The sequence below is a fragment of the Pollicipes pollicipes genome, unplaced genomic scaffold, assembly GCF_011947565.3.
Source record: "Pollicipes pollicipes isolate AB1234 unplaced genomic scaffold, Ppol_2.1 Scaffold_4881;HRSCAF=5763_pilon_pilon_pilon, whole genome shotgun sequence".
NCBI lineage: Eukaryota > Metazoa > Arthropoda > Thecostraca > Pollicipedomorpha > Pollicipedidae > Pollicipes > Pollicipes pollicipes.
Genome location: NW_023596576.1, coordinates 59172350 through 59241801, shown reverse-complemented (window position 1 = coordinate 59241801; position 69452 = coordinate 59172350). Strand labels below are relative to the sequence as shown.

General features: G+C 56.4%; 5 protein-coding genes, 1 long non-coding RNA gene and 1 pseudogene across 6 annotated transcripts in view; 3 read left to right on the top strand and 4 right to left on the bottom strand.

The window, feature by feature from the left end:
* Positions 1–13394: 13394 nt before the first annotated feature.
* On the bottom strand, positions 13395–16509 carry LOC119101692 (zinc finger protein 319-like). The gene is made up of 2 exons (XM_037225110.1): positions 16450–16509; positions 13395–14991 (listed from the first exon to the last, which is right to left on the bottom strand). Exons 1-2 carry the CDS (start codon positions 16492–16494, stop codon positions 14269–14271), a joined length of 768 nt encoding a protein of 255 aa, XP_037081005.1. The 5' UTR covers positions 16495–16509; the 3' UTR covers positions 13395–14268.
* A 4565-nt stretch (positions 16510–21074) lies between these two features.
* LOC119101112 (multifunctional methyltransferase subunit TRM112-like protein) lies at positions 21075–26042 on the top strand. Its single transcript, XM_037224383.1, has 4 exons — positions 21075–21260; positions 23171–23272; positions 24879–24971; positions 25850–26042. The coding sequence occupies exons 1-4, from the start codon at positions 21174–21176 to the stop codon at positions 25949–25951; spliced, it is 384 nt and encodes a 127-aa protein (XP_037080278.1). The 5' UTR covers positions 21075–21173; the 3' UTR covers positions 25952–26042.
* A 952-nt stretch (positions 26043–26994) lies between these two features.
* On the bottom strand, positions 26995–42199 carry LOC119100679 (ras GTPase-activating-like protein IQGAP1). The gene is made up of 22 exons (XM_037223756.1): positions 42187–42199; positions 41410–41648; positions 40912–41052; positions 40240–40271; positions 40119–40149; positions 39658–39765; positions 39080–39187; positions 36797–36910; positions 36425–36511; positions 35542–35768; positions 34511–34723; positions 33812–34037; positions 32767–32931; positions 32323–32502; positions 31616–31739; positions 31022–31136; positions 30364–30555; positions 29871–30011; positions 29670–29676; positions 29199–29432; positions 27783–27890; positions 26995–27150 (listed from the first exon to the last, which is right to left on the bottom strand). Exons 1-22 carry the CDS (start codon positions 42197–42199, stop codon positions 27028–27030), a joined length of 2928 nt encoding a protein of 975 aa, XP_037079651.1. The 3' UTR covers positions 26995–27027.
* LOC119101867 (uncharacterized) lies at positions 38261–38442 on the top strand (annotated as a pseudogene).
* A 1237-nt stretch (positions 42200–43436) lies between the features above and the next one.
* Positions 43437–44919, bottom strand: LOC119099920 (uncharacterized). Its single transcript, XR_005094438.1, has 3 exons — positions 44836–44919; positions 44341–44480; positions 43437–43512 (listed from the first exon to the last, which is right to left on the bottom strand). It is a non-coding gene; the product is annotated as an uncharacterized LOC119099920 (long non-coding RNA).
* A 6088-nt stretch (positions 44920–51007) lies between these two features.
* LOC119100678 (ras GTPase-activating-like protein IQGAP1) lies at positions 51008–56719 on the bottom strand. The gene is made up of 8 exons (XM_037223755.1): positions 56655–56719; positions 56166–56394; positions 55704–55848; positions 55238–55395; positions 54525–54659; positions 54036–54215; positions 52849–52981; positions 51008–51015 (listed from the first exon to the last, which is right to left on the bottom strand). Exons 1-8 carry the CDS (start codon positions 56717–56719, stop codon positions 51008–51010), a joined length of 1053 nt encoding a protein of 350 aa, XP_037079650.1.
* A 6394-nt stretch (positions 56720–63113) lies between these two features.
* LOC119100677 (uncharacterized) overlaps positions 63114–69452 on the top strand; it is an 8771-nt gene continuing 2432 nt past the window's right edge. The window contains exons 1-6 of the mRNA XM_037223754.1: positions 63114–63279; positions 67244–67375; positions 67864–67983; positions 68195–68340; positions 68715–68873; positions 69204–69391. Of these exons, the coding sequence (XP_037079649.1) occupies positions 67255–67375; positions 67864–67983; positions 68195–68340; positions 68715–68873; positions 69204–69391 (734 nt within the window). The 5' untranslated portion in view covers positions 63114–63279; positions 67244–67254. The remainder of the gene's footprint in view (positions 63280–67243; positions 67376–67863; positions 67984–68194; positions 68341–68714; positions 68874–69203; positions 69392–69452) is intronic.

Sequence of the window (69452 nt, the reverse complement as noted above, 5' to 3'; positions counted from 1 at the left end):
TATGGCAGCGGCACCCCACATGATGAATCAGCGATGTGTAGGTCCAGCCTGAACCAGCTTGTGTGTGTTATAGGTGGTGTATGGCGTATGGCAGCCGCCCCCCCCCCCCCCCCCCCCCCACATGATGCGATGTGTAGGTCCAGCCTGAACCAGCTTGTGTATGTTATAGGTGGTGTATGGCGTATGGCAGCCGCCCCCCGCCCCCCCACATGATGCGTTGTGTAGGTCCAGCCTGAACCAGCTTGTGTATGTTATAGGTGGTGTACGGCGTATGCCCGCATCGTAAGCGTGCCCTGGTGCAAAAACAAGCAATTTTGAGTATTTTTATTTACCCAGTGTTGGCAGAGCCTGAACAATTATTCATGCTTAGCAGAACAGATTTCTTATGCTCACTATTTCTGACTTAGTGATGGTTCAAAAGACACGAATACTTGAAGGCAGAGGTCACGTCAAAGGTATGAGTTGCGCGTTTGGTGTTCAAAAAGTTTTCACACTTTGGTTCCCATACCAAGTTGAGCCACATGTGCGTAATCCAGTTAGGACTGGTGGCTTGGGACTGGTCCTAGAAATGTGTTAATGATTGTTGATCAAACCATTTCTGGTAACATGGAGCACCGCTGAGATGCCGAGGCTTCGGCTGGAGGTCACGACATTAGTACTTCGGAAAACCCCTACCGACAGGAGAGCTGCGACATCAGTTCCACGTGACATTACTTCTACTACAAAAGCTTCTGCTAAAAACATTTTTGACAGGCTTTACCTAAATCGGACATTACTTTTTTGCAGATACACACAATATGAATGACGCGCGAGAAAAAGTATGGCTTGAAAAACATACATCAGCTATTACTTCTTCCACGTAAAAACTTGTCCAGTCTTAACTGATACGCACCATGGTTTCTTCTGTCAAACTCATACACGACATAAATGCTACACGACAAAACTTATTCTGCAAAACATGTACCCGTCGGCATTACTACGGCAAATATGCATACACTCTTTACATATTGTTTCTACTGCAGGGAGTTACATAAGGCAGTTGTGCTATATGACAAAATTTATGCCTTAAAAGGTTTTAACCGCTGTCATATCTACTGCGAAAGCATATATAGGTTTTTCTCAAAAGCGATATTAGTTGTACTGCCAATAGTTGCCCGTAACATCAGAAAAAAATGGGAGGGAGCGAACACACGCCAGCACTTGACGAACAAAATCGGACTGGAGGTGCTCACTCCAAAGTGTTGATGCATTGACGCTGCTGCAGGTATTGCGATCGACAGACGGACGACGGCAATAGTTCTACGCAATAATTCTTCCACTGAATAAGTCTACTGCAGTGTCGTAGTCTCTAAATAGGTTTTGGGGGCTATTTTACGGCGAATTTGTTCGTTTAGGGAAAAGCGAACAAATTTCACCTAAAGTATATAAAACGCGGGAACTGTCCCGAGTGTGACACACCATACTGTCACAGATGAGGGGTGGATGGGGTGGATTCGAATAAATATGAAATTACACCCCTAGTCTGGTATCAATGGAAACGGGAAACGCTATGTTCCTACGTCTGTAACGTATTTGAGGCTTTGGTATCACACGACAAAACTACCAGTTCAAAAATGTATAAACGTCATTGAGGCTCTGCTACGAAAACCAATAGTTACTCAAACGCCGGGCACAACAGATCGACAGAATAGCACAACGTAATGAATAAATAATGTTCCTACCGGCACGACCAACTTTGATTGCAGAGCCTACTTCCCAGTTCGGATTCCTTTTTAAACTATGAGTTTTTCCTACACCCCTGTTAAGTGACCACGTCTCTTTCACTTCATGGCTAACTATTGATAGTAGAAGTAACATCGCGTATGCGCAAAGGCTGCATGAATTTTAGCAGCAGAAATAAAGGCAGGCATACATTTTGAGGCAACAGTTTTGTGGTGTATCACTAATGTCGCGGATAAGTCTTTGCAGTAGAAGTAATGTCAGGTATACGTAATAACTGCATATGTTTGTGTGGCAAAAGCGGTGATGTGTTTATTGCAGTGGAAGTAATCTCGCGTATAAGTAATGACTGTATAAGTTTCTGCAGCATGTGTATTGTCGGGTATAAGATGTTGAAACATAAGTTTTGTCGCATAGGACTGACGTCGCGTTTAAAGGTGCGTTATAAAATTAATGAGGGTCATACGTTTTTGTTTTTTTAGTCGTCGCGTAGTGCTAACATCGTGCATAAGTATTGGCAGCGGACGCAATGTCGCAACATTATTGCCGGTAGGAGTTTCTGCCGTCTAGCACTAATGCAGTGAGGCCCTAGGTCGGCGCCTCGCTCCATACACGAGCCACCGCTCCGGTCCGGACTCGCGCCTGGCTGGCTCAGGGCGTCTCTGGCTCCCATCAGGCCGGTAATTTATCAAATCTGGCGCGCCTTCACGGCGAGAGGAGTTTTTAATTTCGTCAGCGCGGTATTATATTGCCGAACAAACGTGCGCGTCACTATGACCCACTGGAGGGTGACAGCATCGACTAAGGAGGCTGATCACGGTCGGTACAACTAACGGGAAACTGGACGGTGACGGATCTCCCCTCTTCCTCTTCCTCACCTCTCTCTCTCGCTCTCTCTCTCCCTCTCCCCTCTTCTCTCTCTCTCTATCTCTCTCTCTCTCTCTCTTATCTCTCTCTCCTCTCTACTCTCTGCTTCTCCTCTCTCTCTCTTCTCTCTCTCTCTCTCTCTCTCTCTCTCTCTCTCTCTCTCTCTCTCTCTCTATCTCTCTCTCCTCTATCTCTGTCCGTCTGTCTGTCCGTCCGTCCGTCCGTCCGTCCGTCGTCTTTCCGTCCGTCCGTCCGTCCGTCCGTCGGTCCGTCCGTTCCGTCCGTCCGTCCCGTCGTCCGTCCGTCCGTTCGTCCGTCCGTCAGTTCCGTCCGTCCGTCCGTCCGTCCGTTCCGTCGTCAGTCCGTCCGTCTTCCGTCCGTCCGTCCTTCCTGTTCTGTCGTCGTCTGTTCTGTCTGTTCTGTCTGTTCTGTTCTGTCTTGTCTGTCTGTCCGTCCGTCCGGTCTGTCTGTCTGTTCTGTCTGTCTGTCTGTCTGTCTGTCGTCGTCTCTTTCTCATCCTTTCCTAACCCAAGGTGAAATGAAGTGGTCGTAATCCTAATCGAAATGGTTTAATTGCCTAAGAAACTATTTCAAAGTTGCATGACTTTGTCTAACACTGTTGTCGCACCATATTGAACGACCCCCTATGAAATATTTTCGCTGACAGCCATGGCTTCACTTTGACCTAACCTAGGCCAGAGTCCTTACAAGCCGCATAATTTATATAGTAACAATTGGCTTTTCGATTGCATGCATGCATGCAAAGTTTGGCTCTGCTACGCCGTGTAGTAAAAAAATGTTCTGGAAAAACTTCACGGACACAGACTCCCAGCGCATGTTAAAAATACCAATGACAGATTAACACCGAGAGTGAAAAAGGTTCGGAAAGGGAGTACGTTAAAAGCAGCAGCGGCTCACGTGGTTAAACAAAACTGCCTAGCGCTGCTCCACGGAGAAACACGCCTCCTCGCTGCCGCGATTTCGGGCGAGACGGGGACCTCTGCTCGCGTGACCAGACCTACGCCTCGCTCGGGCGTCTCCTTGGCCACACGGCCCGTCCCGACGCTCGCCGGCGGGACCGGAGCTCCGGTCAGGCCGTCGGGCCGCGCCATACAGCCCCGCCGGCCGGAACCAGACGCCAGTTCGCACATGTAAGCCGGCCGCTGCAGACGCCGCTCACCCGCACTTTCACGGCTTAAGCACATGCAGAACTGAGACTTCAGATTAGAGAGCGCCATCAGGCGGCGACGCTCCGCGCCCCGCCGCTCTCCGAACGCGTTGCACGAGAGAGTCAGCCGGCGGCGCCGCCCTCCGTCCGCGGGTTGTGCACAACGATGGCCGTCAGCGGGGCGCTCCAGCCCCGCCAGATACCGACAGGCCGGCGTACCCGCCCCCGCTGCGGTCGGCCGCCCTGCGGCACCCCACCTCGCTGCCACCCACCGCTGCAACCTCCCCCGGCCAGCTTTCACGCGCAGTCTGCTGACGACCCACTTGGTGTCTGGCGTGGTCGTGCGCGAGCCGGCGGTTCGCGGACCCGGCTGGCGTGCGCCGCCTGGACGTGCCTGCCATGTAAACAGCGCGCGCGCGGCGGGTGGCGTCGCGACGGAGGCCGCGGGTGGCGCTGGCCCAGTGAGCCAGCGCGAGGCTCCGGGGCCGCCGTCTGCGTCGAGGCGGGTCACGTGTCGAGGCAGCACACCCATTCACACGAGCGAGCTCGAGCCGAGCGCTGCCCGAGCGAGGCGCTGGTCCATTCACGCCAGGCGAAACCCCCGTCGCGCCCAAATTCGCAGCAGTATGAAGGCTTGCTCAGATGATGGTGAGGAGGAGGATGGGTGCAGGTTGCGCCGCGCGGCAATGGGTCAGTGCGGGCGAAAAGCACTAGTGGTGCGTGCCGGTGAGGTGTACCGTTGTAAAGACCAGGTGCATGAGTCGGCCATCATTTTCCGGAATCATGTTAATCGGACAGCGTTTTGTGGTGGCTGGAGCAAAAATGATCAAAAGAGTGCGGGCCGTTCCAGAGCCGGAGGGCTGGTGGCGGCTCACGGAGCGGGGTCAGCGGGACCCGGGACCGGCGCCGTGGCCGGAGGGTCGGGCTTTTTATTATGTTGGACTAGGTGGAAGTTCCTGGGAACTTCGGCTACTGCAAAGCTTTGACTTGCGAGCTTTAAGAGAAGGATGCGCCGAGCAAATAGTGGTGGATTCTGCAACTGCACGCCAGCGATCGGAACCGCACGGGGCGGACACGGGGCGTGCCACCGTAAAATAACATCCGGTTCACAACCGACCGATTGATGGTCATTCTGCTGTAATGCCGTTGTGTCGCTGTTGTTTTCGGCTCCCTGAATTATGCTTCCCACTGAACGGCCCCACCGCTGTTTGACGTGCCGGTCTGCGGTATTTTTGAGCAGGTTCGTGGTCTGGTTTGTGAACGCTGCACTCCGCTGTGCGCCGCCGCAGCGGAGGCGTGGGAAACCGCGTGTCTGTAACAGTGCGTGTGGGCGGGGAACTAGCGGCGGCAAAAAACATCACCAATAAACCGTGAAGACCATAAACTACGCTTGACAACTACCACTTGTATAAGTGATGTCGACGCATCAATGTCAGTTTTATGTTCTCCTTTTGAATGTGATTGACCGGTCTTGCTACGGCCCGTATCCCAAAGATCTTCGTTAACACATCAATCTAGCAAATGTACTGCAACCCTTTTGATCGAAAGCCGAGATAAAACCGTGGAACCGGCTTATACCCGCCTGATGTAATTAAGCAAACGCGACACGACACACAGAAGAACTGCAATTGCCTGCATTCAAGCAGCGCTAATTCGTCAGCGCTCAAGTGGGCCTTCAGTGCTGCTGTTCAAGTTTTTGGTCCACAAATAGGGTACCAAAATACCGGCACCAAGTTTTTGATCACATGTCTCATCTCTATCATAAGTGCTTAAGTCAGAGGACCGATTTAAGAGCATAACCTTGCGTGTCGTTTACCTAATAACAACCAATGAGTTAGATGTTTTCGCTCACAGGCCTTACTGGCTGCCAATGTGCTACATTTACCAATCATGGGTAAATGTTCTGACATCCAGTATCACCCGATGCAAAACCGCTCCAGCCAGATCCAGCCGAGCATCGTCCACTGAGTTCCCACTCAGGTACAGCCTGGTACCGCAATGTGCCGGGGCGCTCCGTTCCAGCGGCACTGACGCCTCACCTTGGGTGTTCATCACCGCTCTCTGGCTGCACTGCTCCGGCGTCGGCCCGCCCCGTTCAGCCCACACATACCGACCCACCTTGTCGCGCGCTGCCAGCAACGGTTATCTCGCCGGCGCCAGCGCCTTCGCCTCGTCCTAAATCAAATACACCGTTCCCTGCCGGCCGCACGCCGAGAGCCGCGGCGCCCATTAATCGTGCTGTCCCATTATCGAAGCGCGCGCAGACTGCGCCAGCTGTCCCAGCCGCGTCACGATCGTCCAGACTGCGCCAGATTCGCGCCAGGCACGGCATTCCCCGCTGCCTGCACTGTCACCAAGGCAACTCGGAGGCAGTAACAGCACCGTCACTACAACGCCCGTCTGTTCTTTGGCCGTATCATTTGACCCAGGAAGCCACGGTCACGGGTAGACCGGCCCGAGGAGCCACAGTCACGAGCAGACCGGCCCGAGGAGGCCCACGGTCACGAGCAGACCGGCCCGAGGAGGCCCACGGTCACGGGCAGACCGGCCCGAGGAGGCCCACAGTCACGGGCAGACCGGCCCGAGGAGGCCCACAGTCACGGGCAGACCGGCCCGAGGAGGCCCACAGTCACGGGCAGACCGGCCCGAGGAGGCCCACGGTCACGGGCAGACCGGCCCGAGGAGGCCCACAGTCACGGGCAGACCGGCCCGAGGAGGTCCACACAGTCACGGGCAGACCGGCCCGAGGAGGCCCACAGTCACGGGCCAGACCGGCCCGAGGAGGCCCACCAGTCACGGGCAGACCGGCCCGAGGAGGCCCACAGTCACGGGCAGACCGGCCCGAGGAGGCCCACGGTCACGGGCAGACCGGCCCGAGGAGGCCCACAGTCACGGGCAGACCGGCCCGAGGAGGTCCACAGTCACGGGCAGACCGGCCCGAGGAGGCCCACAGTCACGGGCAGACCGGCCCGAGGAGGCCCACGGTCACGGGCAGACCGGCCCGAGGAGGCCCACAGTCACGGGCAGACCGGCCCGAGGAGGCCCACAGTCACGGGCAGACCGGCCCGAGGAGGCCCACAGTCACGGGCAGACCGGCCCGAGGAGGCCCACGGTCACGGGCAGACCGGCCCGAGGAGGCCCACAGTCACGGGCAGACCGGCCCGAGGAGGCCCACAGTCACGGGCAGACCGGCCCGAGGAGGCCCACAGTCACGGGCAGACCGGCCCGAGGAGGCCCACAGTCACGGGCAGACCGGCCCGAGGAGGCCCCACGGTCACGGGCAGACCGGCCCGAGGAGGCCCACAGTCACGGGCAGACCGGCCCGAGGAGGCCCACGGTCACGGGCAGACCGGCCCGAGGAGGCCCACAGTCACGGGTAGACCGGCCCGAGGAGGCCCACAGTCACGGGCAGACCGGCCCGAGGAGGCCCACAGTCACGGGCAGACCGGCCCGAGGAGGCCCACGGTCACGGGCAGACCGGCCCGAGGAGGCCCACAGTCACGGGCAGACCGGCCCGAGGAGGCCCACAGTCACGGGCAGACCGGCCCGAGGAGGCCCACAGTCACGGGCAGACCGGCCCGAGGAGGCCCACGGTCACGGGTAGACCGGCCCGAGGAGGCCCACGGTCACGGGCAGACCGGCCCGAGGAGGCCCACAGTCACGGGCAGACCGGCCCGAGGAGGCCCATGGTCACTGACTGACCAGCCTAAAGACGTTAACCGAGAAACTAACCTATCACCAGTGAGGTGTTACAGAGAGCATCTCCCTCCGGCAGTTGCCATGCGAGCTGAGCGCGCGGCAAAGCATAGCAGGAACAATTAAACTCCTTCCAAGTCGGGAGGGTGATAGCCAATTTGTGTAAATTCTTTCCAAAGAACGCCCAAGGCTTAACTCTTAAATTTTCATGAAGTTAATGCCTCAACCATTGCCCTCCCGGTTTCCGCGCTGCTGGTTGAGTCTTATCCACGGGCTCAGAAATGGGCTCCATGCTCCTTTGCAGAACTCCAAACGTTGCTGGCTCAGCTCTCATATGTTTGAATGCATAGAACGCAGCCGAACGGTCAGGGGTGTAATTTGCTTTTCAGTTTGGGGGTGGAGCAAGGCCAATTATTGTGCATTTGGGGCAGGTTTAGTCATTTCGGTCTGGTCAGCCTCAAATCATTTTTTAAACTACATCGTTGCATATGATGTCCGTCTCTGATGCCCAGCACGCAATCCATGACTGGCAGGCTAATATCGCCTACAACTGCTTCCTCGTGTCACGCACGCTGTTCGTATGGAACCACCTTACGAACCCAACCAAATATCCAACAAACTTTCCATGCGTCAGTCGTATACGATGCTGGCAGCCCAATATAGCATACGCTGGCTCCTCGTGTCATGCACGCTTTCGGTATTGAACCACCTTACGAACCCAACAAACTCTCCATGCGCCGAGGGCGACTCGATTCGTTCCGACGGTTCGGCGCGAGCTCGCCTGACCGCGCAGGCGCAGTAGCTGCCAGCCCGCGAGACCGCTTCCTGCCCCGCCCGACCCGGAACTTCCTCGGAGGTCGCCGGTGCAGTTTACAGTGCGAGGCTGTGGTGGCGGTGTCTGGGCGACGGTGTGGATTAAGGACCCGTTTCCGGGGCGTTACGGCCGCGTTACGAAGATCGACGGTTGCTATGTGGAGCAATCTTTACACCCGCAGACGGACGGCAAATGTGGTGCAGTCGCTCCAAACCGACCCAATAGGGTCCGCGGGTTAAAATGCGCAGGTTCACGGCTCGTGTGAGGCCCCCACAATCACTGTCACGATCCGCTGTCCCGCTGGCGGTTGTGGCGAATCACTGGAGTTATATTTATAATGTTGGAAAGGTACATTCATGAAATAAAATACAGTTACCGATATCCGTGGACTCCGAGCAACATTTCGGAAGGATAAAAGTGAGACAGAAGCTGGTTTATTAACGAAAAGTTAACGTAGATTTTCAGATATATCTGCTTTCACTACATATCCTGCCAAGTGACTTTCTGAAGCCAATTTTCCGAAACCACTCGCAAAATAAGAGGCATGTACGTAGTCGTGTACAAAGCAACACGGAAGCATCTCAAGTGCGGCGTGATAGCAATTCCAATTTTAAGCTAGCATTATCGCATTTCGTCCTTCGGCCTGCCACTGACATCGACGTGTCCTATTGACTCGAGAGGTGTTGGGCGATATTCGAAGGGGACCTACGACTTTTCATCAGGCGCGGTGGGAGACACAAGACCGCCACCTGATGGCGAGTCCACCGCCCACGCCGCAGTCTCGCAGTGGCACGCGGCAGCAGGTCCTGCACCCCAGCAATAACAGGCAAATTCACCGCCGACACCGCAGCCTCGCAGTGGCACGCGGCAGCAGGTCCTGCACCACAGCAATAACAGGCGAGTTCACCGTCGACGCTGCAGCCTCGCAGTGGCACGCAGCAGCAAGTCCTGCACCCCAGCAACAACAGGCGAGCCCACCGCCGACGCTGCAGCCTCGCAGTGGCACGCGGCAGCAGGTCCTGCACCCCAGCAGTGACAGGCGAAGCACCTGACACGCTCCTATCATAGGCAAACGACGACTTCCCAGGTCCGTCGTTGGCAAACCTCAGACGACGCTTGTCATGGGGGGGGGGGACAAGCCCCACAAACGGGGAGTCCGCCGCAGCCGTGCCCCGCGCCTGTCCAGACCGAGCGGCTGACTGCCGCGGCCCACCAGCCGCTGCCGCCGGCTGCATCACCACGACCACCACCAACAGCGACGCTAGAGTCGGCTTGGCCGAGCCGGTGGCAGATCAGGCCGCCGTTTGAGCCATTTATCGCTAGGTGACCTACTGCGGCTAGCAACCTTTCACAGCATGGCTCGGCGTGGACTGTAGATGACACTTTCACTTCTTATGGCCATTGCTCGGTAAATGCCGCCTGGCACCCTGTTTCTGAGACGTTACTGAGCGACCGAAGATATTTTCTTGAATGGTTTGACCTGGGTTGGACGGCTACTGTATGTACCTTGCTTGTTGCTCGAATTCCTTCCCCTGGGGACTTGTACTTACATCTGGAAGTTCTCACAAGCAAAAATAAAAGTACACAAAAGATAACAACAACACTTATAAAAACATTCATAAACCTCTGCGGACATAAACCCGTTGATGCGCCTGTCCATCCGTTCGGCACGCATGTACAGGTGTTCATTACTCATGCTATCCGATTCGCGGTCGACTTTGAGCGACTGGTGCGGTCAGCAATTCTGGAATACGTGCCAACGTCAGCGACAAATAGCGGCAGGTTATTCCGCTGGAAGTAGATCAAGCACACAGGGCGGGACCTTGGATGACGTGCTTGTTTCCTCCGCAAATTCCGTTTAGTTCCGACAGTTCGACCCGAACGCAAACAGACTTCCGTACTCCTGCCCTTGGCGTCCATGTTTTCCCATGTGCTTGCATGCGACGTTTGCTCGGGCTCAAAAGTTATTGCAACTGTGCATACCGGTGCCGGTTTCTTGCCGCCAGACATCTACGGGTCTCGGGAATGCAAAAATGGTTACATGAACGATCGAAAAAGAACGCTTGACCCAAAATTCGGAGTTCCGCTTGACATGCCGTCTTCGTTTGGTCACCAAGTGTTGAGACACTCTTTAATGGTTGACGTATCCACTCACTAGATTTCTTTAGTACGAATACATAAGAATGAGAGCGTAACGGGCCCGGAAATCTTGCTTCCATTTCTGAACTACAATCTCAAGCAGACGACTATGGCAATGGCAGTGAAACGCAGATGCATGGCGAAGGTAACCTTGCTGGCTGGCATCATTTATAGCCGGCAGTCACATCTCGCTCGTCGGTAAGCCTCGATGGCACGGGCGCTGACATGGCATCGCTGGATAACTACAGTATATATGCCAAAGAAGGGCTCAGTGCCTCGATTGCCATTGCAAATGTTACACACCCAAGCGAGAAACGTACTACAAACGACAAATCTACTGATAATGATTTGGGGTTTTGGGGCGCATCGGCTGCTTTAGGTCATGCAGCGCCCATAACTATCCTCTTACGCAGAGTCGCAAATCAAACAAGTGTATCAATCAGGTCATCCAATTTATGCCTTGATGATCGGACCTCGTATTATGATGAAAAGATTACTGGGATATCTACAGCGCGAAGGAACGGGAACACCACCAAACTCGACAGCATGCGAACAATCCCTAAGTGACATAGCGTGCAACCCTGTGCGTTATGTCCGAAAAATGTACTCTCGTTGCAGTAAGGTAACGGCAAGCAACGAGTACGTGATGCTCGGTCAGCGGGTCAGAGCATCGACTGCAGCGTGGTCTGGCGCCAGCCAAGAACAGGTGACGGTGCGTGGCATATGTGTGACCCATGCGTAACCGGCACAGGACAACTTCCTCCCTCCTAATGTTGCGAAAACTCGACTACCATAGCCCAATACGAGGCTTCACTGACTTCAGCTTGTTGGCGCTCAGCGAGTCCCAGTGGAACTGTCATCGCTTCTGCATAGACAACGACACTGCGGGGTTCATGTCTTGAGCTGGCAGTGGTGTTATAGGAATGCGTGTCCCTGTCGTAGCGAGCTTTGCTGCCGCGTCAGCGAGATAATTTCCGCAGATGCCCACATGACCTGGGATCCGACACAGCTCGACCGTTTTTTCTGCTCGATCCAGTGAGCTAAGACGCAATTGAATGCCCTGGACCAGTGAATTCGATGAGAAGCCACAGGCCAGGAGGCTGCCCAAGGGGTCGGAAAAAATTAAATGCAAATTGCCATCGTCTTCTTCAATAAAGCAGAGAGCTTTGCTGATGGCCATTAACTCAGAAATTAACACAGACGCGTGCGCAGGCAGTGTGAATAACCGTGTTATGGATACACACACAAAAGCGCATCCTACACCTGCATCCGTCTTTGAACCATCTGTGTAAGTCATCACACCGACGACAAATTTACTGTTTAGCATGACAACATTTAGCTGTCGGGGACGGCAGGCTGTATGGCACGCTATTTCGTGGTCACCAAATCCGACCAGCCGTCCAGCCGGTGTGCCGCCGGTCGCCGCCGCCCAGCAGCGCCGAGCCGGGGCGCGCGCGGACCCACGTACCGTGCGGCGGGCTCCTCCAGGCAGCAGGAGGGTGACGCGCAGGGGGCGGCCGCGCTGCGGCAGCATCTCGCGGGACCAGCTGAGTTGCCGGCTGACCAGCAGCGACGACGAGCGCGCTACCATCGACAGGCGTCGCGAGAGACGTCGGCCCAGCGTGGGCGGCCGGCGCGGCGCGGCGCCCCGCCCCGCCATGGCCTCAGCCGTCCACCGGGGCCGACACACCGCCGCCGCGCCGCAGCACCGGCCGGCACGTGCACTGGGGGCGTCGGCGCCGCGTACCTCGGGAGGAGTGCGTCCCCGGCGCGTCCGCCAGCAACACTGACTGATTCGGGCTGCAGCCGGCGCCGGGCGGCGTCAGCTGGCCCGGCGTGACGTCACGGTCAGCAGGCAGACGTCGCGGCGCCGCGGCCGAGACCGGCTCCAGCGCCAGAGCGCGTGGCGGTCACCAGCGCAAGTTACTAAGTTTTTCTAACGCGGACCCCTCCAACGGCAATTCAACACAAAAGAGATTGGCATGTGCTGTTCATCTGGACCTGATCTTGGCAGTGCAGGCTAACAGTGCCAAGTGGCGATGGCCAGATGTTACAAGTGTTACAAGCGTACCAGGTCCAGCTGGGATCAATTTGCGATACGAAACATTCAGCAGGATATCGTTTATTGTTCACACTATCTCTACCTCGTAAGATCAGATATTCTAAGCTCCAAACACCAGCATCGTCTAACAACACAGACAGATCAAAACAAAATAAGTTACAAAATAAAGTTATCGTTAAAAAGCGACCAACAGTGGAAGATGCTATCAGCCAACATGGCCGTCATCGCCTACGCAAGAGCGGATTGTACATCATTTACGGAAATAAAGCGCACACACACCAAAGTCATCTCTACACCATTCGCACAAACCTTGGTACCAGTTTGGCTCCTACCTGTAGGCTGTTCGCATTGGCTACACTGATAATGACGTCACAACGCGGCCTGTCCTTTCTACATGCGTCGCCTCACCGACCACCGACCGAACAAAACGAGCTTGGCCCCCAACCGCCGGCTACATGCGCCACACCGCTGCGTAGGCGCCCCGGTTCTGGCCGGGCCCAGGTGCATTGGTTATCGACAGCGCCGGTATCGATATCGAGCCCGCCCGACTTCGACCGACGCCCCAAAGATCCGGAAGCAGGCTGCCAGAGCACTCGGCTCTCGACGGACATGCACGGGCTTCGCTGGCGTGGCCGGCTCGTGACACACGTGACACACGTGGTGCTGGCGGCCGATACGTGCCGTCCTTCACCAGGAGTGGGCACACGCAACACCGCTTCAGCGCGGAGCAGACCGCGCGCCGCCGCGCAGTTTCATATTCGTTGGGGTAAGACCCGCCGCCAGCAGCAGTTTTAGTTTCGGATACAAGTGGGGTCAAACTCTGAGGAGGTAGCAAAATTGACGGGGGAGTAACACTGCATAATTTATCCTACCTCCTGACCGTGCAGAACTCCGGCCCCGCTCCTCAGGCGTCCGGAACAAGCCCCTACCAGAGATGAATATACGCAGGCGCTTATTGAACTGAGTGCGTACACGTCACACCGACTTAAGTTCTGAATGACAGAAGCACCATCAAACCATCTTAATCACGACCATATGAAAATCGCGTTCGACAAGGTACTTAGGTGCCTTCTTTGAACCATGTCACTACTACTGGCGAGAAGTTTCAGGATGTGCAATTGGAAACAAAACTTCGTAACAAAAGCACGAGTAGGTGCAGGATCACCAGTTTAGCTCTGAGGTCTGATATCCGTGAATGCTCATGCTGCGCATGCCTGACACAACCAAACTCTGGAAGACGGGTGTGCCGCTGGTGTCGACATTACGCCCACCATACCGCCATGAGGGAAGCTCGCGATCAGGCGACACTATTTGGAATGAGAAGTTTTTTAAGCGGCGTTGGGACTGCGGGAATCGGATCAGAACAAGCTCCGCTTAATTCAGAGTCAGTCCAAGCACCACGCACTTCCGAAACTCGGGGCAAGTGAATGTCCCCTTAATCTACAATCTCTGCCTTTCATCTGCGCAGGTTTCAGAACCGTGCCACTAATGCTGTTCAATGCCAGCTACTCACAAAACGCACAAACAACAGCCTCCGGACATCAAGTCGACTAAGTGTCTTCCGAAGGAATTGCATGTACTATGCCGGGGTTGTGCTTGTTGAAGCCTTCCTCGGCAAAAAGCATGTAAAAAACAGTCAGCTACCAGACACAGTATGACAGCGCAGGTGAGTACAAGGTGGTGGAAAACCAACAAGAGGACTAACGACCGCGACGTTGAGCCCGTCCCGGCGCGGCTCCAGACGCCTGGCCGACGAGTATCGCGGCAGGCGCCGCCGGTCGCCCGCAGGCCCGGCCTCACCTCCTACATGGAGGTGAGCAGCTCCTTCAGCTCGGGCGGCTTCTTCTCGTGCACGCGGCTGTGCTTCTTGAGAATGGACGGCTGCGTGAAGCGCTTGCCGCACAGGTCGCATCCGAACGGCCGCTCGCCCGAGTGGACGAGCAGGTGGCGCCGCAGGTTGAAGCCGTTGGGGAAGTCGCGGCCGCACACCGAGCAGCGGAACTCCTGCTTCACCGGGTGCGGGTGCAGCTGGCGACAGTGGCGCCGCAGCTCGGTGGCCGTGGTAAACACCAGCTCGCAGTGGCGACACGGGTTGTCGCCGCCGTCGCTGTGGTACTGCTGGCGGTGCTCCGAGAACAGCGTGAAGCAGGGGAATGTCAGGCCGCACGGCGCGCACGCCAGCGGCGCCGTCTGCGGGCCCGACCGCATGTGCGTCTTCAGATGGTCCTTGAGCCGGAAGGCGCGCGTGCAGAACTCGCAGCTGAACGGCTTGACGCCGGCGTGCACGGTGCTGTGCCGCTTCAGGTTGTACTTGTTGCGGAAGCGCTTGCTGCAGGCCGGGCAGACGAGGTCGCTCTCATCGGCGGGCGAGGCGTCGTGGCTGGCTGGCGGCTCGCACAGCAGCTCCACCTCACACTCTAGCCGCTCCTCGGCCGGCTCGTCGGGCCCGCCGGCGCCCTCCTCGTGCGGCTCGCGCTTGACGTGCGCGTGCCGCTCCAGCGGCGACTGCAGCGGTGCCGGCATCGGCTGCCGGCGGAGGCGCGGCGCGGCGTCACGATCACGCAGCGGCAGGCCGCTCACACCGGTCACGTCACGCCATTGGGAGGCACCACCAGTGAGCTGACGGGAACACCCCACCAGCAGAGACCCACTCCATGGGAGGGTGCCACCAGTGAGCTGACAGGAACACCCCACCAGCAGAGACCCACTCCATGGGAGGGTGCCACCAGTGAGCTGACAGGAACACCCCCACCAGCAGAGACCCACTCCATGGGAGGGTGCCACCAGTGAGCTGACAGGAACACCCCACCAGCAGAGACCCACTCCATGGGAGGGTGCCACCAGTGAGCTGACAGGAACACCCACACCAGCAGAGACCCACTCCATGGGAGGGTGCCACCAGTGAGCTGACAGGAACACAAACACCAGTCGAGATCTACTAAATGGGAGAGTACCACCAGTGAGCTGACAGGAACACCCATATGGGTCACGCCCCACTCAACGGGAAGGTTCTGTCAGTCAGCTGACAGGAGCGATGACAATGGTACCGTTCCACTCGCACGGAGCAGGGGTACAGTCATCCCATTGACAGAATCACTCACAAAGCTCCAAACCTCTCACTGGTCAGACATCAACCAGAACGGGGTCATCACAACACCAACAAAGGATGGGAGCCGTGCCCCTGAGACCATATGTTGAGGGGGAGGGAGCGGGGAGGGGAGCCTGCGAAACTCCTCGCTGTTGTGTAGTGACCCAGCTCGCTGCACAACAGTCAGCACCACAGGCACTCCTGTTGTCTTTGCTGCGTTGCAAAACGAGGCTTTTGTGTGTCCCGAGAGCGTATCAATCCATCGTACTAGGTACATTGGGACGACATAGCTCCAAGCAAATTTTCCGCACTAGTATAGTTAAACCTGTCTTCACATGGAACTTACAGAGCTTCACCCACTGGCAACATACTGGCCTTGGAGCTCTGGCTATACGTGACAACTCATGCGTTGTCTCTGCCGTGGTAAACCCATGTAGGCTTATTTTGTGACCCACGAGGACATTGGCAAGGGGGGGGGGGCAGGGTAACCGCAAACGGATAGCCCTTGCGAACTATCAGTCGGCCGAAAGGAGGTATCACCGGTCTCTGTGATGCGCCGACAGGGTACCAGCAAAAAGTGAGCGGCACCCAACTAAGTCAGTGGAGATTACGGACCACACGAATGTTGGATGCCCTCATGCGATGCAGCTCCGCAACCTTCCCCTTCTCCCATATGGAACACGTGACCCCGACCTCGTCCTCTGAACACCTGCCAAACGCCTGCTTTTCGGTGCCGTGCTCTCCAACGTAGAACCACTGAGAACTGACTGAACCATCTCTTGCAATACACCTTAACCAATACAATGATCTGATTTCAGACGCACTCATACTGGAGTTCGCCAGACCAGTACACGAGCCTGCGATTCGTCAAGAATAACTACGAAAAGCTGTCAAACCTGGAGCTCTCCAAACTTTTCTGCGCGTATTTTCAGCATGTCCATGAACTTTCTCTTGATCTCTTCACGGATCTCAATGATCTTCGTTTCGTACGAGTCGAGAGTCATGATGACAGCTGAGCATGCCATACAGATATACTGAAACAGCGTAGACCATCGTCATCACCACCCGAGGACAGCGACAAGTCATCACACCGTACACAGGTGCAGAACAGCAGACACGCTGTCAACACAACCAGAGAACAGCATAAACATCAACACAATCCGAGAACAGCCAATGCACGCATCACGCATACGACAAATGACATGGCAACAGCAGGCAGACAACGCAGCCAGGACAGAGCCAGCACACTGTGAACACCACCAAAACAAGCACAATATGTCAATGAAATCACCGGAAATGAGCAAACATGCCGCCAACACATCCAATATGACGTGAATACAACAGCAAAAGCGGAGAAGTCACTGATACTGCCGGAGAACAGCCCACTCAGCGGAAAACAGGAAAGCCGACGCTCGATGCCAACGAGGGGGGGGGGGGGCAGCAGGTATGCTGTCACCACCATGGGAAAACATTAAAAAAACAACAGGAAACAACCAGAGAACAGAAAACATGGCGTTCCAGCCATGACAGCATACTGAGCAGCAAACAAACCACAAAAATCCCTGGAGCAAGCAAGCAAAGCACACCCTTGACAAGCCATGCAAATAGATGAGAACCTTTGCTGTGGATGCAATGCATGCCTGTAGATTGGTGCTATTGCTAACAAAATGAAGTGGTGCTAACAAACCAAAAACAAAAATCAGACAGCATGGTACACAATATACATACAACACAATGCGTGCTTTCCGGCCAGGTGGCCAGAAAAGCACTTTTCCCTTAAAGCACGCCAGCTGCCACTATACATCATATTGGTGTATAGCGACACCATACCATCATACCAGCCCACATTTTGCTCGTCAAAACCTAGCACTGCAATAACAGTAGTTCGTATGATGGCTGCTGTGTTCCATTTCAAACACGAGTGACATTCAAGTACATTCTGAACCGCACCGACAGACCTCCGCTGTTCCTTCCCTTAGAGTTGATTCTTAACACCACTCTACGAATGCACGAGCATTAGCACGCCCGCCTCGCTGCCCGTCCCAGAGACGGGGAGAGGGTGCGGGCGGTAGGCGGCCCACCTTCATCTGCCAGTGGTGGGCGGCAGCGTGCAGCGACACGCCACAGCCTGGCTGCACCACCGTCTCTAGTTTCTCGGCCAGTGTCTCCTGCGTGCTCGGCAGCCGGAAGCCGTTGATGTCGACGCCGGTGGGCGGCTCGGCGGCGCACGTGATGTACGAGTCGCAGAGGATGCAGCGTGAGTCGGGGCCCGTGTGCGGCGGCAGCGGCTCAGCGTACGGCACACAGCCGCCGGGACCGGCTTGTGATAAGTATGTGCCCAGGTCCTCCATCATGGCGACCGCTGCCAGGCAGAGCAAATGGTGTCATGTGAGGACATGTGCTCACTGGCACTAGACTGGTGGCAGTATGTGCAAAGCATATAAGCCCAAATGAACCATACTCTGATAATTCCTCATGGACAAACAATGGAGTGAAAGACTTGGTAATCCACTACCATAGGACCCTATACAAACTATTTCCCAAGTTCCCCTGAAGAGGAGGCCCCATATGTACAGCAAACACTCACTGATACAATTCACGAACATTTCTGGGGCATCCGTGTACATCTTTGATATCATCTATTGACCTTCATAACTGCACCAGAGGCAAAGATGCACCATTAAGAAAAGTAAACAATGAAAGGAAAACCTATGGACAATGTGTCACATTCTCATACCATTGAGACCCAGTTAAGGTGGTGATATAAAATCATGCATCCACATAACCAAGTATCTCCTGCAAAAGTGTGCACATGATACAAATCCACATTTCTGAATGGCTGGTGACCTATGGCATTGAATTTTCAAAATACCATATAGTTTTACTTCACTGCCAAACATCTTGCCATGGAAGGAATGTTGAGCCATACCCCCTGGAGTTGTATGGCTTTCATGAGCACAAGGTGGCCCATGATAACATGGTTGGCTGCATTTTGGCTATGAACTGAATTTATTGTATAGAAAAAACAAAAGCATACTTCCATAAAATTGTACATAAAAAGTGGATGCAATTGCAAAATCAAGCAATAGAACAAAGCAGGTGATTGTTTTAAACCCGCCACCTTCAAATCTCAGAAACAAGGAAGACTATCCATCAATATCTTTCCAAATATCTAAGAGTTGTCCACCAAATCTGAAAAATTGTGCAGTGTGTGATGGAGTACTCAACAAAACTGTGTACTATCTCGGCATCAAAGAATACTGGTATGTGCTAAAAATATGCGATCACACAAATGCTTGAATTAATCTACAACACTTTTCATTCTTGAACTGTAAGATTGTGCCACATTCACAGGAACACAGTAAATCTACCTTAATGATGCATTTCACAATAGTGTAGTAACACAGTTAGTTTTTGTGACATGCATTGCTGCTTAATAGGTACATTATTTGGCAAGCTCAAGACCGCCCCAGGGACAGTTCCAAACTACAGAAGCTGAAATGCATGTATGTTAGATACAAAGAACCTAGTGTAAACAAATGCAACTACTTTCTGATCAGCAAATGTGGCAAGCACACCAATACCTGAATAGAACTAACTGAACAGCTCATTAAACACCACACAGCCGGTGCTCCTTGTGACATACCTTTTAACCCTGGCCAAACTCCACTACGGTCCACAAAATGAATACCAAGCCAATCCAGCGGGACCAAGCTAGAGGGAATACACGATTGAAGGCAATTCTAACAACACATAGTGAAATCCATAGCAAAGTTCTGCACTAAAGAATGCCCAGCTAAAACTGGGAAGCCCTGAACGGATGTTGCACGTGACGTTAGTTCACCTTACAAGAAGTGTTATCGCAGCCAATTCCAACCGAATCGGTTTCTAGGCCATCGCTCATCACTGAGATAAGAAGCGAGCATCAGAAATGTAGCCGTCGCATCAAGGCGGCGAATGCGACGCGATCCTGTGGCCGTTTTCAAGGGGAGATACTAGACGACCGACGAAACATGTTGACAACTTATGTTCCGAAACATTGCACGGCACGACACCAAACCTTCACCATAAGATGCCGCCTAGTCGACAAGATTTTCCCAGAGTATGAGGTTTTATGTCAGGTCAAATATCACTAAAAATTCCCATCGACAAAATACGTTTCCAGACAGCCACAAGCTCCTAATCTATGGGATGCATCATTACAAAACCTTCCCCAATCGTTGTACCATGGTCGATGGCACAATCGCCCCGGGGGGTTAGTGACCTTCGGCCAGGTCAAAGGCCATCGGAAACACTCAACACCACTAAAATTAGCTACAGACAACCCCATGGTTCTAGTCTATTGAACCGATTACCACAAAATCCTCACCTATCGACGTACCATGGCCGATAACCTATCCTATACAGAACATGGTGACCTTTTGGCGGGTCAAAGGTGACCAAGCATGCCTCTGATGAAATCAGAAAAATTAATTGTAGACAATACCAAGCTCTGAACCTATAGGAACGATAGGATCAACCCATTGGTAAGCTCGTGCGTTGCATATGCACACGCCGTGCCAAATGACTTTTTTCCATTTCTACATTTTTCCTTTAAATACTTTGACTGTTGTATGACCACGCGACGACACGCAAGCATTTGGACAATATATTCACAGCATGGCACGTCTTCTATCATTGACGTATAAAATACTTGAATAGGTGAATGTTTTCTATTTTAATGTTTGCGACTTCCGCAGCAACAACTACGCATGCAAAACTGGCAGTTATGTCTGCATTTACTGTGCGTGCTGCTGACAATGTAAACTGCACTCCACGCTGTCTAAAAGGCATATCGCACTTTTTCTTCACCCTGGGCGGGCAAATTGACTTGCTAAGCGTAAGATAAATTGATGATGATGATTTGGGGCTTTGGGGCGCATCGACAGCTGTAGGTCATACAGCGCCCATAAGTCAAATTCCGTTGCGTCATTTCTGTCCCTTTTTATAGCAAGTAACCGAGAACAATGCGCCTGCAAAGGCGCTAAAATATTTGTTCACAAATGCCATGTCAATCAATCGTCAGTCAAAATCGTCAATATGCTCTTAATATTGAACACTGAAAATCATCTGTTTGTAGAAAAAAACATTTCGAATGCCTGTGGTCGGTCCTTGTTGTTGTATTAGTCAATACGAACACAGAACGGTACAATAATCTTTCGAGTATGACGTCATGAATGACGATAGTATCAAGTCAGTCGTCTGAGCCGTTCTGGGTACCCACTTAAACTGTTTAACTCGCAAATATTTTTCATGACATCAACTAGAATGTGATTTTGGAGTAGCTGCAAACATATAAGCCGTGGAATCTAACCGTATGATGTCACTAATGACGTCGAAGGTACAAATTCTTTGTTGTTCGGATCGCTGTGAACACGTGAAGTTTCGATTACGTTGTAGTCAGTGAATAAAAAAAAGTGCGCGTGGGAGCGTGGTTGATTGTTCGGTGGATTGAGGGAGGCACGTGCGCGGGACGTGGCCTGTGAAGTCGGGACCGGGGGAATCGTTCGTGATTTTCATCTCACTGCTGGGAGGAGCACTTGTCATTAGCTAGTTGCCTGGCTAGCAAGCAAACGTCAACATGAAGCTTCTCACGCACAACATGCTCACGTCAAAATGTTTGAAAAATGTGGTCAGCGGATATCCTTTACAGATTTCGATCAACTCGGTAAGATGTACCATGGGTTAAGAAACACCTTCTTATTTAGGGCATTGTACCTCCCCTATTCTGAAAGAATGCTATGCTGTTGGACTGAGATGCACATGCCTGCTTTCCATTTATCAATGATTGGGTTCAGAAATCACTGTGCATTTTGGGGACTCATTGCCAGTTTGCAAAAAATCATCATGTACTAGATGCCTTCATGTCATCAGTGAGCTGAACAATGCACCTGTGTTTGCAGAACTTGCAGGCCAGTTGGAGTTGTGCTCATTTGGATCATCATTTTTTGAAGGTCTTTGAAATATTTATGCATTTGCATACCTTTGCAGCATCTTAATACCCTGAAATGTTGGCACTATGCACTGTTCTGGATGATGACCTGCACCATCCAGGATGCTGAAACCCAATAATCCATTTTTGTAGGGAGCCTGCAGTTTGTACCATGTGTGACTGACATTGAGTACAAAATCTTATCACTTTTGTGTAAGATGTCTTCTAGTACCTACACTGAAAACCCTATGTGGTAAATGAGTTCTATGGATACCATATAAGCTTCATAGAGCAGCAGGGGCATACTTTTGTATTCAGTTAGGTATTCTTCAGCCATTTCCCAACTTTGAGAAGAAATGAGGTGAAAATGAGATGGGATAAGATTGTTGGTATCCTTTGGAGGTAGGCTGCATTATTTTCATTGCTTAACCTCCAAATTCCTTCTGCAAAACTCACCCCCTAGAGACCACTTAGGGTTAATAAACATTTAATGATGCCCTTTCATGCTGCAGTGCTCTGAATGACACATGTCAGTTGGAAAGGATAGCAGGCTTGTGGTGAAGTCCAGCAGCAGGCTGTTATTATTTACTTTCCTACATGTCCTTTTCATATTATATTCATTTTTAGTCAGACTGGAATAGAATAGCAAGTGGAGATTTCCCCCTAAACTGCCCTGTAGCCTCACAGCTTGATATACCAGAGGCTGTAAGGATGCACAGGGTGACAACACTACAATGATCTGACCAATGCCTGTGCAGCATGGTAGCTGACCTGGATCAGGGCAGTCCTGCTGCATGCAAAGGACAGACTAGACTCTGCTCAGTGACCCAGCCCACATCTACTGGGGTCAAGTGGAAAGGTTGCATTGCATAGCAGTGTATTAAGCTAATCTTTGTGTACTCCATAATATTGACCAGTCTGTCTCTTGACTTGCAAAGTGCATTTGTGTGGAACATTATGCCTAAAGATAGCACACTGAAGAGCCATATTCCTTGTATAATGATGGGGAGAATGGAGAGATAGATTGATATGTCAGGTACATGCCTTTATCGAAGCAAAATTCAGTAGTAAATGTTAAGTTAGTTGTAAATACCAAGTTACTTCTGATATTTGTTTCAAAAAAGGCATGTAACCAAAATATCAATCCATCTACATCTCCATTCTCCTGATTATTTTATGAGGAATAAGGCTATTAAGTACAGTCTTGTTTCATAACAAATACAGCAAGCTCTGTTTGGTCAGCTTCTTAAATCCAGTGAGAGCAAGTCCAAACTTTGAGCACTGTCTGTCCCCCAAGAAAAGACAGATTGCAAGGGGTGTGGTGCTGGCAAGCTTTAGTCTTGGTGAAACCAAATTAAAAGTCATGGCTTTGCTCACCTTGCAGTCTCAAATACTGGAACTATGCCACACAGGACCAGCACATAGGCACAGGCAGGATGTACTACCACAGGTCAATGAAAGTTGTGCTTACAGGCATCAGGAACTCCCCTATAAATAACAAGCCAGATTATTGTCAGTCTTGGTTCTCATACCTGCATGCTCTGAATCTATCATATGGATGCATCGTGACCCATTAATAGCAATTTATTTGCTAATTTTGCCTTATGTTTGACTGCAAAATTTGAAGTACCTATTGCCTCTTTCAGCCAGAAGATGTGAAGGTGCAAGAAGTGGACTTCAATCCAGAATTCATAGCAAGAATCATTCCAAAGGTGGACTGGGATGTGCTATGCAAAACAGCTGAAGAGGTAGGATAACATAAATTATGCCTTAAAGATTTCCAGAACTAAAGGTTTGTGACAATTTTGAGTTTACAGATTGTTTGGTTTTTACAGGGAACATGTTTTGCACCAATCACATTTTTAGGATGATGTCACTTCACCAGATTACATTCAATGCCACTTGCCTTCTACCTGGCAGGTACTCCATGCAATTGCCAGCTAACTGCCATGTGGTGGGTGGGCAGTTTTTTCTGTGTGATTCAGACAACTTCCTTGCTGCACCCCTGTGGCAAATGCTGTTTCCATCTCTCAGCCACAGATAACTTTTTAAACTTATAGTGGGAAGACATGGAGTATGGAAAATGGTGATGTAGGGGTGCCATCGCCGCACCGTGATCTGTGCAGGCAGAGCTCCATTTTTATAGTACTTCCACTGACGACCATTTTACGATTGGTCGTAATTACGATTAATTATACGATTAATACGATTGGTAATTAATACGTATTGGTAAATACGATTGGTAATACGATTCCATATTACGCACCATCTTGACCTTCTAAGCCTTTAAGCAATAACATGTTTGCGCATAACTCATGCATGGCGCAATTTTGCGGACAAAACCTCTTCGCGACAGTACTGCAGTGCGTGGAAACTGCATTGGGGAAGCTTGCACGAGGCGTTATTTCGACTGGCGTAACTTTTGTAACAGAAACGTGTAGGTGGCAACACCTTCACGTCAAAAACTACTCATATGAAACGGCTGCCATGGTCAATGGAATGGTGTTACGGCTATCCGTCAAAGGCGTTACTGCCAAAGCTCCCACGTGAGGGTGATCCTGTCTCTCAAATGTCCACGCGACACACCTTCGTAATATTTTGATGGTTTTTAGCGGCGCGTTGCACGTCTCAGACCACTAAGCATTGCGACCACTCGCGCTGATCACTGAGACTGGCAAGCAGACTGCTGGCTATGGGCCCGGCGGTGGGCCTAGTCTGCGGCCAGCAAGCAGACTGCTAGCTATGGGGCCCGGTCGTGGGCCCAGCCCGCGGCCGGCAGACTGCTAGCTATGGGGCCCGGCCATGGGCCCAGCCCGCGGCCGGCAAATGGACCATCTTTCAACTCAGTTACACTTAACAATCCAGTCACATCGTCGCACGGCATGGAGCATGAGAAACTCCGCGACGACGCAGCACCGCTGCTGCGCACATCACAGGTCCTACCCAGCGTTGTTGACAACATTGTTTTTGTTCGTTTTTAAAGCGCTTCCTGTGGCTTAAATGCATATCAGTATTGTTAGTCAAGGCATTGGGCCGAGGCTGTGATGTAGCGCCGAAGTTTTTCGGTGGTGGTCAAGTCGTGTGTGAGATTTGGTTGTGTCGGTTTTGGGCGTTGGGCAATTGTATGGTGCATAGAAACCGTTTCACGTGAAAATGGTCTCTGTAGAAGCCTTGGCTTTTGACCTTCCTTGCCAATCACCAATGGGATGCCAATCACTCTATCAGCTATCAGTAGGAGTTTCTGAAGGGCTTGTTGTGACGAGACATCCAATAGGTCAAGACAGCGAGTATATTGTTGCTCCAAGCGCATCCATCGTAATGAAACTGGCGCACCATTATATACATTCCTTTCAGGTTGGACACAAAGGGGACCTGCCTGCCACGTTGGACCAAGATTATGAGACGAATGAAGAGTTTCTGAAGATGGCTCATCATGTTCTTCTGGAAGTAAGTCCCAGTGGTTCCCGCTATAAAGTTTGCATTGATATAACGGTTTGAGACATAATTCAAATATCACTAAATGATAAATCACATTTGCCTCGGCGAAGACTAGAGACTGTCAGGAATCGGGTCGTTTCCCCTCAACCCCATTTTTGAAGGAGTCTAAACAATGCCGTGGTTTTTTAGCCGTAGCAGTAATGATCTTATGTTTGTCCACGAGTTTGCAGCAATTGTTGCCAGTGACGTCACAAGGTGTCACGCCGACTGTGGCGGGAATTGAAAAACAGTTGGTGGGAAGGCTCGAAACCGTCGTCAATGATACATTCAATTATGAACCAATTATAATCAGTTATACACAAGATGTTCATCGATCACAAACAAGCCAGCGCGATAGGCGCGCTGCTCTCGTGCCTGCTCCCAGAAATGCGCGGCTGAACGCGGCAGGTAGACATTTGCGTCACCAAATCAAAATTTGCTATGTTTTGGAAAAAGGAAATAAAGTAAAACTATTATCCTGTAATACTGTGAAATGCGGAAAACCGCAGCGCGGTGGATCTGTTGGAAAGAATGTACGAGGAGATCCAGCAAACCAGGTTCAGTTTCAAAGTGCCATCCTGCATATACACTCCTATTGTTACCAGCTATAACCAAAATCAGCAAAGTTGCCTTCGAGACCTTCAACTGAAGCGTGTCTCAGGGAGCGTTTCACGGTGAGTTGCTGCACTGATACAGCCACGTTACAGAACCCTGAGATGTCCCTGCACGCGGGTAGCAGTCCCACAACGCCCGTGTCTCCGTCGCCGTCGCCGCGAGCGGCGCGCCTCGGACGCCCGGCGACGCGCGGCCGGCGCCGATAACTGACGCGAGCGCCCTTCCGTCGCCAGGTGGAGGTGATGAGCGGGGAGCTGGTATGCCCAGAGACGGGCCGGAGGTTCCCAGTCACCGATGGCATTCCCAACATGCTGCTGAACGAGGACGAGGTGTGAACTCGTCGACGTCATTGCACCTTTCATTTTGATGTAACCCCGCCTGACCGTTCATTTTTGTCTTGTTAAATACAGATTACGCTTATCAATACGTCGGAATGCTCACTCAAGTGTCATTAAGTGGTCCGAATGGACCCATAACACGTTTGAGATTACGCAATTGCCTCAAAACTAACTATAGGCGAAACGAGTAACGGCCCGCTGTATATTCGGGGGCAGTCTGGTTTTATCGCCCGATGAAAAGTCCCGAAATACGGCTGCGGTCCGCATGTATTCACACCATTAATCCAGAGGGCGACGCACAAGGAGCCCAGTGTGTTGCGCGCTGGCACGCGCGCGGTCGCGGAGCACCCGGCCGGACACCACACGGCCTCAACAGCCCGCCGGGTCTGCAGCGCGCCCCGTGCCCCGCCCCACCGCGTCACCGGTAAAATGTGCAGCGGCGCGCGTTCCCTGCGGCCGCTGACCAAACAGGCACTACGCAAACGTGGTCCCTCGACGATCACAGCTAACTGATTGTCTGATTGTTAGCGCAGGCTACGTCCTCGGCCTGGACCGTGCCAAGGATTACGTTACTATGCCCAATTACAGGCAGTTAATTACAAAACTTAATTACGGTACGGCCACATGAAGGTCCAGGCGAAGTGAACGAGTGCCACGATGGCACAAACGTTTGCGCCACGCATGTGCATCGATTGCCACGTAGGAAGCGCCTAATTAGCTGGGTCCCGCCGTTCTCGACCAGCTGTAAAACGAGGGGCGATGCCCCCTGAATCAGTTATTGCATTACCGGACTGTAAACTATAAAAAAGAAACAGAGCTGGAAGAAACTAGCTAAAGCATTGCAGGAAAGCACACCAGCGCGCACACGATACAGCCTCTACGTAAAATGTTCTGTCAGCACCAACAAAGCGCGAACGAAGCAGCTGCTAAGCACACCACGAGCCGCGAGACGCCGAGACGAACGTGTCGGCGTCCGGCGCCGCGCCGCTCCGTTCCCGACACCGCCTCAGGCGTTGCACCGGGCGCCGACAGCCGTCGGGACCGCTCGGCCGACCCAGCGCACCGGGGCCAGTTCACTTCTTGCCCTTGCTGTAGAACTTGCTGTTCAGGAGGAAGATAAGCAGGTTGACGTTGATCCGAACCCTCCCGAACATGTCCATGACGGAGACGCCGTCGTACTGCAGATGCAGCAGCTCCTGGGGGCGCGGGAAGGGGTGGCACCGCGCGCGCTTCAACACGGGGCTTTCGAGCTGCTCGTTAGGGACACCCATAAGTCATCAGCAACCAAGGACTCTAGGGCGTAATGACATACGCGGGCCAGCTGAAACGAGGCGATTTTGCATCGTCGATTTTCTTGAGTGTATTTTTTCTGTAACTAGCACTGCAGTGTGCACATGTGAAAAGATTCAGTCGACTACGGTCATTGCTTCGTACTGAACAGCAATGATAAACAGTCTGGCCGCGGAGCCCCACCGCTCACATACGAGCAAATCACGCATTCAACAGGTGAATAATGCGGCACGTTCCAGCATATAAACTACGCATTCAACAGGTGCCAGATACCCTGAATTCCAAGGAGTAATACAGTCATAGCGCAGGTGCAACACATCGTATATTCATGGGGCACTCGAACATTTATGGGGTACAGACGGCACTGGCCACGGCCGTCTGCTATGAGGAGGGTTGATTGACGGTGTCGTATGACGTCAGCGACCGCACAAAATGCATCACTGGCCGGAGTACAGCACGTGTGCGGCTATGTATGAACGCGGCAGGTGCTAAGTGCGGCCGTTAGACCAGTGACGTCGGCGGCAGGTGGGGACGGTACCTGCAGGCTAATCTCCACCCGCTCCAGCTGCACGCCCAGCAGCTTGGCGTTCACCTGGAACAGGCCCTCGGCCGCCAGCGGCGAGATCTCGAACTGCACGCCCTTCAGCTGGGGAGCGGAGGCGCGCGCCGTCAACGGCCGACGGCGGACGGACTGCTCTTGGCGAGCCCCACACCGCCGCTTACCGGCCGGCCACCCGGGGAGACAGGTGACACGGCGACACAACGACGCCGACGTGGCGGCACACCGCCAGCTCCAGGCTGGGCGGCGTGCGATCGGCCCCGATCACGCCGTACAGCAACGGCAGGCCCGGCGTTACGCCCACAGGCGAGATCATCGGCTCGGTTCGTGGCTGCGGTCCACAACACCGAACCCGGCATCCAGCACGTGGTCCAGCACTGCACGCGTTGCTATGTACACACTATTGACCGCAGCGAGGCGGCAATTGTCCGGTGGAGTTCTGAGGCACGGACCGGGAGCGATGCTCTATTGACCGACGGCAGGCGCCGGCGGGGAGTTCGTGACCGTCATGGAAAGGCCGGCGGTTGACGTGACCAAGGCCGCGTGGAATTAACACTCCCATTAGAGGTCACGGGATTCCCTAACTGGGAAGCGCGGTGCCGCCCGCTGCCCCGTCCGACCGATGGCCGCGGGCTAACATGATATACGGGGCCACACCAGTGAGCGGTGCCGCCCCTTTTTTTAGTTTAAATGCTCACATACTAAAAACGTCCTATTCGGATATCAGAATTGTTGCATGCTCTGCTAAGTTGCATTCGGATTAATTTATGGTGTCTTATATATGTTTGGGTCGAAAGCACATCAAGGCAAGAATTTGTCCCATCTCAAACACCACATGTGTAAATGCCACAGCTGAAAAGTCGCTTTGCAGCTCGCACGCAGCAAGTTGCACTTTCTTCCGATTCCCGTGGCACGACTCCTCTCTGACAGTGGTCCGACCCTACCGGGCCAACAGTCCTGTCTGCTGTGCTGTCTTCAACATGGACCCTGTGGCGGCGCGGTACAGGCGACCGCGGGGAACCGCCGCTGCGGCGCAGCATCACTGTCGCACCGTCACGGCGCAGTGACCTGCGGCTCGCAGCACAGTGCAGAATCGTCACCGCTGTCCTGGATAAGCTTAAGTTGAAAAGCTTCTTGCATGGGTCACAACTGCATCCTCATTAAAAAAACATGATGTCAGTGTTCAGGGGCGCGAAATGACCATTGTAGTCGACGCATCCTAAAACACCAATAAACAATAAAATCAGTATTGGCGGGGGAAGGGGCAGGGGTGCAGTTTCTTATTCAGTGGGAGGGGAGGGGGGGGGGAACGTCGGCCCCCGCAACTTGGGCTTCAGCCCCACCCTCCAACTTGGGCTTCAGCCCCTCAACAACTCGGCTGTGCGGAGTACCCACCTCAGCCGGCTGCATGCCGTCGATGTTGAGCAGCACGCCCTTCTCCTTGAGCCGGGCGGCCGTGTAGCGCAGCGGCGCCGCCGCCTTGGCCTTGTGGCGGCCGGCGCGCCGCCGCCCCGTCGCCATGCCTTGCAGGCACGTGGCCAGATACTGGGTATAGTACGAGGCCTGCTCCTGGTAGAAGGTGCGCTTCTTGTCCAGCGACGAGATGGTGCGCCGCAGCTTCACCAACTCCTGCGGGGCGCGGCGGCGGTGTCAGTACGGCCGCCGGTCCGGCCGGCCCCGCTGGCCGCCGCGCGCTAGCCAGGGCGCCGCGTGACGCCACCGCCTTCAGCGCTCGCCGACCCGGCTGGGGTCATTTGTACACTTGAAATGATAGCCATCTTGCGGGCAACGTGCTATGTTAACACGGCCGTGCCGAAACTGATCACACCTCTAGGACACGACCGCGGAGCCAGCAGGGCCTGTTACCGTCAGACTGAAGCCAGTCACAAGCGGGCAGCACCTACGAACACGAGAACCTGAGCGCAGGACTCCAGCGACTCGAGCGCATCAGCCGACGTTTGAGCGCGATTATTTGAGCGCGCTCGTGATCAGTTGGTGACGGCCAGGTCCGCCGCTGACCACCGAGCCAGCGGCCGACGGTGGCCCCTGACCTGGCGCCGCTGCTGCCGGTGGCGCCTCTGGTGGACGATGTCGGCGGCCACGGCGTCGAGCAGCGCCCGGTAGCCGTCGTCGCGGTGCACCACGCCCGCGCGCTCCAGCAGCCGCAGCCGCTCCAGCAGCGCGTCCTTGGCCTCCTCCAGCGTGGCGCTGCGGCGGGACGGCACGGCGTCACGCGGGCCCGCCGCCGGCCGACGCCCGGACCGCCCGGGGCGGGCGCGCCGAGCACCGGTACACGGCCGGGGCAGGACCGCAGGAGACGGCAGAGCGCTAGGCCCGTTGCGGACAGGATGGAAAACGATGACGTCATCCCAGCAACGTATACAGCTGATGATGGTACCCCCTCCCCTCCCCCACATCCCAGCACAAAAAGTATCAGACAGAAGTGCAATCCTGAAGCATGGATCATCACGCACCACAAATCGACAAGAAACAAGCGTCCTCGCTGACACCCAGAAGCGCCGCACTCCGACTCGCCCCGCCGGCGCGGCGCGGCGCTCACCAGGGCTGCGCCAGGAACGAGTTGTTCCTGTGGAGTCGCTGATCGCCGTGGCGGCGTTTCTCGGCCTGTCCGCGCGCCTGCAGCAGCTCGCGGTAGTGGCGCTCCTGGAGCGCGGTCGGCTCGACGCGCGCGCAGGCGCTCACGTCCGGGTCCTCCGTGCAGCGCATCACGTCCACCAGCAGCTGCTTACACCTGCCGCCAGCAGCAGCCGCTGAGGCGGCACCACCACCGCGGGCCGGCCAGCGCACAGCGCGGCGACGCCAAATAGTGGCGTCATAGCGCTGTGTCACGCAGCCGGTGTGACACGCAACGGTGTCAGTGTGCCGCAGGCCGCAGCGGTGCGCCACACAGCCAGTGTAACATATCACCGCAGCACAAGCCGAGTCTCCTTTCTGCGCGCTCCTGCGGTTCACCCGAGGCCATAGAGTTTGCACGTGGCCACACTCTGGAACTCCTGTATGATATTTATACACACGCACACGTCGCACACCACACCGGCCGACATCCCGACCCAAGTGGCCAGCTCGGCAGCCGCCACGGGTAGCCGTTACGCGCGCAATATGACCTTGATGCCGACGCGCCCTAAAATCCCAAATCATCATCATCAGCATCAGCGCCGCCGGGCGACGCGCTGGCCGTACCCGCCGGCGCCACTCACTGCAGGAAGAGCTTGCCGGCGGTGAGCTGGGCCGCCTCGTCGGCTGGATCAACGCGCGCCTGCAGCGTCAGGCACACCTCGGCCCGCTCCGGGCTCGGGTGGTCCGGCTCCTCCCCTGCCGGACGCGGCGGCGGTCAGCAGGTGCGCCGAACACGCCCCGTGCATGGGCTCAGGTGGGAGATGGCCGACGGGACGGGCTGAGGCACATGTCATGCGGCGACATCATCGTACTGCAGCTTGTTGTATAAGTCAAGGCGCCCAAGTCTTGGACAGAAGATTAGACCCGGTGGATTACTGAACAAATCTCTACAACACAGGTGCTTTAAAATAGAGTGGTTTCTCCTGTTTACCATAAGCTCAGCTCCGCCGGAACAAATGGTAAATATGTTATTTTGCCATCGGAAGAGGCAAAACAAAACAACGGGAGGCATTCTCGCTTTTCAACGGCATTATAATCGCGTGGGCTGTTGAAAAGCCAGGAGCCCTGAGCGACGAGAACCTTTACACGAGGCAGCCCATAGCTCGAACATTCCGTGCTTGGTCATTAGAATGACCCCGGCACAGGCCAACCTGGCCGTTGCGACCTTGACTGACCTAGCACGCCGTCCAGCGACGGCTGGTCCCCGAGCTCCTCCAGGATCTCGTGCAGCGGGTCACTCTTCGATGGCGCCACCACCGATTCGTACTCCATCAGCAGCCGGTGGGTCTCGCACAGCTCCTGCGCGGCCCCACTCGCACGTTACGTCTCACAGTGCCGATACACGGACCACGGAACAAAGGTCCGCGCCCGGGGCCCGGCGTTGGCGCTACCGCCTCCCCTGCGGCAATCTCGGATCGGTTTACACGGTCAGGTACTGGCAGCGAGCTCGCAGGGCTTCACGCAGTATGATCCCACTTTGCCTGTCCGAGCTGATGGATCACGACACGCTCGAGGCGTCGACATCCTTTGTTTCACTCCCAAAGCTACAGGAGAGGTTGCGCAGGTTTCAAACCCATTTCCAGGCTCCGTAACGCGCACACGGCTCAGCCAACTGGCGAAGCTCTCTGCTGTCTTTCGCAGTTTTTGCGGCCGACTGACCCAGGCCAATTCACATTAACGGTGGTCAATCAGTGTCACACAGCTCATACACCGTGACCCAAACCTCGTCGTCGCCCCAGACACGGACCCCGCCCCACCGACGGGGAGGCGCAGCACCGTCGTGGGCCTCTCCCTCCCCCCGAGCGCGCCCAGCCGTCTCCCGCCCGAGAGACGGTGAAGATCGCCGTCGCCAGAGGCCGCTGACCGCGCGTTCCTCTTTCACCTGGGCGGTGATGTAGATGATTGGCTTGGCGATGAGCGTGGCTTCGGTGAACTCGTTGCGGCCGTAATGCTGCTCCGGCTCGGCGATGGCGCAGCAGGCTTGCAGGAATAGCTTGAAGCGCTCGTGGGCGGCGATGATGAACGGGTTCAGCGCTTGCAAATGGCCGGCCTCCTCGCCGAACTGCCGGATGCCGCGAGGCCGTAAGCGGGGGGGGGGGGGGGGGGGGGGGGGGAGGGCGCCCACAGCGATACGGCCGCTCCTGGATCACAACGCTCAACACTACCTTGCGAATGGTAGCTGAGGTACATATTCCTTGATATCCTTCTTCAATATTATTTTCTCCGCGGTAACATGTTCCGAAAAAAACTCGAAGGGCCTGTGCGCCGCACGTCCAGTCCCCCTCTAACGCCGTTCCGCCTTTCAGCAGACCACACCGCCACCTACCCCCTTCTTGCTGGCGGCGAACTGCAGGATCTTGGCGATGCTGCCCAGGTTGCGGCGCTGGTCGGGCGTCATCGCCTGGTCCGCCGGCAGCGAGACGATGTCGAACGCGTCCGGCGCCACGATAGCCGAGTTGATAAAGCGATAGTACACCAGGTTGCCGACCACCTGCGAGGCGGCGGAGCGGGGCGTGGCAGGCGGGACACGTGCAGCGGATGTGACGCATGGCGGATATGTGCTGGATTTGATGCATAATTGTTGTCACATGTGACGGATGTGACGCATGACGAGTATGATGTGCTGAATTTGACGCATGATTGTTATGACGTGTGAGGGATGTGACGTGTGACTAATATGACGTGTGCCTGATGTGACGTGTGAGATGTGGCGTTTGACTGATGTGATGTATGGCGGATATGACGTGTGCCTGATGTGACGTGTGACGGATATAATGAGCTGAATTTGACGTGCGATTGTTGTGACGTGTGACGTATGTGAGTGTGACAAATGTGACGTGTGACGGATGTAGCATGTGGCACATGTGACGTGTGACGGATATGGCGTGTGACGGATGTGACGTTGTCGGATGACGTGCGACTGATGTGACGGCTGTGGCGTGCAGGACGCGTGTGGCGGACGTCGCCGGTGACGGGAGGCGAGAGACCCCCTCCAACAGCTGCAGCTCGGCACGAGCCCAGAGCGTGAACCATATTATGTCGTGCGGGTTCTCATAAGCCTTATATACACCCTGCGTACTGCTATTGCATACCGCGGGTGACGCGAGGGCGTCTGGCACGACGCTTCTGCTCACAGCCATCGCGACGGCCAACAACTTCGGCCACGCTCATGTTCCGATCCTGCCTATTTACGCTTCGAGGAGCCTGCACCTGCATTCAGCACCTGCAGGGAAACCGGCTGGCCCCCAGAAACGCAGGCAGAGCGCCGACGTGTCTCACCACGGTCGTTCTAGCCGGTGCCGTGTCGTGCTCAGCGCACACAACAGACCCGACACCGGCGACCTTCGCCGCCTTCCGACGCCGGCACCGACCTTGAGGATGTCCTTCTCGGGCGCGTCCGGGAACTTTTCGTGCAGCGCCCGCTTCAGCACCTTGGCCGAGTACAGCAGGCAGTAGGGCAGCTCGTCGACGGCGTTGAAGATCTCGTCCAGGAAGATGTTGCTGGCCTCCTTGAGGCAGTGGATGGCGCGGTTGAGGCGGCGCGCCACCTCGCCATGCTTCAGCGCCTCCTCCTGGCTGACCGCGTACGGCAGGCCGCTGCCGGACAGCCGGGAGGGGTCAGCGATCGCCTCCACTGGGCTGGACCGATCGGCACCCAGCGCAGGACCCACGAGTGTGACAGAACTTTGGTTTTAGGAATCCCTACTCTATATAGCGCCTGTAATACGAGGCAATGTCCACACGAAAAGGTAGCATGCAAACCGAGATGGCTTGTTTTTCTCCGACGAAAAACAGTATTAAGTACCTAAAACTAAAAGAAGAAAAACACCAAAAGATACTGAAAAAGTAACTAAAGCAACTAACACAGGCAGCTCAAAGAGGAGGGACACAGCCCACACCACCCGCAAATCCAAAGCGTCAAACGGCACCCCCTGCCGGTTAACACCAAACACGAGCACAGGAACCGCTCGCTGCGGAGCACAGCTCTCGTGACAGAGCGGTGAGCAGCTCTCCTGGGCCGGACCGTGCCACCGCCGGCACCTGGCAGCGCCGCTGGGCGCGGGACTCACCAGGGCTGTCCGCTCTGCGCCTCCTGCTGGTTGACCCAGTGCCGGTAGATCTCGACCGGGTTGGTGTTGATGAGGAGCGTGCGGTCGCTGAGCACGCGCTCCACCAGCGGGCCGAGCACGGGCCGCAGCGGGTGGCGTCGGCTGTACTGCACGATCATGCGCACCACCATCGGGTTGCCGCTCACCACGTCCGAGAGCTGGTCCACGCGCGACCTGGCGGCCAGCGGCGCCCGTCGGACCGGCGCACACGCGCCACAGCCGGCGGCCGGCCCGTACTCCTCGGGCGGGGGAGGCTCGGCCGCGTGGACCCTCTCGCCAAACGATCGTGTGTCATTAGAACGGACGACGTAAGGAGCCGGGGCTTCCCAGAAAATAAAGCCGCGGGACGCGGAGAGTTCGCGATCACCCTTGCAGCACCAGCGCTCACGGATAGGCACGAGGAGGAGAGAATCGCATTCACGCTGTCTGATCCACGTGTCGCCAACCAAGAGCGACCAGGAGCGACGCCGGCAGGGCGATCTTAAGAGGAATATCGCCCAGCCACACACCACATGCTATGCAAACCTTAGAATCTCAAAACTGGCAATCGGCTTGGGCATCCATAGCGACCAAACATCTAGACAGCCCAGGGTAACATGAACACATCTCCCATATCTGCAGGTCTAGGTAACAGCCCCACCTTACCGGGCTGACCTGACAGCCCCAGCTTACCCGGCTGACCTGACAACACCAGCTCCCCAGGCTACCTCCCAGGCTGCCCTGTCCATTGGACGCGACCTGGACAGACCGAACCTCAGCAGCTTCCGGTGCTGACATGACCCGCCTACCTCCCGTGACTGACCTGACCCTCCCAGCCTCCCCGGAATATTGTGACCTCGAGAGCTCCTGCGAGCTAGCCCGGTGCCAACCTGACCTACTCATCCCGTGACTGACGTGGTCCACCTACCTCCTGGTACCGACCAAACACTGCTAAACCCCCGTGGACTACCGTGACCTCCCAGTTCTGACCCGGCCTTGCTCCCGTCACTGACCTGACCTCCTCCTGGAGCGCAATGCGGAACAGGCTGACCAACAGGTACTCCTCGCGGTCGTTGGTGCCGTAGTTGAAGACGCTGGGCACCACGGACTCGAGGAAGCGGCCCGACTGGCCGGGCGGCAGCGCGAACACCAGCCGCGCCAGGTACGCCGGCCGCGTCTGCAGCTGGTAGAACAGCTGCTGGTACAGCGCCAGCCGGTCCCGGCTCTCGCGTGTCAGCGCCTGCCCGGGTCAGAGGCGCCGTCAGGGAACAGAACAGCGGTGTTTTGACGCTCTCATCAATGCGGTGAAATGCAGTTCGTCCAACAGTTTAGCGCTAACTAATACGGTCAGATGCGGCTCGTCTCACAGTCCAGCACTCACTCAAACGGTGAGATGCAGCTCGTCCCACAGTCTGGCCTAGGGTGATGCCATTCGCGCAACCAGAGAATGGGTGTTTACTACAACAGCCGTGTAAAAACCCTTGCGGATCGAGTGCAACTGCCATTAGCGAGCAGGAGTCCAGTTTACTGCTTGGAGATGACAAATACGAGAGCTCGACATTCCAGGACGAAAGACACGCCGTGATCGAAATAGACATCTAACCTTTTGAACACTGCATGCACATGAGCATTACAAACAGCTGGCGACAAAACCCGCGTGAAGCAATCTGCAGACACGACTCAACCGGCACGGGCTCAACGGCTGTGGCGTGCCACAGCGGACAGCTCAGATCGTCAGGAGACTGACGGCAGAGACGGGAGACCATGACCTGTCCCCACTGAATGCATCATGAGCCTGGCCACGACGACGCCACGAGAGGCGGCGCTGAGGCTGTCCGCCGCCAGCCTCCGGACTCGGTGACCGTTCGGCACCAATGACCCCGAGCGTCGGCTCACCTTGAGCCCCTGGCCGCGGGAGAGCGTCCCCAGCTTGTCGCCGCTCTTGTTCACGGCGTCCATCGTCTTGCTGTGCATCAGCACCTCCTAAAAAGCGTCGGGAGTGACGTGAGACCGGCGAAACACACCACAACATCCTGCACAGACACATCCAATATCCCGACCCAAGCCGGCTCTGGCCCAGCAGCCCGAGCCCAGCCGGCTCTGGCTTCAGTAGTCAAAACCCAGCCGGCTCTACCTTCGATAGTCCGAACTCAGCCGGCTCTGGCTTCAGTAGCCCGAACCCAGCCGGCTCTGGCCCAGCGGCCGAGCCCAGCCGGATCTGGCCGAGCAGCCTGAACCCCGTCGGCTCTGGCTTCAGCGGAGTCTCACCTGCAGTGTGATCCGATTTTTCACCAGCAGGCCGATCTTGACGTCGAGCGAGTCCAGGTCTCTCTCCAGCATCTGGTTCTTGCGAATCATTTGGGCCACGTCACCCTTCAATTTCTGCTCACGCATAAAAACGCGCGCCGTATTAGAACCAGCGCCACATGCATACCCCCTATAATAACGGTTAATTGTTTGTCATGGCATGCAAGGTTGGTCTCTTGCGGGTCGTCGATCGATCAGCTTGGTCCCAAGATCCCAAAGCTGGAGGTCCCAAGTGTCCGAGCAGCCCTGCTGGTGATGTTCCGTGACAGGTGTCACTCACCGGACAACGCTGGCTTTACAAAGACGTGCGTGCGGCTGCAAGCACGGCCGCTACACCCGTGTGCGGCTTCGAGGGTCCCACGAACCGAGGGATTCCCCTCATCAGCGCCTCCACGCGGACGCAACGGTGCCGCCCCTCGGGTCCTTCGCACGTTTCGTGCGCCTCTCCTTCCCCCAACCCAGCAGAAGCCCTGCTGAGCTGGCGCCGCCACCTGACACGGGCCGCCTGCGGACCTCCGCCGTCCTGCGCCCCTTTCCTTGGGTCCAAGCCTCCCGCGCCGCCGGTGCGCTCGGCGGACGGCCTTACGCGATGGGGGAGGACGACGGGCAGCGGCGGCTTAGCGCCTCGATGGCTCTGGCTAGTCAAAAGCCGGTCTTAAGGTGATAGCCCAGGTGTCGAGGCAGGTGTGGGCCGTTTCGGAGCGCCGTCAAGGAGCATGACAAGGCCGGGAGGGCGCCGGCGGTCGGCCGCGCCTGCCCGCCGCTGTACGGTCTGTGCGCCAGGCGCCCGTCCCTGTGTTCCCCGTGGCGCAGCCGCCGACCGCCGCCAAACCACCGCCTTTGATCAGCGCTCAGATGCTCCCAAGTCCTTCAAGAGAGGTCGTGCACAAACGGAGCCCAAGTTTACGTTACGACAGTGTGCCCTGTCATCAGCTGGCTAAACGACCGCATTAGATCGCATGCCGCTTTCAGCCCACGGCCCACACCGTCCGCCGTGTCCCAAGCGCACTGTGGCGCCACCTCTGCGCAGCTGGTGGCTCCACCAGCACCGTGCGTACCCAATTCACGCTGCGCCGTCCGTCGTGGCAGCCCATCAGAGCATACGAAATGTTTTTTCTTCTTCTTTGGTTATACTTTCTTCTTCTTTGGTTATATATATATATATATATATATATATATATATACATATCTATCTATCTATCTATCTATCTATCTATATCTATATCTATATCTATATATCTATATCTATATATATATATATATATATATATATATATATATATATATATATATATATGGTGCGTATTTACTTAATGTTCTTGCCCAATGTGTCACGTGATTTGTACGAGCTTTGTGCAGCGCGTGTTTATTGTAAATGACTTCCCACGTGGGACAGGCATATGTTTTTTTTTCTGTTCCCAAGACTTATCAAAAATGTGCTTTTAAATACAAAATCTGCTCTTATCAGCTTGACATACGACACGTCTCTGCACGGTAACCAGTATACCAAAATTATTTTTCAGCACTGGTGAGGTTTTTGAAGTTTGCTCCCGCCCTGCCGCGGGGCTGCCTGGCATTGCACTACAGCCGGGATCGACCCACTCAAAACCCATTTGGAAAGGAAGTTAGAAGATTGAAGGCTTTGTTGTTAAGTCAAAAGCTGCAGCACTGATATAAAAGAGGCCGCGTTTTCAATCGATAAATTCATATCACATTGTGGAGGGCCCCAAGCACTAGACCGTTAGCTGCCGTCAACACCAGTGTTCATTAAATGTGGTGTGTCAACAGTCCAGTTGTTGCTGCCGGCCTGTATGAATGACTGAATGAAACGAGAATCTCGCAACATCTAAGACGCTCTAACCCAGCATTTTTTAGGCAACAAGTATTTTGGACGAAAGTTTAGCTAAATAAATTTCGTCGAAACCCAAACAGCACGGTTGTCATCCGGGCTATTAATATATTTTCTACCCACGATGGTTATCATCGGAGTAACATAAGCAGGGGTGTAGTTTTCTGTTCAGTTGCAAGGGACGCCAGACCGGAACTTTGAGCAAGTTGGCCAAAGCCGGCAGAACCCCGTTTGTTGACGTGTTTTGCGGTAAGTTATGTCATTTCTCACTGTTCAGCCCACCCCTCCCACTCAACTCCTTTTGTCCGCGGCCCTCCACCCCTAGACGTGCGGCCGGTCGCCGGGCGGTGGCCGGAGCCGTCCCGCCGCTCCCCGACGCCGGCCGGCATACTCGCCTGCAGCTGCACCTCCTCCTTGAAGTCGGAGCCCTGCACGTCCAGCAGGTGGACGAACTTCCTCAGCAACGACACGTCCGGTCGGGAGGCGGCAGCCAGCTGACGGAACTCGTGCCGCAGGCGGAGGCGGCGCCACCAGCGCTGCAGGCGCACCACGCTCGCCTCCTGGCGGCGGCCGCGCGCAGACGCAGTCGCGTCAAGGCACCGCCGCGGGGCGGGGGAGGGGGGGGGGGGGGAGGCAGGGCAAGGTACGGTAGGAGGCCGCTCTGACGGCTGCTGCCGTGCAGCGGGTTACACGGTCGCCGGGTGGGAATTAGAGGTCCATGCATCTAGATCGTCCGCGACGCTTTGCGGCAACTAAGGCACGCTCTTATGCATCAGTTCAAACGGCTACTTTGATTATTCACGCCAACGGAAAAGACAAGAAACGTCGCCACGGGTCTGGAAACACAACAGAGTAGTGCAATGAGGTGGCATTCCTCAACACTGCTTTACATCGCGCGAAGCAATTACCGAGGCGACAACACTTCGCGCCCCTGAACTCGGCACCCACCACCCTCACCCCTCCCACCACTCACGTGCGGTCTGAAGCGCTGCAGCAGCTGCTCCTCCTGCAGCTGGCGGCTGCGCAGCTCGTCGACCTCGCGGCGAAGCTGCTCGACGCGGGCCGCCATGCGCTGCGTGCGCTGCAGCAGGTAGGCCCGCCGCTGGCGCGCGCCCCGCCACCACGCCTGCCGCGACCGTCACCGGCCCGCCTCAGTCGGCTGGCCGCCAGCACGCCGCCACATGTGCGGTGGGCAGACTTGCCACGCGGTATACATAGCTATACATGTAAGAACAAGATTCATCTTAGTCTATTCATAATTTCATCAGATTGTACATTTAACTTTTCAGTCTAGCACAAGCAGAACCAGTTAAGCAAAGGGGTCTTGACGTCATCAGGACAGGTACACAGCCGCCAGCCCTTCGTTCCCCTGTCTCAGCGAGGCGCCGCTCCCGCCAGGTCGGCCACCCTCCGCCGTCACCCCCGGCCGCCCACCTGAATGCGGACGACCTCTGGCTCGTGCCGGCTGTAGAGGAGACGGCGCTGGCGGAGGCGGCGGCGGGCCAGCAGGCCGCGCGCCGCCGCCTGCAGCGGCACCAGCCAACGCTCGGGCCGCTCCCGGCCGCCGTTCGTCTCGGTCACCAGCCGCTGTCGGCGAGGGCCGAGCCAGTCAGGCCCGCCAGCGGACGCACGTCAGCCGGACGAGGCACGGAGGTGGCGAGATCCGGCTGAGATCAACAATGGCTGGGTCAGGCTGGTGTTCGGGGCAGCCAACAGCGGCCGGCAGGTTTCTTCACCAGAAGCGACTTGGACTCCACTTACTTTACATTTGTTTACGACTTACCTACCTTGCTACGTAACGCTGCTGGTGAAAAAAAAAAATACAACAGAACAAAACCTTCCCTCGGGATCGAACAACGGCAACGGGATGAAACTAAAGCCACGTATCAACGTGACAATTTAGCGCCCGGGCGCCCAGGCACGAGCGAGCCCCACTCCCATGGAGGGAGTGCTGGTCCAGCGCAGCGTCGGCGAGCTATCCGCGGAGCCCAGGCACGAGCGAACCCCACCCACCTGGAGGGGGCGATGGTCCAGGGCGGCGTCGGCTAGCTGCCTGCGAAACCCAGGCACGAGCGCGCCGCACCCACCTGGAGGGAGCGCTGGTCCAGCGCGGCGTCGGCCAGCTGCCCGGCCCAGGCACGAGCGCGCCCCACCCACCTGGAGGGAGCGCTGGTCCAGCGCGGCGTCGGCCAGCTGCCCGGCCCAGGCACGAGCGCGCCGCACCCACCTGGAGGGAGCGCTGGTCCAGCGCGGCGTCGGCCAGCTGCCCGCGGTTCGGCTGGTGCCAGGTGACCAGACCCGTCGCCAGGTGCAGGAAGGCCTCGTTCGCGCCTCCGACCGAGTGCGGGATCCAGCCCTCGTCGGAGCCCTGCCAGCGCCGAGGCGGACGTCATCCCCGTGGGAACCGGCCTGACCTCTGGTGCCACACTCCCGACACAGCGTGCCGCACGGCTGGGGGGTGACATGCCGTCCGCTCAAGCCAGAATGCCGCGATTGCAGGTGCAACTTATCGCGGTTACCAATGCCAGACACGGCCCGTAGCCAGCGCTTGTTCGATGAGATAGCCCCACCTCGTAACGGTATAGCCCATCCATCCACCTACCCACCCAACCACCGCGGCACAGACATTCCCCGCACCGCCGTCCCTGGCGGAGCCCCAAGACGCTCGGCTGCCAGCCCAGCTGCTGCGTCAGGGGGCTCGCCGAGTCCTCCAGCCGGACCGTACCGGGCCGGACGGGCGGCGGCCGGCGCTGAGGCGGCGCAGGGCGCGCAGGTAGTGCTCGGCCAGGCTGGGCGAGACGTCCCGCAGGCCGAGGCAGGGCAGCTGCAGCAGCGCCACCAGCTGGCCGGCCGGCAGCGCACTCAGTTCAGCGGCGCGCAGGTCCGACAGCGCCGCACACGCTGGGGACGAGGCGGAGGGGCTGGTCAGGTCGGCGGCGCGCAGGTCGGACAGCGCCGCACACGCTGGGGACGCGGCGAAGGGGGCTGGCCAGGTCAGCGGCCCGCAGGTCGGACAGCGCCACACACGCTGGGGACGCGGCGAAGGGGGCTGGCCAGGTCAGCGGCCCGCAGGTCGGACAGCGCCACACACGCTGCGGACGTGGCGGAGAGGGTCTGGTCGGCGACGGCGGGTCCGGTCTCAACAGAAACCACAGCCGGCCCAAAAACTAAGGCAGGAAGTCCTATCTGATTCAGACACGGGGGTGATACTCAACTCCACTGACAGGGTGCGCAACCTGCATAGAAGTTAACTTGGGCTAAGTGAACATTTTGTACATCAGCTTACCCTACCTGACACTGACATGCACCGTTACGAACTTGCACCTTCGGGCTCCTCGTCGGCCGATGTATTAGCGCCGGCCCTGATCTGACGGTGGCCCTGATGTGCTCCATAGGCGGCCTTCCCGCCAAAACACGCGATCTTCAGGCCGGTGTCCGGGAGGGCCTGCCAGGCGTTGGTATGAGCCTTGCCCAGCCCGTACAGTCGGGTAAGACTACTGACGACGCTGCTGCATCTCGACGGTTCTCTTCAGCTCTGCGGTTTCGTATGGCGCTCCCCTCCGCGACCCGTCTTCTCTTCCCAGTTACTGACGCCGTCTTCATCTTAGCCGTGACTGCATCAGGCGTCAGTGGTGCACCACTGCTGGCCCAGTCGCTGCCCGACGTCCTGGGAGCGCCGGCCCAGCTTCTTATCCACCCTTTTCTCTGACGTGAGGTCGGTCAGCTGGTCCAGCTTCTCTGCTATCTCCGCTATCTTCTGGGCCTACCCGGCACGGATGCACGGTGCGCGACGTCAAATCAGCCACGCATCGGTCCGGGCGACACTCCGCCGCTGCACCGCCAGCTCCTGGGGCCGACCTCGAGCTCTGTGGCGTTCGTCGGCGCCGGTGCCGTCCACCAGACGCGGCGATGACGTGAGCGCTGGACGCCGAACCCCGCTCCACCGCGATCCGACATCTCCAGGCTCAGCGCAGATCAGCCCTGCCGACGCCGACACTGCACATCGTCGTCTCCGGGCTCTCGTGACCTTTCCTTTCGTCGAGAACGTCCGCTGAACATAGGCTCCGTAGGTGGGTGCCGCGGCGAAGCTCGGCAAACCAGCCGCGCTCGACGCCGCGACACAGCCAGCGGGCAGGCGGGGGTCGCGCCAGCAGGCACCCGGTCACTGCCCTTATCTCACCACTGCTTACCGGACGCGCCGTCACCCACACATATGCGGTCAGTCTCCGAGTATGACCGGTTCCAGCGGCCGTCCGCGCCCTTGCACGCCGCACACCACACACTTCTCGAGAGGAGTCCCCTATTCGGGCTATACCCGCGCCGCCATTCCAGGGGTACCAGCCGCGACCGACCGACCCGGGTCCCGTGCGCTAGAGACAGGAGCGGTCCGCGGTCCGCGAAATGGGAGTGTCCAGCAGGAACATCACAAGTATTGGAGCACCTGCTATTTGTATACACTAGACCGAGAGAATACCAGGCCACCGATACCCGAGCGGAGCCAACGCTGAGCCGTGGCAGGGCTTCAGGAAACACTGCCGGCACAGAAGCCTAACGGCGATGCTTGCGTGAGTGGACCACAGACATAATGTGCCAGCTCGTATTTGTTTTGTTCCTTACCGCGTACCGAGCGGAGCACAGTTCTGTCGGGCACTGACTGACAGCCACTCACCGAAGCCACCCTGGGCCCAGAACTGCCGGCAACGTGCTGCAGCCACTCACCCCGCTCTGCCAGCTGGTGGTCTACCAGCGCGTTCCGCACCGCCTCGTCGACGTCCTCCAGCCACAGCACGCCGTCGCCTTCACGGCGCAGCTTCGCCGTCTGAGCGCTCTGTCGGACAAGACAGCGTTGTGACGTCACCAGAACACCCTTCAATAGTTTGTCATGTACACGGACTGCTTACAAAGGCTGCTGGCATAACTCACCGTGATGAAGGCGAGTGATAAATCCAAAGCCTTTGTGCTATTTGTACCATACAGTGGGGTTCCAAACCCCGGCACCTCATTGCTGGTTGTCAGTCGGATACCCAACAGCCCGATCGCGATCCCCTGCTTCTCCGCAGTGCATACGGTCGCCTTGGTCAAAGTAGACGTGATACCCTTACCGTCGAACACGATTAAAGCACCACTACTAAATGACCCTCTTGTCCATTTGTGCATCAAAATTGATCGGCTTGTGATCTGCCATTACTGACGCTATGTACTAAGTGGCCTAGGGGAAGACCTCGGACCCGCTACCCAGCGGCTCCGGGTTCGAGTCCCGGAGCGAGCGCATCGCTTAACCCGACTGACATGGAAATGTCAGCTGGCGCCTGGCAAAGAGGGTCAACCCAGATCCGGGCCCACCGTGCCTGGTGAGTCCAAAATGCATATGAACTAACTGGTGAGTTCGTTGTTAATTTAGGGCATGTGCCGGCTGGGCAATCGGAAAACCACGTTGTGGAGATTTTTATCATTGCATGCATACACACACATACATACATGCATGCATACACACATACATACATACATACATACATACACACATGCATACGTACGCACGTACATGCATACACACATACAGTGTGCTGTGCTGCGTGGGACAGCACATGGACGGTACTTTGAACAGCCGTAGGCAGTGGTGGACGCTGTGCTGGGTGGGACAGCACATGGCCGGTACCTTAAGCAGCTGTAGGCAGTGGTGGACGCTGTGCTGGGTGACGTCACAGTACCCGAGCGCTGGGTCCGTCAGGGTGTTCAGCAGGGACGCACTGTCGCCCATCTGGACTGCCTGGTTCACGGCCTCCACCAGCTCCACCTCTGCCAGGCGCCAGACCAATGTCAGCAAGCTCATCACGCACACACGCGCGCCGACACGTCAGGCAATGATAGAGGTAGAACATGGAAGACGAGTATCCCTCAGGTCACGTTCTGAGTTAGTGCTCAGCTAAGGCCAGGCCGTTCACGCAAACACACTACATTGCTAGCCCCACAGACCGATGCTGTTGTTCTCCTCTATACCATGACCGTTGTGTGACGCCACCAGCTGAGCTCTACGGCGAATCAGCCCCGTCCCGAGCCCTGCCGCGCTCCACCTAAGCACAGCCGTCGCCGACACCCGGTCGTCCGCAGGGGAGAGGGCAGAGAGAGCAAGGTAAGGAACGCAGGTCCTCACTGGTCTGTTCGGCCTCCACGTCACTGTTGACGTCATCAACGGCTCGCTGGATGTCCTGATGCGTGATAAAGGGACAGTGTGGGTTGTCGGCCGCCGCCTGCCGCCGGGCAGCTTCCAGCACCGCCAGGTACCGCCGGCAGCAGCTCTCGTCCAGGTCCTGTCGGCACGGCCACAGCCCGTTTCAACCACAGGCACTGCCGGCAGCAGCAGCTCTCTGGTCCAGGTCCTGACAGTACAGTACGGGGCGTTACCAACACTGGCACTGCCGTCGGGTATACAGCGGCACAAGGCCTACGAAAATGCAGCGAGCAAGATCAGTTGCATTTAGAAATTCGACCGATTTTCATTCCGGGTGATGACTGTGGCACACAGCAGATACATACCAACGGCTTTGTCCAATGGTGAAGTCATGTGAAGCCCAAACCACGTACCGCGCAATTGAAGCAAAAACAAAAAACACGACAAAACAAGACACGACAGCGACAAGACCCCAAGCAGATGGTGGAACACCCCGTCTACGCTAGACACGCAACCTGTGCATCTCGTGCAGACGGCAGAGTTTTAGAGTTCGCCCGATGGCATCCTCCCACCATCGATCTCATGGCAGGATTGGGGACCACAAATGAGCGAACATTCCCGTCCCAGATGACGCGATGTGTACCATGACGCACCGAGCGGCGTCATTACTGAGCGCAGCCCGTGCCCCGCCAACACACGATATACACGGGGCGGAGAGGGGGGCACGACGCGACCTCAGCCCCGTCACATCACGTCAGAGACGGCGGGTCCGTCCAGCGCGTCCCTTCCCTCGACCCACCATAATGCAGCGGACCTGCCCCTCGCGTCCCTCTGCCCCGACCCACCATGATGTAGCGGGCCCGCCCAGCGCGTCCCTCCTCCGACCCACCATGATATAGACGGCCGGGTTGCTGAGGGCCGCCCAGAGCGCGGCCGGCTCCGCCGCGGCCACGGCCGCGTTGACGGCGGCCACGGCCGGCAGGAGCGCCAGCGCGCCGCGCAGCGCCGGTCCGCTCAGGTCGGCGCCCTGCTCGCGCCGCACGGCCGCCATCTCGCGCAGGAACAGCGGCGCCGCCCAGCCGGGCAGCGGCGCGTCCGGCGCAGCCAGCGGCGCCAGCAGCGCCAGCAGCTGGTCCGGGCGCGGCGCCGGCGAGGCCAGGCACGCGTTCACCGCTGCCACGAGCGCCTCCTCTGCCGGTGGAGAGGTGGAGCGGGTCAGGGACGGCATCAGCGCAGGAGACAGTACCAGGGGTCGGACGGCAGGGAGGCTGCGCCACGCCGAGGGGAAGGGAAGGGGGGGACAGGGGAAAAAGCAGAGGCAATGTGGTGGGCCACCAAGATTGTACGTGTAGAGCACGTACGGAGTCCGGAATGAACTCTGAGAAGAGAGACCGAGGAGTGCAGATCTGATCAGGCAGATTCAGAAGTTCGTCGGGTCGGGCTACAGTGAAGCAGAATAGTTGGGCTCTTGAGGAGTTGGACCAGATATCCACTTTCCAGGTGACGGCGACCAGCCATGTCAAGTGAGCCCTCACCCAACCGAAGTGTCCACATTGGCCAGAAGAACGGTAGGGTGCCGCCGCCCAATATGCACGGATCAAATTGTATTCTCCACATTTTGAGGCCAGTTCCAACCTCGTGTCATATCAGAAAACGGACATACAGGAACAATCTCGAAGGCTTGCATGATGTACCGGCCGCTGTCCTCGCTGCTCCGGGGTGCCATGCAAACTTGTTAGCTCATCACGCATTTGGCCAACAGGCTGCCCATCCCCGATTGGGCAGTCTGATGACCTCTGACATATCGCGAGTTAATCCACGTGAATGACCAAGCATGACCTCGTCATGCAATCACAGTTTTCATCTGACAAAGCAGATACGCAGACTTATGAACTATGACCCTTTTGACATAGCCAGGTAGCCTCGGATCATGTCCGGTTATGCGGGTGGAGCAAACAGCAGTGATTCAGTCGGAAGGATGCCAGCATGAAAACGGAACATGGAGGCCAGCGTGTAGCTGGGGTCAAGCGAGGTCCCGGGGTACCCGTCAGTACGTTATATTTCGGGGCCTCGAGGTCATGTCAGGTCAGCAGCCTTTCGTGACCTGTTTGACCGAAAGCCATTCCCCGATTATATTCCCCGATCAGCTCTTATGTTATACAAAACATTGTTGTCATTCATTTTTAGAGTAATGCATAATTTTTCGCCGAACAGTTCCCTTAGGCAAGTTACGGATATCCGCCGTACGAACACAGCCTATTTTGGCCCGCTCTGGGAGGCTGCCGGTTGGCCTGGCAGGGTCCGCTGGTACGCCATTTGATGCACAAAAAACATGCGATGGCTATGCTGACATTGTCATGGAGCTGCGATGCGTAGTTTTGGCACAGTAGTCGGGAAAGTCACGATTTATCATGATCGGCACACCTCCAGGTTATTTTTGTGACCTAGGAGGCTATTAACTCGGGAACGTCCTCACCACAAAATTGGGCCTTCGCGGTCGGGTGTCAGTGTCGGGCTATGGTAAGGTGAGGGCAGGTCGGGTCCAGGGCAGGTCAGGTACAGGACAGGCCAGATCCAGGTCAGGCCAGGTCCAGGTCCAGGTCCAGGTCACAGCACCCGCTTGTCAGCACCGATCAGAGCAATCAGCCGAATACGCTGACGCGAAATCAGGAACAACGAACCCCGGCTCAATTTCCACACATTAGGCACGACAACATGGAGATAGAAACCCATCGGTGGTCACTATCCGACAGCTCGACACACCTTGCACTGCACCAAACAGTGAATGCTAAACTGAAGACAGCAGGAAGAAGAAAGACGAGACGCGTGTCCCCATCGCCGGCGATTGTGAGAGGGTGACCGTGTCCCCATCCCCGGTAGTAGAGAGGGTGACCTTGTCCCCACCCCCGGCGGTAACGTGACCGTGCCACGTGTCTCGTGGTACTGAAGATGACCGTGTCCGGTTGCAGTCGCGGGTATAAAGCCGGCACCTTGCGCAGCTGTGGGGGAACCCCAGAACCGGCGGCTGCGGGACCGTGGCAGCGCAGGTAAGCCGCGGTCTGACCGATCCAGCCAGTCCCATCCCCCCGCCCAGGTAACCGGCCCACTCGGGGGGAGGACACGGCATGGATAGCTGGCTCGGGCATACAGTCTCAAAGGCAGCTTGTCCGCTGCGTGGATCGTGATGTGATATCAGATTTTGAATAGCCTTCCCACGTGGAGATTTTGGATTTGTTTCTTGTTGATCAAGATTGCTGTTATTTTTACATCTTACAGCGATAAAACGACGTCATTTCTACGCACAAGTTGATAGATGTCACCTGGTCACAAAAAAACGCGAGAATGTACTACCACATTGACGTGTGCCCTCAACCATTGAAATATCTTCACATTTAATTTGGTTAATAAACATCGCATAAACTTATACTACTTTCCATGTATTAACCAGGCATGTGCTGAGGCGGAGTGTTTGAAACCAATCGCGTTTTTAATTTAACTCCGTACCATACAGAGGTCGTTGGTGTAGAATTGACAATACCCCCAACAAGCATTTAACACTAACTTTGCAAATCCGTCGAAGTACGACTCATCCTGGATCAAGCTGCTCACTGAAACGGCCAATGAAGCACGTGTTCTCTTTGATACAGAGCTCTACTTGGGAGTATTGACAAAAAATCACCTTGATAAGCACGTATCACGAAAAACAATGGTTTTCAAATGGTCGACTGATCTTAATTTACGCATGCAAACCAAAATACAAATATCATTTCATACTAATCCAAAAATTATGCAGGGAGGCAACAACCTTATGAAAAATGTGTCATTGTTTAATGAAAACTGACTTGAGACGGTTCAGGTTATCATCTAACAAATGGCAGCACACATTGGCCATTCCGAATTCCCTGTTTCGTTTCCATATCGACCTCCCCTAGCTCACCAATTGCCTGTTTTGTCGTCCTTTCTACGCGTCACCACGTCGAGCGTGAATGCATGTGCAGTTGGTAACATCGTTTCACCCAGTTTCCCTCTAACTGATTAGTGGCGTCACCGATGGTGTTCTTGTCAGAAGGTCTACATGCACCGGGGGTGTACGATCCAGCAGCATCGCTTGCCGCTCCAACCAACATGATTTCTTTATCTGAGACATGTTTGACAATGATGACATTGGCACAAACATGTTTAACCCTGCATATACATTTAATGGTGATGAACAAATGGAGCGATTTATGAGTCAATTGGGACTCGTAGGTGATACGAATGTGACCATTGTGCACGGCTTTGGTATATTTGGGGCGGCTTTATGCGAGAAAATATGTAGCTCCACTGCATAGCTGTAACAAGACAACATTAGCGCAGTTGACAATGAAGCAATCGAAATTGGAAAACATCAAACGAAAGAGTTATTTAAAACCTTACTTCGTTTTCGGCGTAACAGCTTATTGACTAACGGGTACGTACAAAGTACAAGTTTCGTAGTGTCTGGTGGTGAAAATGGTAAAAACAGTTGACACCAGGTGCATCAGCACTTTGCACCAGTCTGGACACGGTGCGGACGTATGGCTTGAAAGAACTAGGAAAAAACATGATAGCGATGGTCAGACACCGAATAGGATTCAAATAAAATGCTCTGCGCAATGCACCCAATGCAGCACAGGCGCACATATCCGAACGCACCTGCATCGTCCACGGGTGGTGGACAGTTGATGTCGTCTCTACCTGTATGCTCTCGTCGCACCTGACATCCGTGGCTTGGTGGGTCCGTTTTGCGACAACACTCGATTAATTTAATACCACACTCATGCGAGCAGCTATTGTGTAACGATGACGGAATTAGATGAACCTGCGATCTACTTTGCGCTAAGGTCACCGTGCTTCGCTATACGAGCATGCTCAATCACACTACATAACAGCGAAAATTTCAACATCCTGACCTCGTCATAGACCACCAAAATACGCACTTGATGTAAAATGTGGCGAAAGCTGTTTTGTTTTGTGCTATTCGGACCTTGTGGCGATTTCACGTGCTATATTTGCATGGCTCTGCTGCCATGTCGTTGTCCATTTCACATTAATTTTCCACATTTCAGTGACTGTATTCCTTGACAGAATCATCATGCATTTCAAAACAGCACGTCTCCACTGCAGACCACACCTGAACTTGAATCACCTGCCTCACTGAACTCTCTCCGTCATGCTGCATATGAATAGCAACCACTCATGTACCGTTTGTCGGTCTCCAACTCAGTCTCCTCTGCTGGGCCCTCTGATGGGCCCAGAACTACGCCAGTCTTGGATCTGACAGTGTGAGGGAGGGGGGGGGGGTTATTTAGGCCAACAGCCTATTGCATCGGAATGGCTGCCGCGGAATGGCTGCGTCGGAATGGCTGACGCGGCCGCGCCCTCGAGGCGGCGTCGGCCGCGTCGACGGAGACGGCCGGGCCCAAACCATGAGGCGGCCGGCGACCGGGCGGAGCATCGGTCGCCGGGTCACTGCCCAGGGCAGCGGCAGCGGGACACACTAAGCCAGGCACGAACCGGCGGCGGAGGGCAGCACCACTGGGATAGGGCGGCAGGGGCGGGGGCAGTAGGGCTCGGTGTTATCCAGCAACGGGAGAGATTGGTGGTGGTACGTCCACGTATCCACAGCAACGTTGGTGCCATCCCCTCTTCTGAATGCCGTCGGAGTTATTTTACCTGAGCCTTTGCAAATGTCGCACGCAGGTGGGTGATATTCACGCATCAGTGCTCCAGGAATAGTGCCTGCGGTGGCTCCACTTTGATCCGTTGAGGCTCATATTATCAGGCAACGACAGGCACTGATCCTTTCGCCAGAGCTGTTTGCGACCCTGGCCAAGTAGGACTATCTCCGGTGGGCTCCCGCGATTAGTGCACTAGCATAGCAAAAGCTTGATGCTCCCACAGACCTGGGTGATGAAGGACATAGCTTTGCAAGGCTGGAAGAACGCGTAGCACAGGTCATGAGTTGGCCGTCAGCAAATAACGCAGTAGAATGAACGAGATTCGAATTCTACAAAAGTCCAGTCAACTCAAAGTTGTCAAAAGTAAAAAAAAAAGTAAAAAGTCAAAGCTGATTGTTTTGATTCATGCATGCATACGGCATGTTAGCACGGCGGTGGAACACCCGGCAGCGGCACTACGTGACTGAAAATGGCACCCCATGATCACAACGCGAACCTGTCAACCACACACATCAAGTCTGTGCCGGTGCACTACACTGGATGCAAACGGAAACAATGTCAGAGACCACCTGAATCAAATCCACCAGAATCAGGACCTGTACCTCCATGGATCCAACGTGTGCCACTCACGTACGATTCAGGTGCGACTCACGCACTCACTTTGTGTGATTCTCGGGGGCCCAAAGAGCCGGTTGTACGTATAATTGCTTCCCGGATAACTATTACCGTGTTTGTCCGCTGTTGTTGGATCACGTTAACATCGTCACACCGCCTTACACAGAATTTCCAGATATATTTGTCTCAAACTACTACGCCGCGCGAAATCCGTATCTTATCCCAGTTTGTTTGACTCGGATGCTCTTGGCACGTCGCTGGCCTCGAGTGGTGCTCAGGATAGCATTTGTCTATCTCCGCAGATAGCCATGCGAACGAAATACAACCGGCAAGTTTTCTTTTACCGAAGATTGAATCGCCAATACCATACGCCACGCTGTACGGTCAGCTGTTTGATACTAACTCGTTCCGAATGCAGCCATAATACGGAGAGCTGATATGAGCAGTAGGCTAATTAGCTAGTTTACATGGGCCCAGAACTTAAAATGCACAGTCCGTTCGAAGCATTGGCAACATGACCCATGCTTCAAAGACAGCCTCAGCCATCATTTGAATCGCCAACTGCTGCCAGCTCGCCCTCCAATCGCCGTGGGCCCCGGAACGCACTGACGTCCCTCATTGGCTACGACTTCAAGCTGGGCTGGGCCAACAAGTCTGGTGACGACAATTCTACGTTTGATCACACGATCCTTCTTGGAAGCATCATGCGATTCTGCTGTATTCGAAGAAAAAAAAACGAGGGAACGCAGGTGATTTCATGGTGCAGTCAACGCTACCACGCTTCAATCGGCGGTACATTCGAAGTTACTGAGCCAATTCAAACTACGCGATTGAAAGTATGCACCTCAATGACATCATGTTCAACCACCAGCTGAATGTATGTTGATCCTATTGAGCTGTCTGGTACGTTGAATGACTTAAGTTACTGAGCGTAAATTTGCTGAGGCTGGTGACTTCTATTTCGAACCGTACACACACACACATAATTGACTCTTGCAATCACACATCATCACATGACTTCACATCACATCACACATCATATCACACACACACACACATCAAATGACTTCTATTTCGAACCGCACACACACACATCAGGCCTAGAACACATGACAAACACCGCCTGGTGTGTATACCCTTAGCTCACCAGTACTACCCACCCACTGAAAGTTGAATTCTACAGAAGTTGCATTACACACCTCTCACCATCATGGAGAAAAAGGTACCCGATACCTGCGGTGTCACATTATGACGTGCTAATGTATGTTACGCCATGAATAGAGCCCGGCGGACCTTTCCGTGTCAGCTCCTGTCTGAGCCGTCCACCATGATGTTAAATCTGTTCCGAACCCACAGGCGCTCGTTTCGGGAGTTCAACCCTCCCCAGCACTTAACACCCAATGGTTTCAATGGTGACCCCACTTGACAGTCTTCGAAACAAAATCCGCTCCCCTGTAACATTGCAACAGAGGAAAACTGGTCGACATCACAAGACAACCGTAGTCAATTGGGAAACAGGTGTGGCAGCATGACCCGAACATTTCAATGAGGTCAATGAGTGAATGAAACTCAGCCCAAACATTACGGCCAAGAATGACAGACTTCGTCCCCATCTTACGAGCCACACGTCAGTGGCTACGACGGCCACTTTGCTTCCGCGTGACGCTGTCATGGGACTGACCTTGATGCCGCTGGCTGAACACCTGGTTGACCTGGTCGATCACCCGCTGCACGTCCTCCGTGGACGGGGGGTGGCCGTTGGTGACGCGCCTCAGCCCCTCCATGTAGTCCGACATGCAGTCCGAAGCAACACGCTGCGAACATAACCCGTGCCTGGGGTGGTCAGACCGCTCGGGCATACGGAGGACCGCGCCCTCCTAGTGGCCATCCTTCTAAAGTTTCCGGTTTAGTATAAAAATATCCGCGCTAGACCCTGTCAACACAACACACTTCAAAGGCGCGATGAGAAAACACATGAATGCGGTCACAGTCGATGGTACCGAACGATAGCACGGGACTGACAGCCGATAAAGGATACCACTGACCCGCAGTCGGAGGCGGGGTACACCACTGACCTGCAGTCGCAGGCGGGGACACCACTGACGTGTACTCGGAGGCAAGGGACACCACTGATCTGCAGTCGGAGGCGGGGGACACGCCACTGACCTGCAGTCGGAGGCAGGGGATACCACTGACCTGCAGTCGGAGGCAGGGGACACGCCACTGACCCGCAGTCGGGGGCAGGGGACACCACTGACCTGCAGCCGGAGGCAGGGGACACGCCACTGACCTGCAGTCGGTGGCGGGGGACACCACTGATCTGCAGTCGGAGGCAGGGGACACGCCACTGACCTGCAGTCGGAGGCGGGGGACACCAATGACCTGCAGTCGGAGGCAGAGGACACGCCACTGACCTGCAGTCGGAGGCGGGGGACACGCCACTGACCTGCAGTCGGAGGCAGGAGACACCACTGACCTGCAGTCGGAGGCAGGGGACACCCCACTGACCTGCAGTCGGAGGCAGGGGACACCACTGACCTGCAGTCGGAGGCGGGGGACGACTCTGACCTGCAGTCGGAGGCAGGGGACGCCACTGACCTACAGTCGGAGGCGGGGGACGCCACTGACCTGCAGTCGGAGGCGGGGACGCCACTGACCTACAGTCGGAGGCGGGGGACACGCCACTGACCTGCAGTCGGAGGCGGGGACGCCACTGACCTACAGTCGGAGGCGGGGGACGCCACTGACCTGCAGTCGGAGGCGAGGACGCCACTGACCTACAGTCGGAGGCGGAGGACGCCACTGACCTACAGTCGGAGGCGGGGACGCCACTGACCTGCAGTCGGAGGCGGGGCACACGCCACTGACCTGCAGTCGGAGGCAAGGAGCGGCCAGGGCGGCCCACAGGCCGGCCGGGTCGCCGCCAGCCAGCGCCTCGTGCAGACGGGCCAGCGCGGCCGCCCGGTTGGCGGCGCCAATGTGGCCCTGGATCTCGGCCTGGGTCAGCAGCTCGTCGTACACGTCTGCCTCGAACGTCTCCGACAGCGACTGCAGAGAGCGACAGCCTCAGTGTCACTCACCGTGTCGGGCACAACGATCGGAACTGAGACACTCAAAGAAACGTTATAGTCTGAAGCTCCCGTACAGTCAGGCACCTGAACACAGCGGAACAAGTGCTGTGTTTGATGTCACAAAAGACCTGACAATGACCACGTGTCTTTTCAACCTGCAACCAGAGCAAGACAATGACCGTAGGTCTATATGCCCAGCATCAGCGTTGTAGGACTTTAACTTCATGTCCACATCGCGACCACAATCGTCCGCTCCTGACCCAGAGCGCCGGCGGCCGAGACGTACCCGGTTCTGGGCAGCCTCCACCTTGCTGTGTTTGGCCGCCGCCAGCCGGCTCTGGTAGAGGTCAGCATTTTCGGCCGCCACCTCCCGCAGGTGAGCGTTCGGGTTTTGCAGGCCGGCCAGCGTCTCGGCGGGTACCTGCCGCCACGGCAGAGGTCAGGGCACCGGAGGGCAGGGCAGGGCAGGGCTGGACGGGGTTTGGTGGGGCAAGACACGGCAGGGCAAAGCGGGGTAGCACGGGGCAGCTCCAGGCAGGGTAGGGGAGCGGTAAGAGGAGTTTCGAATTTCAAATATTATCGAACACAGTGGAGTGCGTTACCTGGTCTCCACCTTAGTTCAAATTATGCACCTTACGCGCGAATGTCGTCGAGACGGCGTGCAACGCGTGGCTCGAACACACACCTTCCTCATGCATCATTGACAGCCAGGTGCGAGAACTCAGCGCACATTCAGAGGACAGTTGATCCGCACATGAAAAACTCGTGCGGGCCCTGGGCATGCATCCTCCTCGGCCGGACAGTTGCCCCACGACCACTCCTCGGCGCAGTTAATCTCGCCCTCTAGTCCCAAACATCACAAATCGAGCCAAGCATGTCGGCGACATTCAGTGTTTCGCTGATAATCACACACAATTCCCTAGTCCGAGGAGCGCGCGAGGCGAGCCGCGGTCTGACTACACGCCGCCGGCGCCCCGCCCCCTCCCTCCCTCTGCGCACCTGTCGGTCAATGGCCTCGTTAATGACGATGACGGCCGCGTGAAGGGCCGCCTTGTCGACGGGCATCTCGCGCGCCAGGATGCCGCCGATCTTGCTGAACGTCGGCAGGCTGAGGCCGTACTTGCGCAGCTCGGCCGACACGGCGTCAATCTCGGCATCTGCCAGCGGCGCCGGACGTCAGGACGCTCCGGCCGGCGGCGAGCGCGCCGCACGCGCGGGGAGAGACGGCGATCACGGATTCATTACACTGCAAGGGCGGGGGACGGAGCAAGCGCCCGCGGCGTGGGTCGAGACACGGCCTGGTCACTGACGCTCCGGGTATCCGCCGGTGTGGCGGGAGTGAGGCGCCACGGCATTGGGAGCGGTGGAAGAGGCGCCGGACGGCGGCGGACAGCAGCGCCCGGCGCCGCCCGGTGCGGCCAGGTTGTTGTGCGGTGCGGCCGCGTCGCACCCCGCTCCGTCTCACCCGTGAAGACGGCTTTGCCCAGCAGGTCGGGCATCTGTGGGCCCCGGCCCAGCTTGAAGGCGAACAGGCTGAGCGCGTGGATGCAGTACACCGTCTTCGGCATGTTCTTCTTCTCGTACACGTCAGTGGTCGTCGGTATGAAGATCTGACGGAGCAGATAAGTTAAGCTGGCGCGGATGTGGAAGGTCTCATGAAATTAGTGATTTCTTATGCTCCTGGTGAGCTTTATGAAACGCCTAAATAGAGTTTACAAAGATTGTGACCCTCGCTGCAGCAGCCAGAGGGCACGCGCAAGCAGTATGTAAAATGTGCTTCATATGACGGCAACTCACTCGTCAAACACACTGCAACTGAAACAAAAACGGCGACTCGCCAACTCAATGTGATTATCAATACACGTACTTGCGTAAAAGGACAAACTAAAATCACACCAAAACAATAGGATGCAAGGCGGATGCCCACCTGTGGTAGCCCCATCTCCCGCATGGTTTGCGTCCAGATGTTGATGTTATCCGTGTGCCGGAACTGCAGGCCCCTGGCGGCGTAGCGCGTAAGCTGCAGGTCGTAGACGCGCCGCGAGGTGTCGGGCCGCAGCAGTAGCGCCAGGCGCGCCAGGTGCACGCCGTGTCGCAGCGACTCCTCCAGCTCGGTGGTCGGCGGCAGGACGTCGTCCAGCATGGCCTCGACCCAGCTGCGGCGCGGCGGCGGCGGGCGGGGTTAGGGCGCGGGCCAGACACTGGTGGAGACTGACAGGGCACAGCGGTCGGGCGGGGTCAGTCACGGGCGAGGTTGCACCGGCCGCAGAGATAGAACAGCGCCTGAGTGACACACGGAGTTCAACTGGCACATTACTACAATGTTGGTCACGCACAACGATCGGTACATGCAGATGAGCCGGCGAAGAGCGTACAAGGAACACCACGCGTTGGGGTGCTCTCTTGTCCACCGTACCGTTTGGCCTCCTCCAGTCGGCAGAGATACTCGTAAGCCACGCTCTGCTGCCGCTGGCTGTCCATTTCGTCCGCCGTCAGACGGTGGTCTCCTGCAGCACAAGACACGCATGCTAGAAAGGCCAGGCGCGTGGGGCTGCAGCCGGGCGTGAGGAGGTGGAGTGGGGCGGCGGTCCCCTGACATCGGATGTTACAACACGGACACGATGCTACATCCGCCTGAAGCACGTTGACATGACGGGCCATAAGGCACCTTTTCCTTCAGGATGTGTCACCTGGACGAAAACGGCGTGTTATTCGCTCAGGCCAAGAAAATGGGGAGGAGGCAGGGGGGGGGGGGCGGCGCTTAAAAATTTGGCCACATTTAACGCAAAAATCATTTGGCATACTTAATCATTCATTCATTCGCCATACATAAGTCATTTATGTAAATCGGTCCCGTTCGTGCAAAAAGTGCATTTCTTTTACTTTGGATTCCGTGGAATAAGAGAACAAGATATGCTGCGTGCTCATGCTGGCTACCTCCACACTTCGGACTCCCCTCACGTTGCATTATCGTCACCATGGCTTCGGCCCAAAAACCGAATGACCGTGGATGCCTTCCCCAACAGAACACTTGTCGGCCGACGGCATCCATTTTATCTGGTTGGCCCCCTGACAGCGCGTCGCTCAATGCTGCCGGGTCGACCGCAGCAGTTACGGCGGTCGAACGAAAGTACCTGATGATGATGATGATTATGATTTGGGCTTTGAGCGTAGCGACTACGTTGGTCATATGGCGCCCATAACCTACTTTTTGTCTAACAGTAGCCTGAAAAAGCGGGAGATAAGGTTTCGTTCGATATATGACATGAAATTGTACGTCTTCAAGATAACTAAAAATGTGGCCGTCATGTACTGAGCTGGAATCGTCTCCCAACATACCACAGAGCGTTGGACGCAAGGACCCAGATCCAAAATGGGGCATACGTTCCAAGGCGAGGTGGGCACAATCTATCAAGACAAGTCGTACAGTGTAACGATCCCCGCAGCGAGGACACCGCGGTTGATCTTCCCCGCATAACAGGTATCGGTGAGTTGCGTATGTGTGTCCTATTCTCAGGCGGCATAGCGTCACTTCCTCCCGCCTCACCCTACGACAGCTGGACGCCCATGGTCCCAACCGGGGCTTTATCTCTCAGTTTATTGGCAGCATGCACATCCCAATTCGCTTGCAAAACGGAAGTACCTATTGCAGTGCGCTGCGGGTTCGACCGCGTGCATATGACAGCACTGTGGATGCACTATCGGACGGCTACATCAGTAACTGTCTACCGGCAATACCTATTTTGTTCATATGAGCCCCTGGCTGTCCGGTAACGCGGTGGCTAACATACGGCAGCCCGCAAATATTTAAAATCGTACACGGAAGTGTTACCGTGTCGATTTGGTAGCGCTGCCAGCTTGCACTGGAAAGCGTTTGTCGGCCAAGGGCACCCATTGCATTCGGTTGAGCATCTGGCAGCACATCACTCAATGCTGCTAGGCCAGCCACAGTGGCAATTTGCAAGGTTACGGGGGTCGATCAAAAAGCCTTATCGTCGCGCGCGGCGGCTGCGACCGTAGCGACAAAATAACACTATGGGATCACCGGCGAGCGGCACCGTAAACCATTCGTAAGCCAAACACCACCTAGCATGCTCATTTGATCCCCTGACAGCGCATTGTTGAATACGGCCGGCCGGCTGGGAGCGCGATGGTCAAGATACAGCAGTCCGGGAAACATACTCATAACCGCGCGTGGAGAGTGCGACCGTATGCACTTGGTGGCGGTCCTGTCAGACTGTCAGCTGACTGGAACATGCTTGTTAGCAGATGGCATTCATTTTCTTGCAACAGTCCAGTGAAACGGTTGAGCGGGGAAGTAACAACACAGAATATGGAAGGATTTACGGAGCCTAGCTTCCTTACATGTAGCGGCCGTTGAGACGCAAAGCAGAACAACTTCTTCGCAACCTCAACGCAACGCATTCCACTTCTCAGTTTAAAGTCGTCTAACTACATCACCTGCATACTGCGACGCTGACGCTTATTCTATTACAGGCGGCAGCAGAACAGCGTCAGATAAACGCCATGCAATGTTCAAATAAAAATATGCGCGATTTAGCAATGAGTTTTCACCATCGCTGCAGCTACCGACCAACACCCACAAACAGCCAAACAGTCCCCGTGCTTGGCATATGGCTCAGCAAGAATAACAGAATGAACCCTCGCGCAGAGTTTGCGTGAGCTGCCTACAAACACTCGCCACTCCCCTAATAATGCTCAGTACGTTAGTCGGTTTAAACTTCCACTGATCCGTTTCACCCATGCAAAATTCTTCGTTGGCTCGTTTCATGGAGGGATAAAGCTCTCTGGAGTGTCTGAGTTCGTTTTCCGGGGGGGGGGGGGGGGATAAACGCTGGTGTTCACACGTCCGATGTGCAGCACGCACCAAAGCGGCTGCTGATAGCGACAGCCGCTTCACATCACGCTCCGTATCCATGCTTGGCCATGACATTCTGCATACACGCAAAACCGCGATGCCTCGGATGGACGGGCCCGCTCTAAGATCGGAGTCCGGTGCCAGCACCCAGAGAGCTCGCGCGCGCGTGGCACAAACGCACACTTGTAACGGTCAAAGAAGTGGTGGTGGATAGCTCCGCTGTGTCCTAGTGGCGCTAACCCGTTTTCAGCCTTGGACAGATTGTGGTTCTCGGTTTCCTTCGTCCTTAGTGTCCGTGCAACTTAAACGCCCGAACATCAACTAACGCCAAGCACGGTAATCTATCAATAACTTTGTCTCAGTCAACAAAATGTCCGTTTAATTTGAGTCAGACCTAATTGGACAAATATATCGAATCGAATGGGTGGCTTTTTATCTAATTTTGTTTGCATGTTTTAACCTGAGACGTTTATATGCTTGGAGGTACTCCTGAGCCAAACCATGTACACCCATTCAGATTGTTGGTATATCTTAACTTCTGCCTACCTTCCCAGGTCATAGTTTTATCGCCGACATACTCCCTCCAGGATCGCGACTTTATTTCATACTGTCTTTGTTCGCGGTTTTCGCCAGCAATCAGATGCAACAAAATGTTCAACGCCACTTTCGTCACCGCAGCATAACAGCGAGCATTCTGCGAAAAAGGCCTGACAGTAAACACTTCTTACACATTTCCAGCTGTCCTGACTGTCCAGTAATGCGGCGACACAGCCCTGGGAAGCCACAGCCAGGGGATATTTTTTGTTTATAGACTGGATTTTTCGTCTCGTTCAGCCTGCGCCGTCGCAGTGCCAAACACGGTGGTGGCTGGCCTGTTTGGTACGGACCGCACCGGAGAGCACGGTGCGGCAGTTTGTTTATGGCGGCGTCTGGCGCGTGTCAGCGTTTCAGGACGCCGGCGGTGACACAGCCAGGCACGGCGCGAAGATGTCAGCTGACACCGGGGGACGGGCCAGCCCGGACCCCGGCCGGCCGGGCCCACGGCAGGGCTGTGACGAGTCGCTGAGACAGCACGGTGCCGGGCCACTGACGAATCAATGAGACGGTGCGGTGCCGATGCACAGCCGCACCTCATCGGGATGAGACTGCTCAGAGCAGCGAAGTTGAAATCAGTGAACAGTCGAAGCGGTGTTGGGATCATGCGGAACACACCGGGGGTTTATCGGCACTGTGGGGTTGACCCACATGAACGCCCGCTTCCTGAGGCGGGTGGCGGTCAACTGGTGCCGCGCGCCGAAGGCGGGATCACTGGGTCTGCTGGCACTCCCGGCAAACATGCCAAGCCTGGCTCGTCCTGTCACCCGGAGATCCCGTCCAAATTTGTCAATTCATGTCGTCCGCTGTCAAACGGACAAACACGGCCAGACATCAACACAAACATGCCTCTATGTCTGGGAACTACTCGCACAGGAGAGATGCTGCAGTTTGCTCCAAGCGGCTACACGCACCGCTTTGGTGTGACGTCCGATGTCTGCCGCGTCCATCATAGACTGATCAATGCCCATTCCTAGCCAACACGGTAAGCCTTGTTACAACGTGTCAGCCATGCCATGTGTGGGGAGTCAATACCAGGTGGCCCCACGGGGCCATTTGGCTGTTGTCATAGCATTGCAAACATGTCAGTCATGCACCGGAAACTGTCCGAGCCACACTGATAAGTACTGCTCACACTGAAATCACCATCGATGAAAATTTACAATATCAATTAAAATCTATTGTGATGATTTAATTCACCTCCATAAGTGGCTTCAACTCCACAGATTTCGTCACGTTGAATCATCGTGCACCACCGTAGACCCAGACCCAGATTACTCCCGTTGCATCATCTGTACATGGGTCGTGGGCGACACCGATAGGCCGCTTGGGCGTGCCTCAAAACGACTGCTTAACTGTTACAAATGTCGAGAAAACTCCGGTTCAGAGACAGAAAGCCCGTACAAGCCCTTTCGTACACAATGTGTCTTTACGAGCTGAATACAACAGCAAGCTGCAATCCTTTGGGATGAGGTGATTCTTGGGTTTAAAGAACGATTTATAATGTGAAACTACATGTGTGCACCAACAGATACATACCATGTGTGTAGAGCTATCGTTACTGTGCGCTGAGAGCAGACATATGTCGAGTATCATCACGTAACGAGTTCAGGACATTTCTGAAGGAGTCGCTAACAATCGCTGACCGTGGCAGGCGGGAGCGGGTCCGACCCGGGCGGCCGCAACCGTCCCTAACCCTGACCGCCGGCAGGGCGGGAGAGCCACGAAAGCGTCCACAGCCGTCGGGCCTGACTGGTGCGACCTGACTGTGACCTGCGGCACTGGTGACGGCGTCGGCAGACCGAGCGCATCTCCAGGCTGCAGAGTGACAATGTGAGCAGGCCGTACTATGGTCCCGTCACCGTTACACGTCAGACGAGCTGCGGCCCATCGGCACGAGGTGCGACCGTCCCGTGTAAGCGCCCCGACCAGGGGCAGAGCGCGGCACCCCGCCCGCAGCGTCGGACGCAGGGACCTCGCCCGCGCCTGCAGCCTGCGCCCTGCGAATGAGCGCGACCAGCCGCCGCCGACAATGAGGATGTGGGCCGTGTCCGTCCGGCGGACAGGCCCCGCCGTACCAGACGGACCCGGCGCGCCGGCGCTGCAGGGGGAGATCTGTGTCTGTCCGGCGGACAGGACTCGCCGAACCAGACAGACCCGACGCGCCAGCACTACGGGACGGGGTCTGTGTCCAGCTGGCGGACAGGACCCCCTTCCCCCCGAACCCAACAGACCCGACGTGCCAGCACCGCAGGGCGAGGTCTGTGTCGTCGCGTCACCGCCTGGTGACACATGGCGGGTCTGGTGCCGAGACGACACTGGTCTGGCGGGGCACCGGACGCCTCCCGTGCGTTATCGCCTTGTTTTATTGCGTTCGATTCCCTTGAAGACTGTACGTGGTAGCCGCAATTCAAATATTCAAAAAGACTGGCAGCAGTCCCGTGCTGCCGAATCGCGCGGCTCAGCACGAGCGTGGACTCTCGGCGGTCTCGAGTTGCCCGCTCTTCAGCGACACATGGCCTCAAGTCTCGAGAGCGGCGCGAAGAGAGGAGCGGGTCCGACCCGGGCGGCCGTGGCCGTCCTGCGCGCTCCAGGGTCGGCGCGACGCCGGTCCAGCCGGCGCCGCCCTCCGCGGACAGGGGCAGCGCAAGCCGGGGCAGGAGCAGTAGGAAGCGGCGCTCCCCTTCTTCAGAAAAATAAACGCTACACAAGTGCGGCGTTGCGTAGAAAGAAACCAGGCCGCAATCGCCCCTTCCCCGTCCCCCCTTCAATCTCCGGGATCCACCGTCACTGCCACGAAGCAGAGTGCAGTGCACCAGGGAGACAAGCCCTGTGAGCTGACGTGTACTGTCGGCCAGAGAGCGTACAACAGCCGGCGGACTGTGGACTCGGGGCGAAACAACGGCCCAACCGTCAGACGAACAGCGCACGGTAATCGGCCGCGGTGTCCGCGATATCATATCGGAGATCAGGCCGGCGTTCCTACCGACTCCACCCGACAACCCACCCGAATCGGGATCCCCAAGGCTTCTTCTCCAGCCCGCCTGATCTTGCGGCGGAGCGGCTGCCACGGACGCTCGTGCTCAGCCCCGCTGGAGGGGCGCAGGGGGTGGGTGCGGGGGGGGGGGGGCGTCACGGAGATCAGGCCGGCGTTCCTACCGACTCCACCCGACAACCCACCCGAATCGGGATCCCCAAGGCTTCTTCTCCAGCCCGCCTGATCTTGCGGCGGAGCGGCTGCCACGGACGCTCGTGCTCAGCCCCGCTGGAGGGGCGCAGGGGGTGGGTGCGGGGGGGGGGGCGTCACCCCGGCCGCGGACCTCGGCCGCGTCACCGCCGGTCGGTGGACCTTTGGCCGGCGGCCGGCGGCCGACGTCATCAGATAGTGCGCCGGCACGGCGGGGCACGGAGGCCGGCCGACGGAGAGCGAGGGCGAGCGGACATCGGCTGTGCACGCGGCCGTGACTGCCTGTCGAGGCGGCGCCGAGCGAGCGGAGCGCGCGCGCAGCGAGTGACCGGCGCCAGCCGACCGAGCAGTCCGCCGACTGGGTGTCCGACGGCACAGCGCGTGAGTGGTGAGCGGGCGACGGGGCAGGCCGGTCCAGGTCACGGCCCCGTCGCAGCTTTGTCAGGTACCTGAGGTGGCGGGTGGGGAATTCGGAAAAAACAGAGCTTAAGACATGGTTCCGGACAAAATCTTAAAATTCAAGACCTCGGATACATATAATTGAAAAAGACAGCAGTCGGAACGTCACAAAGATGGCTCAGTCAGAAATGTTTTATGTACCCTGCTCAGCATACATTTCATCACTAAAACAGCCTTCCAAACGAGACATCTGTGGCCAACAAAAGCATCAACTCATCTAATGAGGCACGTCGGTGGCGCTGTGGTTGGGCACTTGGGACAGCGCCCGACCTTAGCATGAGGCTGAAAAAGGTCTAAGTTTCAATACTTTTGGCTATGGATTTCATTAAACGATGCGGGTTTTCTTCTGGCAGTGCCAGTGAAGTGGGATACATGGCATGCCTTCAAACGCAGAGGAAAGAACCGGTTAAGACCAGTTGGAGCCCCTCATAAACACTGCACTGGAACATAAATAATCAGCGAGCTCCATTCCGCTCGTTAATGTTTAGAACATCTGAGATCTGCTCCCACCGCGCGTGATCTAATACATACGCAACTATGTAGGTAATCTAACCAGGAAGGAAGGGCGTCAGGAGCCTTCCAATAGGCAGCTACAGTTTACCAAGTGGAAGGTCGCTCGCTGGAACAAGGAAGCGAGACATAACTGCACTTACGAAGGAACAAAGATAACGCCCACTGATAGGACACTAGTATCGGAAATAACATGATTCAACACGAACGCTGCTGTTCTAAGGAGACCGATTTACCGTTGCCGTGGTCATGGCCACCGATGAAGCTCTCTCTATACCCCCAAGACATGCTCGGATGGCTACAGAGATGTAGCAGTTATTGTCTTGTGTTTATACCAAAACTTGGGTCAGATGGGTCAGACTCAGCCAGACCAGGTCATGCGAGGAAGTCCCACGCCGGAGTCATACGAAGTCCGTGTCCTTAGTTTGCACTGCATTCAGGGCCGAACTTAGTCCAGCGAATGGAATAACACCGCATACCAATGTTTATCCATCAAGGTCGTGACAACTCCGGCAGAACGAAGGCGCGATCCCAAATAGATCACTTTGGGTGCGACAGAGTCGACATTCGCATGCAGCTCAGACCGCTGAGCTAGTTCGGACCTCAGCCTATGCACGACCCCGGTGACACGTACCAACCGTCGGACCAGGCGACCCCGGAAGGCGCGGAGTACGCCCGCCCCAGCGGCGGCCAGAGCCGCGTAGGTGTCGCTGGCCGCCTCAACGACCGCCGTCAAGCGTGGTAGGCATCGCCCCCAGCCGCAGTGTACGCAGCACCTCACGGACGCCCCGAGATGAGTTCCAGGCCTCAGCGTGTCTTTGTGCGTACGGTGTTTTGATGGCGCATCCCTCCACTACCCGCAGAGGTCACCACCCTGCCTGTCTGCGCCAGCCTCTCCAGACCAGAAGCGCCCCTCCCTCCCCACAGTGAGGCCCGTAAGACGTCCCTCGTAGGGTAACAGAGGGCACGCTGCGAGCGCACGGCTGAGGTCACCACCCTGCCTGTCTGCACCAGCCTCTCCGGACCAAAGCCCTCCCCACAGTGAGGCCCGTAGGACGTCCCTCGTAGGGTAACAGAGCACACTGCGAGTGCACGGCTGAGGTCACCACCCTGCCTGTCTGCACCAGCCTCTCCGGACCAAAGCCCTCCCCACAGTGAGGCCCGTAGGACGTCCCTCGTAGGGTAACAGAGGGCACACTGCGAGCGCACGGCTGAGGTCACTACCCTGCCTGTCTGCACCAGCCTCTCCAGACCAGAGCCGCCCCACCCTTCCCACAGTGAGGCCCGTAAGACGTCCCTCGTGGGGTAACAGAGGGCACACTGCGAGCGCACGGCTGAGGTCACCACCCTGCCTGTCTGCACCAGCCTCTCCGGACCAAAGCCGCCCCACCCTTCCCACAGTGAGGCCCGTAGGACGCCCCTCGTAGGGTAACAGAGGGCACACTGCGAGCGCACGGCTGAGGTCACCACCCTGCCTAGATGCGGCAGCGGTGATCCCAGGCGGCGCCCGCAGCCGCCACGCAGAAGGCCTCTCGACGGAGGGGAGGGGGAGGGGAGGGGTACCATTGGACGTGCGCCGACCAGGGGCGAGGACAGACGACTCCGTCGGTCGGGGAGCGGACCCGGGTCGGTGTTCTGGGGACAGCAGCCGCCGCGCCGACGGACTGGCTGACCCTGGCTCAGAGGGGATAGCGGGCGGCAGCTAACTGGGACGCAGCACTGCGCAGATGGCCCAACGCAGGTCAGGTGGTACGCCGCAGCGTCACCCTGACATGCTGTCGGCCGCGGCGTGCTTATAGCTGGGCAGTTTCGCCGTGCTCGCCTTCGCCTGTGACGGATATCAACGGATGGTGGAGATATTCGAGCTTACTGATGGCTAGAAAAATGTCGGATGTGCATTATTTCTCATGCGGATATCGAAAGTCTTTCGTGGGCATTTCCAGGCACGGCTAACTGGTACACTGTTAAGCATACTTTCCATTATGTCTTGTATTAGCTGCTCACCCCGAGGTACTGAAGTAGCTGCACTGGTTTGACCGCAGTTATGGTGTACACCGTTGGCTATATGTAAAACTGCAAAAAATTCTGACAACGGCACATGATTAACAAAAGGATATGGAAACACCAGTAACAAACATGAATATGCGCACATGTCCCAAAAGCAATTTTGCACTGTCTTTACATTTCCGGAGGCACCTGTGCGAAGGACACTCAGCATGCACGTAGGTATATAAGAGCGTGTGGCACGTAAAGGCAATTGTCGCTACGTTGCTCGTTAAACACACCGAGTATCAGCGTATAACCAAAATAACACATATCTTCCTTGAGACTTAAAATACACCATAACAGGCTGACGCCCGAGGGCGCGAGGATCGCTCCAAACCACGTGACAAAGAGGGTGTCTGGGGGCGGGGCACCAGGACTGGCACCGCTTTCCACCGTTGTCAGGCGAACAAAACAAAACAAAGCAAAACAAACGATGGGCACCACATAAGAAAAGACAATTTCCAGTCGCCAGCCACATGCCTCGCCGTCTGCGGACCTCTGGCGCCCCAGGATCGTACTGCATAGCGCGGTCGAGCTGTGTCTGGTCCGTGCCCTCGCTGCCAGTGCGCCAGCCCCAGCGCCGTCGCCTGAGACAGGCGCGACGGCAGGCGCGGCGCGGCTCGGTCCGGCGCGACGGCTGGCGCGGCACGGCTCGGTCCCGTGTTTAGACGGCACGGAGGCCGCCTGCTCAGCATGACGCCACGTGTTCGCCGGCCGTCCGGCTCACGCAGGCGGTCCGGCGCAGTGAGCCACGGTCTGCCCCACGACCCCGAGTCACGGAGGTGGCACGACATAGGCAGGGGCCCGGACCACCACCTCGACCCATGATGGCTCTCATCCGGTTACCGATAGCGCACTAACTGCTGCAGCGTGCTGGGCGCAGACGTGCAGCGCGGACGTCAGTGCCATCCCCCATCGCTGCGCGAGAGTCGCGCCCGGCACTCTGGCGGCGGAGCTCGCCACCGCTGGTCCCCCATCCGCCAGCCCCGCCAGCCCCGCCCGTGACCGAGCGTGTGTGTGTGCTGACAGCGGTGGTCGCGATGGCTCGCTCCCTGGCTCTGGGACTCGCCACCGCTGGTCCCCCATCCGCCAGCCCCGCCCGTGACCGAGCGTGTGTGTGTGTTGACAGCGGTGGTCGCGATGGCTCGCTCCCTGGCTCTGGGACTCGCCACCGCTGGTCCCCCATCCGCCAGCCCCGCCGTGTGACCGAGCGTGTGTGTGTGCTGACAGCGGTGGTCGCGATGGCTCGCTCCCTGGCTCTGGGACTCGCCACCGCTGGTCCCCCATCCGCCAGCCCCGCCCGTGACCGAGCGTGTGTGTGTGTTGACAGCGGTGGTCGCGATGGCTCGCTCCCTGGCCCTGGGACTCGCCTGCTGCTGGCTGCTGGGCGTCGGCAGCGGCATGCCGTTCCTGCCCCAGTGGGTCACAGAACTGGCCGAACTCAACAGCTTCGAGCTGTCATGTGAGTACTGTCCAGGCAGATCGATTGCAGTTCTGATGCCGAAGATCAACGATCATCAAATTTGCCGATGTAAAGAAGATATCGAGCAATAAAGCTTCAAATATCTTGTAGGCATATTCCACGTCTAACTATTTTTAGTTTTAATGATTGCTTGATGCCTTCTCTTATCCAATATCTATCGGTACATTAAAGATGGGTTATTTTTCGCCCAAAAAACAGAAGCTTCGGGCCCGTCTTAGTTGCAACGGCCAACTTAAAAGCATTAACAAAGATCAAGGCGTCTATGTCACATCAAATGTCCAGCGTTCGGTAGCTCATAGGAACGAAAGAAACGTTAGGTTCGTGAAGAAAGCACGAACGGCGATGCTTCACAGCGTGCCAAGCTTTAGGCCTTGACTTTCGATCAGGCTTCCCACCTTTACGTCGGGAGGAAGGAACAACACCGGCGTCCATGAGCGCAGCCCCCACACCCGCCGTCTGCATTTCAGTCACGCCGGCCAAGGAAGAGGACGCGTCCCGGATACGGCGCGAGGCGGAGGCCACGCTGGAGGACACAATCCGCGAGGTGATCCTCCACTTCAAGCAGGACGACGCCAGAGGCCTGCCCGGTGAGCACCAGCTCGGCGCGTGCCCGTACACGGAGCGTCAATCGCGCGTGCACGGCATGTGAAACGCCGTGGAGTGCAGAACATTGTCTTCACAGCAGAGGCTCATCGGCAGCTACCGATCGGTTGCTGACACTGCAGCTTCTTTCGTGAGTCTCCGCCGGTGTTAATCGCGTCGCGCATCGCGGTCCGGCTGACAGAGGCGCTTTCGCAGGATCGCTGGTGCCGGACCCTATGCCGGTGCCGGCCAAGATCGATCAGGAGGTGGCCGGAGCCGATGTCAAGCTGGAGGACATGATCCTCACCGGGCTGAAAAACTTCGAGCTGCGAGACGTCAAGGTCGACCTCTCGGCTCAGGAGGTGAGCGGGGGCGGGGCCGCTCAGCCCGGGCCGGCAGCGCCGGTGCCGCGGGACGCTGGCACCTGAACAGACCGATGCAGCTGAACCCAGCAGGCGTCCGTGCACGGCCACAGGGCTGCCTACTGTTGTCTTCTATCAGGGGATATCAGGGCCACAGGGCTGTCTACTGGTGTCTACCATCAGGGACTATTAGGGCACAGTGCTGTCTACTGGTGTCTACTATCAGGGGCTATCGGGGGCACAGGGCTGTCTACTGGTGTCTACTATCAGAGGCTACTGGTGTCTACTATCAGGGGGTATCAGGGGCACAGGGCTGTCTACTATCGGCCGCCCGCCACAGGGCTGCGCCCTCACCGCACCTCGTCACCTTCCAGTTCCGGTACGAGATCTATTTCAAATCGCTGACGGCGCTGGGCAAGTACCAGCTCTACTACTTCTGGAGCAACTATGCGGGCGACTTCAACATCACGCTGGAGGACGTGCGAGCCGAGGGCAAGGGTATCCTGGAAGTCGGCGCCAACGGCACCGTCCAGGTCAGTCGCCGGCGTCACCGGCCGCGTCCGACGCCACTGACACACGGACACCGCCGGCGGGCAGAGCGCACTGCTCTGCGCGCAGATCAGTGCGCGCAGTCCAACCACCAGCGACAGGCGTTCGGTGAATCATCAACCGCGCTCGCCCAACTAGATCGGTTGTAGCGCTTGCATCATTGTCGCGCTCACTGAGGATTACGGCTGTCGACAGCCTCCTCTGTAGTCCGCTCCATATCGCGCGACACGCTCGCCGCCGGCGTTTGGGCCAGGGCGGCTGCGTGCCCACCTCCGGTGCCGTACCCCGGCTCAGCGCCGCTCCTCCGCCCGCAGCTCAACGATGTGCAGACCGACGTGGGCTTCGGCGATATCGGCGTGGTCTTCCACAACCTGGGCGGCCTCGGCTGGATCATCCAGGGCGCCGTCAACCTCATGGGCTCCTTCCTGTTCGACGCCGTCAAGCCGTTGACGCTGGACCGGGCGAACCAGAAGCTGGCCCTCACCGTGAACGAGAGGCTCAGGTAACCCGCAACTTCTCGGCATGGAGTGCACTGATGACGGCACTTCTCCTTACCAAGGGCT

Excerpts from the sequence above, each read along its gene's own strand:
- LOC119101112 (XM_037224383.1), top strand. The coding sequence starts at position 21,174 with ATGAAGCTTCTCACGCACAACATGCTCACGTCAAAATGTTTGAAAAAT. Across the intron at positions 23,273-24,878 it reads TATGCAAAACAGCTGAAGAG|GTTGGACACAAAGGGGACCT; the intron begins GTAGGATAACAT and ends CATTCCTTTCAG. Across the intron at positions 24,972-25,849 it reads CTCATCATGTTCTTCTGGAA|GTGGAGGTGATGAGCGGGGA; the intron begins GTAAGTCCCAGT and ends TTCCGTCGCCAG.
- LOC119101692 (XM_037225110.1), bottom strand. The coding sequence starts at position 16,494 with ATGGACATGCTGAAAATACGCGCAGAAAAGTTTGGAGAGCTCCAG. Across the intron at positions 14,992-16,449 it reads AAAAGTTTGGAGAGCTCCAG|CCGATGCCGGCACCGCTGCA; the intron begins GTTTGACAGCTT and ends CTCCGCCGGCAG.
- LOC119100678 (XM_037223755.1), bottom strand. The coding sequence starts at position 56,719 with ATGGACAGCCAGCGGCAGCAGAGCGTGGCTTACGAGTATCTCTGCCGA. Across the intron at positions 54,216-54,524 it reads TGGAGGCTGCCCAGAACCGG|TCGCTGTCGGAGACGTTCGA; the intron begins GTACGTCTCGGC and ends CGCTCTCTGCAG. Across the intron at positions 52,982-54,035 it reads CTCCTTGCCTCCGACTGCAG|CGTGTTGCTTCGGACTGCAT; the intron begins GTCAGTGGCGTG and ends TTATGTTCGCAG.
- LOC119100679 (XM_037223756.1), bottom strand. Across the intron at positions 40,272-40,911 it reads TGGACCAGCGCTCCCTCCAG|CGGCTGGTGACCGAGACGAA; the intron begins GTGGGTGCGGCG and ends CCTCGCCGACAG. Across the intron at positions 32,932-33,811 it reads CCGAGAAGGACATCCTCAAG|GTGGTCGGCAACCTGGTGTA; the intron begins GTCGGTGCCGGC and ends GCCGCCTCGCAG.